Source organism: Mirounga angustirostris, unplaced genomic scaffold (genome assembly GCF_029215605.1).
Source record: "Mirounga angustirostris isolate CCGP_5_RB_7025 unplaced genomic scaffold, mMirAng1.0.hap1 SCAF_13, whole genome shotgun sequence".
In the NCBI taxonomy this organism is placed as follows: Eukaryota; Metazoa; Chordata; class Mammalia; order Carnivora; family Phocidae; genus Mirounga; species Mirounga angustirostris.
Window position 1 is genome coordinate 13,829,680 of NW_026991721.1, and position 62,497 is coordinate 13,892,176.

The 62,497-nt window shown below is 40.9% G+C and overlaps 1 protein-coding gene and 2 pseudogenes across 2 annotated transcripts; all 3 read left to right on the top strand.

Annotated features, from left to right (window-relative positions):
- The first annotated feature begins 4,445 nt into the window (after window positions 1–4,445).
- Window positions 4,446–52,879, top strand: NUP160 (nucleoporin 160). Of its 2 annotated transcripts, none has more exons than XM_045893662.3 (36): window positions 4,446–4,606; window positions 4,877–4,988; window positions 10,653–10,863; window positions 11,385–11,607; window positions 13,122–13,200; window positions 13,925–14,039; window positions 14,666–14,824; window positions 21,175–21,252; window positions 21,513–21,610; window positions 22,830–22,914; window positions 24,331–24,399; window positions 26,587–26,670; window positions 26,950–27,120; window positions 27,906–28,005; window positions 28,283–28,448; window positions 28,913–29,040; window positions 29,131–29,291; window positions 32,025–32,158; window positions 32,865–32,935; window positions 33,662–33,821; window positions 34,844–34,913; window positions 35,470–35,568; window positions 36,200–36,319; window positions 39,983–40,078; window positions 40,178–40,272; window positions 40,371–40,467; window positions 40,561–40,666; window positions 43,668–43,828; window positions 45,442–45,502; window positions 46,429–46,539; window positions 46,724–46,847; window positions 47,635–47,736; window positions 48,367–48,508; window positions 50,127–50,252; window positions 51,185–51,289; window positions 51,904–52,879. In XM_045893662.3, the coding sequence occupies exons 1-36, from the start codon at window positions 4,507–4,509 to the stop codon at window positions 51,991–51,993; spliced, it is 4,209 nt and encodes a 1,402-aa protein (XP_045749618.2). In that variant the 5' UTR covers window positions 4,446–4,506; the 3' UTR covers window positions 51,994–52,879. The 2 variants fall into 2 exon arrangements, with proteins under 2 accessions (XP_045749618.2, XP_054367889.2); XM_054511914.2 differs by lacking the exon at window positions 4,446–4,606 and adding an exon at window positions 5,267–5,458.
- On the top strand, window positions 5,467–10,639 carry LOC135362319 (small ribosomal subunit protein uS8-like; annotated as a pseudogene).
- A 1,241-nt stretch (window positions 52,880–54,120) lies between the features above and the next one.
- On the top strand, window positions 54,121–54,214 carry LOC123858068 (U6 spliceosomal RNA; annotated as a pseudogene).
- The last annotated feature ends 8,283 nt before the right edge of the window (window positions 54,215–62,497 follow it).

Genomic DNA, 62,497 nt, shown 5'->3' on the forward strand with positions numbered 1-62,497 from the left:
GGCAGATTGTCGGTCCCTGCTAAACAGTCCCTAAAGCATTTCTGGGAGTGCCCAGGGAGTGTCTATGTTCATGAAATAATCTGTTTATGAAACAATCCGTTTCCAAGTAATGTAGGTAAAGCCACCAAGTTACTCTTAAGAATTGCTTTGCTGGCCAGGCTCCAGTCTCCTCAGGGGACCAGCCCTGCTATATAGGACACCAGTCCTTGCCAAGTACTCACCCCACCCCTTTGGTCACCAGACTTCTGGAAGACACCCCCCCCCCAATATGCTGGAGCCTTTAAACTGGAAAACCTGGGCGCCTGGGTGGCTCAGTTGATTAAGCGACTGCCTTCGGCTCAGGTCATGATCCTGGAGTCCTGGGATCGAGTCCCGCATCGGGCTCCCTGCTCTGCAGGGAGTCTGCTCCTCCCTCTGACCCTCCCCTCTCTCATGTGCTCTCTGTCTCTCTCATTCTCTCTGTCTCAAATAAATAAATAAAATCTTTAAAAAAAAAATTTAAACTGAAAAACCTGCTCTGGGATCATCTGTACAGGAGGAATACTGGCCTCTCCCTTTTTGCACCCCCCCTACAAGAGCAGTCTCAAGGCAGTACTTGAGGGCCCTCAATGTTTTATAGATGCTGTAATGTACTTAGTCTTTTTGTCCTCCTAGCCCCCAACTCTGCTTTCCATAGGCATCAGATGCAAGTCCAGTAGAGGCCAGGGAGGTAGGCAAATCACAATGTACTCAGAATGATCCACTACAACTAAATCCCAAATCAAGTTACTACGGGTTCCTTCTGCCTTAAGGCAAAATTTTTTCCCCAAGTCCCTTTTCAGTCCCTTAGCAAGTAGGTTTCAGGCATACCCACCACACAGGTTTGACAGGTGTGCCCAGATATGACCAGATTCCACTAGGACTGTATGAAGAAGGCAGTCTACAATTGGGACAGCATAAGTGTTTCTCCCTCAAGGAGATTCAAGAATTTAAAGAAGGTAGATCATGTTGAATTGGGAAAAGACCTTGGAAGTCAGGGCAACAGGGAGCCCCTGAAAGGTTGGTTTTTTGTTTTTGTTTTTGTTTTGAGCCCCTGATATTTTAAGAAGTGCTGGACACTGAATGTTTGTGTCCTCCCCACCCCCCAAAATTCATATATTGAAACCTAATCGCTACTGTGATGGTATCTAATGGTAGGCCTTTCGGAGGTCCAGTGTGTGGGATTTTTCCACACCACCAAGCAATTAATTCAACTCCTGTGGACACTGACCAGGTGTCCCGCAAACTTAACTCAATTCTGTCACTACCTACCTGGAAATAACGTCAGATCCCATAAGCTAAAGGTTCAGTCCCACAACACTGCTCCCATTTCAGATGCCAATTACAAGTCCAGGTTGTCACATGTGCTTCTGACCACTGGCTATAAATTGGAGGTTCCCGCAACCCCTTCCTTGGGTTCAATTCTCTGCTAGAGCGGCTCACAGAACTCAGGAAACCAGTTTACTTACTAGATTACTGGTATATTACAAAGGATGTTAAAGGATGTGAATGAGCAGCCAAATTAAGAGATACATAGTGCAAGGTCCTGAATGTAAGAGCTTTTGTCCCCATGGAGTTTGGGGCACAGTACAGGATTCATTCTGGTTCATCCTTCTGGGTTTTTATGGAGGCTTCATTACATAGGCATAGTTGATTAAATTGTTGGCCATTAGTCACTGAACTCAATCTCCAACCCCTCAAGCCTCCCCAGAGATTGGGAGTTGGAGGTGGAACTGAAAGCTCCAAACTTCAAATCATGTGGTTGCTTCTCCTGGCAACCAGCCCCCACCATTAAGCTACCTAGGGACTTTCCAAAAGTCACTTCATTAACATTTAAAAAAGACACCTTTTTCCACTCATCACTTAGGGAATTCCAAGGGTTTTAGGGGCTCTGTGCCCAGTATGAGTCCTCGATTTCTAAATCAGGTCACTGGGTAGTGAAAGGCAAATAGATAAGAGAATCACATGATAGTGGAGAGTGAGGTAAAACGAGTTATGTCTTGGATATGTTGAGTTAATGTGTCTGTGGGGGAATCCCAGTGACGTTAGTAGGCAGATGAATGTAAAGATAGAGTGCTCAGGGGGCACCTGGCTGGCTCAGTTGGTAAAGCATGTGACTCTTGATCTTGGGTTTGTGAATTCAAGCCCCATCTTGGGCCTAGAGCTTACTTAAAAAATAAAAACTCTAAAAAAAAAAAGAAAGAAAGAAAGAAAGGAACAGGCAGTTGGATACCTAAGGTAGGAGTTCAAGGGAGAAAGGTTTAGCCTGAAGATATACATCTGGGAATTATTGGAATACAGTGATCTAGTATTTAAAGCCAGGAGACTACATGAAATCCTCAGGGGAACGTGCGTAGACACGACCAAGAATTGCGCTCTGAGGCATTCCAACATTAAGAGGTATGGGGAAAAGAGAAGCAACTAGCAAAGGAGTCTGAAAAGTAAGTTTGTGAAATGAGAGGAAATCAAGAGAGTGTGGTGTCCTGAAAGCCATTGTGAAGAAAGTGGGCAAGAAAGCAATTGGTCAAATGCTGCAGGTGGTCAAGTAAGTTTAGGAATCAGAGTTCAGGGGCACCTGGCTGGCTCAGTCTATAAAGCACGCAACTCTTGATCTCAGGCTCATGAGTTGGAGCCCCATGTTGAGTGTAGAGATTACTTAAAAAAAAAAAAAAAAAGGAATGAGAGTTCAGCATTAGATAAAAATGGATGTCACTGGAGATCTTGAAAAAAAAGCCGTTTCAGTACAGCAACAGGCGCCAAAGCCTGATAAAAGCGGATTTAAGAGAGACTGAAAGAAAAATTAAACAGAAAGCTCTTGAATTCTGCTGTGACAATGAAGAGGAGCTCTGAAGTAGCAGATAGTAGCCAGAGAGTGGAGATCAAATGAGTTTTTTGTGTGTGGCAGGAAGGAGAAATAACAGCATGTTTGTGTGCTTGGGGAAACAATTCCGTAATGGGGGGGGGCGGAGGGTGGTGGGCAGAACTGAAGATGTAGGAGAGAGAACTGCTGGAATGGTGTCCTTCAGCAGGGGGAAATGTAAAAAGGTTGTTCTTTCACAAGTTCAAGGACAGTTCAATTTATAGTAACAGGAGAGGAAGGCAGGTAGGGAGAGGTGGTAGTGTGGAAAATTCTCTTTTGATTCCATCAATTTTCTAAGTGAAAAAGCAAGCTGAGAGTGAGGAGGAGGGGGAAGATGTTGCAGGTTACAGAAGGTGTGAAATACTCATCTAGGACAGTAAGTGGACAAGGGAAACACAATGTGTTTGCTGGGTAGCAGTATGGACCCACTGGAGGTTTAGAATCATGATGGAGGTAGAGGAAGGCATGTCTGATGATTGTGTATTTTTCTCCAGCCCTGTTCAGCTGCAGACTTGGCTTCAATCAAGGTTCTAGTTTTTACCAGAGGATAATGAAGAGAGCTAGGCAAAGGAGTAATTTAAATGGAATTTAAGCAGAGCAAGAAGGAAATCTCAAGGAAATGGGGGACAGTGAAAAGGTGGTAGAACAATGGATCCTAGGTGGGATGGAGGGATTGCATTGCTAGAATTGGAGTCCTAGGAGCAAGCTGGAAAGATGGGGGATGGGGGGGACTGGTCGGAATAGGATCAATGAAACAGAGAATGATAGAGAAGGGTTGCATTCACTGCTGACGGTAAGAATAACATTTGCTTAACAAACGGTGACTATCAAGGAAAAACCCTTTTCCCCTGAAAATCAGCATTTTTCCCCAATACTGAGCATCCTCTGTGTCCTAGATACGGGTAAAGCCACAGTATCTTCCAAACATCCAGATCAGGAATGGAACGAAAGGCAAATTCCTTTCCCGAATGCAAGTGAGCAGCATTTATATAACCGCAGCAAGTTGCATCAACGTTTTATTGAAGGCATTACGTTTCAGAACACAAGAATACACGAATATTCTCTTGAAAAGATTCCAACACAAAAAAATCTCCTCTCCCCAGTACTCGCCCTCTCCCCATCCCACGTGTCGCTGAAGGCGGAAAAGGAGACCAGGCGATTTACAGGCTGCCACCCCAACGCAGGGAAGGCTGACCGCGAACTCGAAGCCCGGCAGAGGGCGCTAAGCTGCCCGGACTCCCCGGACCTCGCCCCTCCCGGGAAGCTCAGCCCCGCCGCCCGCCGCCCGCCGCCCGCGCCCGGGTTTTCAAAATGGAAACAAACCCGGCCCCGCCCCCTGCCCCGAGGACGCCGGGAAAAGGGTACCGCCCCCTTTGGGGGGGGTGTCCCAGCCGGCAAGGCGAAGGTTCCCGCAAGCAGAGTCGGCTACCCCTGCCACGTTCTCCTCTGGCTTCCTCCCTGTCCACTCTCGTTCTCCAGCCAACTGACTGGAAGCCTCGCAACGGGCTGTTGTACCCTCCCTTCTCCGCAGGCTTCCTCACCTGTCTGCAACTCCGCCCGCCCCGGAAGTGACGATAGCCGCCCGGCCTAGCTCGCGTCCCGTCGGGCCTTGCGGCGGCGGCGGGAAGATGGCGGCAGCGGGAGCCCTGGAACGGAGCTTCGTGGAGCTCAGCGGTGCTGAGCGCGAGAGGCCGAGACACTTTCGGGAATTCACAGTTTGCGGCATTGGTACGAAAGCAGCCAAAGAGGACGCGATCCGATCCTTCCCCTCGGGCTCCTCCCATGGGTCCTTACATCTCTGACCCCGGGTTCATACTCCTCTAAGTCCACATGCCTATATCCCCGGGATCAGAGCTTCCGTAGTGTCCTACGTCGTCCTCCTTTCTTCCCTTTCTCTTTGTATAGTCTGTCAGTCGTCACCCTCTGCTTTCTCAGCGCCCTCAGTCTCTGTCATCCCGAGATAACCAGGTGTGCAGGCTGACCACTTTCCTTTTGCAGGGACTGCAAATGCCTTGGCTGGAGCGGTGAAATACAGTGAGAGCGCGGGAGGCTTCTACTATATGGAAAGTGGCAAGTTGTTCTCCGTCACCAGAAACAGGTTCATTCATTGGTAAGAGCTGTGTTCGCCGAACCCCCCTGGAAGGTCGGATTGTTGGGCCTTTGAGTTTTTGCAGCTGTTGCCAAAGTGTCATTCTCCGAGGCGGTAATGGACAGTCAGGAAAAGAGAAAGACTGTTTTCTCTTGATTTCTGAATCAGGAGAAAATTAAGGGGACACAGAGTTCTAGTAGAGGTGCCCTTCCAGGCAGCACCAAAAGCAGAGGAAATAAAGCTTATGGGATTAAGCCCCAAAGACCAGTTTTAAACTTGAACTCATTGTGTTTTTATAGTGTTTTACAGCTTCCTTCATTCTACAAATACATTTGAGCTTCTTCATGTCAGGCACTGTGCTAAGTTTACTAGAGATGACGTGGTGAACAAAAGCAACCATCATTTCCATCATGGAAGATGTTGTAGCTGTTTGAGAATAGATGTGGAGACACCTTTCATGGGGCAAATTTATGAAGGAAAAAGACACTAAAGTAAGGGACCACAACATAGGTGTATAAACATAAATTTTTCGTACTTGCCTCAGAAGAAAAATATAGGGGCTGTGAGAGGCTAATGAGAGGACCAAATGTTATTGGTGGGACAGGGAAGGCTTTCACGGATATCACATTTAACCTGAGATCTGTAGGATGAAAAGTTGCCCAGGTGGGTGGTTGGGGAGAGAGCAGTCAGCACGTAGGATCACCATATGCAAAATCCATGAGGTAGAAAGACCTGGGCAGGTTTGAGGAACTGACTGGAAGTCTGTGTGGCTTAAGTGCAGTGGCTGAAATGGAAAGTGATGTGAGAGATGCAGAGACTGAGGGGTAGAGGGGGTGGTAAACAGGACTCAGATCCTTCCTGACAACTTTGGATTTTTTTCCCAAGTACACTGAGTAATCATTGAAGGGTCTTAAAGAGTTACTAACTCTTTACTAACATAATCAAAATTGCATAAAGAAAAAAACAGTTTACTTCATGGAAAATGAATTTGGATTAGATAGGTATAATTAAAAAAAAAAAATTCTTGCTCTTATGATGGACCAAGTAAGAGATGCTGGTGGCTCAATTGTGGGAGTAGCTTGGAAAGGAGAAATAGATGTATTTGAGATGCATTCAGAAGGTGCTTTACATTTTTACGTGCCACCATAATGGTGCACATGAATGTCCTGGCAGATGCTCTCAAGAACATTAACAATGCTGAAAAGAGAGGCAAACACCAGGTTGTTAGGCTATGCTCCAAAGTCATCGTCCGGTTTCTCACAGTGATGATGAAGCATGGTTACACCGGCGAATTTGAAATCATTGATGATCATAGAGCAGGGGAAATTGTTGTGAACCTCACGGGCAGGTTAAACAAATGTGGAGTGATCAGCCCCAGATTTGATGTACAGCTCAAAGATCTAGAAAAATGGCAGAATAACCTGCTCCTGTCCCGCCAGTTTGGTTTCATTGTACTGACAACTCAGCTGGCATCATGGACCATGAAGAAGCAAGACAAAACACGCAGGAGGGAAAATCCTGGGGTTCTTTTTCTAGGGATGTAATATGGGCAAATAAAATGCCTCAATGGGGGGAAAAAAGGGTAGCTTTGCTAGGACTTGGTGATAGATTGAATGTGGGGTAAAAGATGGGAAGGGACATGGAGCAAAGACAGTTTCCTGGTTTCTGGTATAACTAACAAGATACTGGGTGGCAGGGTTGCCTTTTATATGCAGAAGATGGATTTTGGACAGATGTGAATAATTCTTTCAGATATATTAAATTTGAAGTACCCATGTAGCAGCCCTTCAGAAATGCCATGTAGGCATTGAAATTTATAGGTCCAAGTATCTGAAAAGAGACCTGTGTTGACATGCAAATCTCATTTAAGAAATACTTTTTAGTGCCTAATATGTCTAGTCAGTGTTTAGGGACTGAGAGTACAGCAGGGAACAAAACAAAGTCCCTGCCCTCGTGGAGGCAGATAGGCAATAAACAACAGTAATCCCCCAAAATAAGTAAATACAGTTTGTCCAGTGATAAGTGGAATAGAGAACAGGGAAGGAAGGTTAGAGGGAAGGGGGATGCCTGCAGGAGTTGATCTTTTATTTGGGAAAGACCCAGTGATAAGCTGACATTTAAACAGAGGAAGTAGATATCTGGGGAATAAGATTTCCAGGTAGAACCTTCCAAGAAAAAGGAACCAAAATGCAAAGAATCTTGAGACAGGAGCTTGTTTGTTATGTTCAGAGAATGGCAAGGAGCCAGGAGTCTGCAGCTGAATGACCAAAGGATAGATTAATAAAGTAGCAGAGGGTCAAATCAGGGTTTTGTTGGTAATTTTAAGGCTTTGACTTTTTTTTTTTTTTTAAAGATTTTATTTATTTGTTTGAGAGAGAGAGAATGAGAGAGAGCACATGAGAGGGGGGAGGGTCAGAGGGAGAAGCAGACTCCCTGCCGAGCAGGGAGCCCGATGCGGGACTCGATCCAGGCACTCCAGGATCATGACCTGAGCCGAAGGCAGTCGCTTAACCAACTGAGCCACCCAGGCGCCCTAAGGCTTTGACTTTTACTCTGAATTAGATGGCGAGAAGTCATTGAAGGGTTTTAAGTGGAGGAATGACATGATCTAAATTGTGATTTTAGAACATCTCAACATTTTAGATGTTGAGAACAGAGTATAGCAGGGAAAGGGTAGAAGCAGGGAGATCAATTAGGAGGTTGGTGCCACAGTCTAGACAAGAGATAATGGCAGCTTAGACTAGGGTGGCATTGGTAGAGGCAGTGAGAAATATTCTGATTGTGGCTATGCTTTAAAGATGAGTTTGTTATGGGGCACCTGGGTGGCTCAGTCGGTTAAGCGTCTGCCTTCAGCTCAGGTCAAGATCCCGAGGTCCTGGGATCAAGCCCTGAGTCAGGCTCCCAGATCAGCAGAGAACCTGCTTCTCCCTCTGCCCCTCACCTGGCTCGTGTACTCTCTCTTTCACTCTCACTATCAAATAAATAAATCTTTAAAAAAAAAAATCAGATATAGAGTATACAGAAAAAGTCAAGGGTGACCTCCAGATTTTTGGCTTGAGCAACTGGAAGTTACAAAGATGCCGTTAATTGAGTTGGGAAAGAGTGCAGGTAAAGCAGGCGTTTTTCAAGTTTGCTAGTCTAAGCATTCTGTTTTGGACAGGTTTCATTTGAAATCCCTGTTAGATATCCAAGTGGAAGTGTTGAAACAATAACCAGTTCAGTGGAAAGTTTGGGCTGAAGTTACAGATTTGGGAATTGCTGGCATTAGATGGCATTTAAAGCTGTTACACTGAATGAGATCACCTAGAGATCACCTGCACTATTGGCATTTGGGGCCAGAAAAGTCTTTGTTTTAGGGGACTGCCCTGTACATTATAGGGTATTGAGCAGCATCCCTGGTCTCTACACACTTCAGACCAATAGCAGCCCCCTCCCAGTTGTGACAAGCAAAAATATCTCCAGATAACTGTTAAATGTCCTTAGGGAGTGGGGTAGAATGGCCCCCTGCTGAAAACTTGTATAGATGAGAAAAAGAGGTCTGAGGACTAAACACTGGGGCACTCCAATATTTAGGAAGATACGGAGACTGGGAAGGAATAACTAGGGAAGTAAAGAGTTGAAAGAAAAGAGAGTGGTATCCCAGAAGCTAACGGAAATATTTCAAGGAGAAGAAGAATGAAAAACTGTTAAATACTGCATATAAGTCAGAGAAGTGAAAATAGACCTTTGAATGGTGGAGATCATTGGTGACCTTGTCAGAAACTGAGCTCTGGAGAGAAGAAGAGGACAGGAATTGTGAGAACAAAACAGCTCTCTTAAGGAGCATTACTGAGAGAGAAGCAGAGGAGTCAAATGGTAGCAGGAGGACAATGCAAAGGTGTGGAAGAAATATACCAGTGTATTTATATGCAGTCAAGGGCAATCACTACAGGAGGGGAATTGAAGAAAGTGAGATATTTGAAAAAGTATAGATATGGCAGAGGAAGTGTGGGAGAGAGTGACTGAGCGGGAGCTAGGCTTCAAGGAATGAAACAGGACTGTAGGGAACTGCAGTGGGCAAGGATCGCAGGTGGTATCTGGTTGCACACACTTGAGAGCTGAGTGGTTTGGGCAGGGAGGGAGGAACAATGACCCAGAGTGGTAGTGGGGAGCAAGCAAGGCATCTGTGCCCTACCTTGAGGCACCCCCTAAAGGGAGTGTGGTAGGGAAAGCTTACCACCACTAGAGAGGGCTCCAGGGGTGTCCTCAGGCAAGATCCAGGACCCAGCTTTAACCACAAGGCAGGAAGGTGAAGCAGTTGTTCAGAGATCAGGTTGAGGATCCAGAAACTTGTGCTGATGACATACCATGAGTTAGCAGAAAGGAGCCCTAGGAAATCATCAGAATTCACGTGGTGCTTACAGGGTTTTTTGTTTTTGTTTTTGTTTTTTTAGATTTTATTTATTTGACACAGAGAGACACAGCAAGAGAGGGAACACAAGCAGGGGGAGTGGAAGAGGGAGAAGCAGGCTCTCCACTGAGCAGGGAGCACGATGCGGGGCTCGATCCCAGGACTCTGGGATCATGACCTGAGCTGAAGGCAGGCTTAACGACTGAGCCACCCAGGCGCCCCGGGGCATACAGTTTTGGGAGTGGATAAGATGTGCTTTGAAAGAATGTGTACAGTGAGCAGATAAGATGACCCAGGAACAGGGTTTGAGAAATAAAAAGTAGGCATCAGGTCAAAGAGGAGAGGGAGCACCTAGAGATGGGGGAATGAAACCAGGAGAGGGTGGTATCATGGAAGTCAAAGAGACTTTTCAGGACAACATGGTCAAGTGTGTAGAATGCTGCAAAGCGGTCAAGTAAGAACAGGACTGAGGAATCCATTGGGATTGGTGTGACGACCTTGGTGAGAAGAGGGCAGGCTGAAGAGTACGAGGGAGGTGAGGAAAAAAAGATGTGGCCATGGAGGGGAAAGGAGAGATTGGGGTAGCCGGGTCGGGGCAGGAATAGGGTGATGGAAGGGGAGAGACCAGGGAAGAGCATACGTGAATGTAGAGAGAAGGCTTTGGAGGAAGGAGAGAGGGACGCAGGAGGGATATACGTGAGAAAGTTAGAGATTGCCCTTGAATTGCTGGAAGGAGATGTGCTCTTTGGGGGCAGATGCAGGCAGTATGGTAAACAAGGTGATGAGAAGTTAGGGCTTTCCCAGCATGGTGTTTTCTATGATCCAAGGCTACCATATGGCAGAGATGCGCCTGAAGAAGTCTGCCCTGCATCCTACCTAGCAGGAACAAGTCACAGAAGGGGAAAGAGTCACATTTATTAAGGTCACTGTAGTGTGATGCTATGATACTAATAGTGGAGGCCGCATTCCACTGCAAGTAATGGGGGGTGTGGTGTGAATTGTCTTTATAGGGGGCTTAATTGCGTTGAGTATCATTGTTCTAAATAAATGGGTCATCAAGTTTGGAAATGCCTCCATTGAACAGAGACTATAATAAGATTTGAATTTTATACTATGCTGTGTTTTGTAAGCGAATATACTGTGATGGTTTGGATTATAAAATTGATCTGAATTTGTTTACCCAAAACATTCAACTTGGGAAAATTCACTTGGAAACTATTCCCATATATTTCAAAGCAACAGTCAATTAGAAAGAAAAGCATAAACTTTGTGAACAAATGTCTCTTTTTTAATAGGAAGACCTCTGGAGATACATTGGAGCTGGTGGAAGAGTCACTGGACGTAAATCTGTTGAATAATACAGTTCGCCTCAAATTCCAAAATTGCAGCCTCTTACCTGGAGGGGTTCATGTCTCTGAGACTCAGAATCATGTGATAATCTTGATATTAACCAATCAAACAGTGCACAGATTACTCTTACCACACCCTTCCCGGATGTATAGGAGTGTAAGTTGGTTAAGGGTAATATCCTTTATTTCTCAGATTACTCTGGCTGTCAGAAATTTAATGCTGGAGCAGTGTCCTTTGGAAATTGAAGGAAAATTGGATTTGTAACCTCTCACCAAGCATACTTTGATAGTTACAATTTAAAATGATCAGGCACATTTTAAGTTGAAGAAATAATTTTTATTAAAATTAGCTTTCTTTTTAGGCTAATTCATTTCTTACTTTAAAGACTTTTGTAGGGGTGTCTGGGTGTCTCAGTCAGTTAAACATCTGACTTTGGCTCAGGTCATGATCTCGTGGTCCTGGGATTGAGCCCTGCCTCAGGCTCCTTGCTGAGCGGGGAGTCTGCTTCTCCCTCTCCCTCTGCCCCTCACCCTGCTCATGCTCGAGCTCACGAGCTCTCTCTCAAATGAATAAATAAAATCTTAAAAGAAAAAAAAGCTTTTGTAGCAATTGAAAGGAACTGAGCAAAATTCAGCTTGTTTTGATTTAACAGGTTTTTCTTTTTCATTACTCCACAGGAGTTGGTAATTGAAAGTCAGATGCAGTCCATATTTACTGACATTGGAAAAGTTGATTTCAGGGATCCTTGCAACTCTCAGTTAATTCCAGCTGTACCTGGACTCTCCCCTAATTCTACCACCTCGGCAGCCTGGCTTAGCAATGATGGGGAGGCTCTGTTTGCTCTACCATCTGCTTCTGGGGGAATCTTTGTTCTTAAACTACCTCCTTATGACATACCTGGTAAGAAGGGGAACTGAACTTGGATTTAATTTTAAACAAGGAATGTTGGCATTAAAACCTTAGAAGTCCGGGGCGCCTGGGTGGCTCAGTCGGTTAAGCATCTGCCTTCGGCTCAGGTCATGATCCCAGGGTCCTGGGATCGAGCCCCGCATCGGGCTCCCTGCTCAGTGGGAAGCCTGCTTCTCCCTCTCCCACTCCCCCTGCTTGTGTTCCCTCTCTCGCTGTGTCTCTCTCTATCAAATAAATAAAATCTTTAAAAAAAAAAAACCTTAGAAGTCCATACCCATCATCCATGGCAGGAATTGCTTCACTGCTCCCCCGAAATGATCATTCAGTGTTGCTTGCCTAAGGAGTCTGTAATGCTTGTACTGTTTTTTTTTTTCTGAGAAAGTAAGATTGTATACAGTGGATGAGGAATTGTAAACCTTTTTGGAGCATGGGAAGATTGTAAATCAAATAGCTGTAAGATAGCCTATCCTAAGTCCTGTAGTAGAGAGGAGTTGACTATCTACCTTCAGGTTGAGGTTCTATACTTAAATTAACTGACACGAGGAAGTTCTGCTGACAGTTTCCTCCAAGTCACCACTATCTCTTGCCTGGATTATTGCATTAGCTTCCTAAATATCCCTCAGACCTCTCCTTACCTCTCTACAGAGACTTCGGGGACAGACTGATACATTTAAAACCTTAGTAGAATCATGTCACTCCATTGCTTAAAGCCCTCTAGTGAGGGTTTGTTCTTCATCTCATGCTGAATAAACCCAAAGTCCTTACATTATCTTATAGTGACCCCCCCTGCTGACTCTCTAACCTCAGCTTCTTTTTTTTCCCCTCGCCTTCTGTGCACCAGTTTCATGTCTTCTTACAGTTCCTTGAACATACCGATCACGCTCCTACGTCAGGGACTTTGCCTGAGACCGTCTTTCTCCAGCTACTAACTTGGCTTATTCCCTCAACTCCTCTGGGTCTTTACTCAGTGATCCCTCAGTGTGAGGCCTTCTCTGACCACCCTTTTCAAAATTGCATGTACACATGCACCTCCCACCACAGCATTCACTGTACCCTTCCTGCTTTCACCTATTATCATGCTGCTTGATTTAGCTTCTGCCCTCCTCCCTGTGGGAATATAAGTTCCAAGACCACAGGTATTGTTTTATGTTTTATTTACTGCTAAATCTTCAGTACCTAGAACTGTGCCTGGCACATGAAAGGAAACCAATGTTTCTTTTGGGAAGAATGATTGTTCTGAGCAGCAGTAGGGTTACTGTTTGTAAATGGCAAAAGTTTTCCCTAGGAATATGTTAGTGCTATTTTTATTGATCCAATAATGATTCAAAGTATTTTAAGTGGGATGTATGTGGATGGGCTGCATCCTAAAATTTCTTCATATAGAAATGTAGAAGCCTGTCACCTGTTCTAAGCACCTTATTCATGGTTGCATCCTTCTTGTTGGGTTTCTCTGAGTCTAACCAAGAGGTGCCTTGGATATCATTGGTCTGTTTTCAATCTCACAGGAATGGTGTCAGTTGTGGAACTGAAACAGAGTTCAGTAATGCAACGACTGCTTATAGGCTGGATGCCAACAGCCATCAGGTAAGTGGTGTCTGGTGGGAAAATCAGAGGGCCCAAGAATTTAATTTTTGCACTGGTCAGCACCTATTAGTCTTACTCCAAGGCAGATAAGCATTACACTGAAAAGGAGAAGAGTCTGTAAAACATCACATTCTATCTGAGAGCCACACCTTGGACACCTTGATAGCAGAAAGTGATTTTCCGTATGTATTCTCACAATATTCCATTCAGTGCTCTGCCCCGACTTATCAAATCCAATTTTATGTAATATTAGAAGTAGAAAGTTTTTGATGATTAGAAGTCTATTCCTGGGCGCCTGCGTGGTTCAGTCATTAAGTGTCTGCCTTCAGCTCAGGTCATGATCCCAGGGTCCTGGGATTGAGCCCCGCATCGGGCTCCCTGCTCGGCGGGAGGCCTGCTTCTCCCTCACCCACTCCCCCCTGCTTCTCCCTCACCCACTCCCCCCTGCTTGTGTTCCCTCTCTTGCTGTCTCTCTCTGTCAAATAAAATCTTAAAAAAAAAAAAAAAAAACTATTCCTGTGTATATAGAGCCTTTTAAAATGTATCATAGTGGTTGATTGTAAATCAAATAGAAAATACAGTTATCTTATACCAGTATGTAAACTCTTAGCTCCTTCTACTGATTAAGAGTGTACATTTATAACTTTGTTTTATCTTTTTAATTACAAATTCTAATCAGATATTTATAACACTAAAACCCTAAAATTGGGTCTTATGTTTTTAGAGGTGATCAGGGACTTTCTGATCGTCCCTTCGCTCTTGCTGTTCATTGTGTTGAGCACGATGCCTTCATCTTTGCTCTGTGCCAGGATCATAAACTACGAATGTGGTCTTATAAGGTAAATGCTACATTTATAGTTACTATAAGCTAAAATAGGATTGTGAATAGTAAGAAAATTGAAATCAGTCTTGCTGTTTCTCTCAAAGATTATTAAGATCACTTAGTTTGGAAAGTATAGGCCATTTCTAGACTCAGTTCCATTTAGCTTCATTTTTCACACATTTGTCTTTTTATATAAATATTTTTTTAATTATGAATCCTACAGAATTAAAATAGTGCAGAGAATACGCTTCACTTAAGAGGAACAAATGTTTTTTTAAAAAAGGAACAAATGTTTTTGAAATGCAAGTTGATAAAATAGTTTTTGTTTTTTTTAAAGGGTGAAGTGAAAGTTTATTAAGTGAAGGTGAGAGCAGAAAGGAAAGAAAGCTGTCTAGAGTGAGAGGGGTCCTAAATGGGTTGCCCTATAAAGTAGTTTTTAAGATTCATAAAACAGTTGATGGTTTTATTTATCAGACTGAAGAGATATTTTCATCTCAGCCTTTAAAAAACCCTGTAGTGTCCCTCAGCAGATACAAGAGAAAGAGTGGTAGATGTAATGGATGTGCCTCCTTTCGAAAGGGAAGGAGTTTGTTTTCTAGCTTGGATATTCTTTGACACTACTTGTTGACTCCTCTTGGGCAGGACCAGATGTGCCTGATGGCCGCCGACATGCTGGAGTATGTTCCTACGTTTAAAGACCTTCGGCTCGCCGCTGGGACTGGACATAAATTACGACTTGCTTATTCCCCTTCCATGGGACTCTACATAGGGGTGTACATGCATGTGCCCAAACAAGGACAGGTATGAAACACATAAGACCCCTGCCAAGCTATGCACTATGTACCGATGTGAGGAGGGGGCTGTATATTCATTGAGTCTGTTTAAGCTCTTCACACCAGCGTAGGTGTTTCCAGGTTGTTTCTGTGGAGATGATGGGTTTTGTGTTAATACGTGAATTTAAAGATCTTGAAGAAGTCAGGATGAAAGGGAGTTGAGAGTTTAAAGGAATCTGAAAGGAAAAGTTAACCAAAGCTAAACAAGAAAGAGCCAATTTGGACGTCTGGGTGGAAAAATGGAATCATGAAAGGGACGTAGGTGTTACTAAGTGGTTGGAGGGAAGTTAATTTTTAGAAATAATTTTGCTCATCTTCCAAACACTAGTTGTTGTATGTAGATGAGGTATTTAGGGTGTAATACAATGGTGTAATAATAGAGTAAACAACCATTTGTTGGATACTCTGTGTTTGGCATGATCCCTTATGTACATTAATAGCAAATGCTTGGACTGTGCTTACTCTGGGCTCGCATACTTTACACATATTATCTGTTTAATCCTGATAACATTCCAGTGAGGGTAGGGTTTTTCCTCACTATGCTGGAGGTGCCCTTCTGGGTGCCCCCTTCACTTCTTTTGGGCTCTGATGCCCAACTACAGGTTGCCCCTCCCTCTGGATGCCTTCTTTACTCTATTTGGGCTGATACTCTGCAACTCCCTTTCAGAGGACACCCCCTCCCCTACTTGGGCTCTGATCACCAATACAGACTGCTAGTCTGTATGGATACTCTCATCATCCTGCTTGAGTTCCCACCCTTCTACCTATGTGTGAAAGCCCTCATACCCTGCTCATGACCTACACCTGAAGCCAAAAATGGATACTCTTTTTACCACCTTGGGCTCTTTTTTTTTTTTTAAAGATTTATTTATTTGAGGGGTGCCTGGGTGGCTCAGTCGTTAGGCGTCTGCCTTCAGCTCAGGTCATGATCCCAGGGTCCTGGGATCCAGCCCCACATTGGGCTCTCTGCTCAGCGGGAAGCCTGCTTCTCCCTCGCCCACTCCCCCTGCTTGTGTTCCCTTTCTTGCTGTCTTTCTCTCTCTCAAATAAATAAAATCTTTTTAAAAAATTTTAAAAAAAAATTTATTTGAGAGAGAGAAAGGGGGGAGCAGAGGGAGAGGGAGAGAAAGAATCCCAAGTAGACTCCCTACTGAGTGCAGAGCCCAGCGCAGGGCTCAATCTCACAACCCTGAGATCATGACTTGAGCCAAAACCAGGAGTCGGACACTCAACCGACTGAACCACCCAGGCGCCCTTTTACTGCCTTGGGGTCTTGATTCAGCCCATGACCCTGTCCTTGATCTCGATTTCCTGGAGTAGCCCACAGAACTCAGGGAAACATTAACTTACAGTTGCCAGTTTACCATATGTTAAAGGATACAGATGAACAACTAGATGAAGGAGTATAGAGGATGAGTCCAGAAGGGTCCTGAGTTCAGAGGCCTCTGTCCCTGTCGTGTTGGGGTGTGCCACCCTTCTGGTACATGGATGTGTTCACCAATCTGGAAGCTCTCCCTATACCATACTATAGGAATTTTTATGGAGGCTTCATGACGTAGACGTGATCCATTATTAACTTGGTCTCTAGCCTCCCCCAGCCTCCCCAGAGAATGGGGTTGGGGCTGAAAGTTCCAAACTTCCAATCATGGCTTTGTCTTCCTGGTGACCATCCCCCACCCTGAAGCTATCCAGGAGTTACCTCATTCGAACAAAAGGTGTTTCCAGAGCACCTGGCTGGCTCAGTTGGTAGAGCATGTGACTCTTGATCTCTAGGTGAGTTCAAGCCCCATGTTGGGTGTGAAGCCTACTTAAAAAAAAAAAAAAAAGGCATTTATCACCCAGGAAATTCCAAAGGATTTAGTAGCTCTATATAAGATGCTCCTATCATTTTCATCACTCAGGAAAATACAAGCGTTTTAGCTCAGTATCAGGAGCTGGGGCAGAGACCAATATATATATATTTCTTATTTGACAGATTCTGATAGAGATTATGTTGGTTCTGTAGATGATATTGGACAGTATTTCCATCTTAGCAATATTAAGTCTTTTGGTCCATAAACATGGGATGTTTTTCCATTTATTTAGATCTTTAATTTTTTTTTTTTTTACAATGTTTTGTAGTTTTCAGAGTATAAGTTTTGCAGTTCTTTTGATCAGTTTATTTCTAGGTATTTTATTCCTTTTAATGCTAGTATAAATGAAATTATTGAAATGAAATTATTATTTTCTCAATTTAATTTTCAGATTTTACAATCCAAGTTTATAGAAATACGGTTGATTTTTATATATTGATCTTGTATCTTGCAGCCTTGCCGAATTTTTCTATTCTTTTTTTTTGACTGTCTTACATACAAGATAACCTCATCTGCAAATAGTTTTATTACTTCCTTTCCAATTGAATCAATTGAATGCCTTTTTTTTTCCTTAATTGCCCTGGATAGATCCTCCAGTACGATATTGAATAGAATGGGGAGAGCTTACATCTTTGTCTTGTTGCTGATCTAAGGGAGAAAGCTTTCAGTGTTTGACCATCAAGTATGATATTAGCTGTGAATTTTTCATAAATGCCCTTTATCGTGTTGAGGAAGTTTGCTTCTGCTCTTAGTTTATTGTTTTTATCATGAAAGGGCATTCAGTTTGGTGCCATTGCCTTGATTCATGTTAAAACACCAGTAATTTTACCCTCTATTTAGGCTTTTTCATCATCAATGCAAAAATAACAACACAGTGAAAAAGACAAATACTGTATTTATTATGAAAAGACTTTCAGCCTCACAGGGGTGGGGGCTGGCTGATTCAGTCGGTAGAGCAGTCACGTGCAACTCTTGATCTTGGGGTGGTGAGTTTGAGCCCCACGTTGGACGTAGAGATTACTTAGAAAAAAATTTAAAAGGAAAGGGTTTCAGCTTCACTGATCCCCTGAAACAGTCTGTGGCCTACATTTTTAGAAGCATGCCTCTAAAAGATTCAAAATTGAATGTAGGAGTGCTGTCAAATTGAGCAGAGCTTTTTTTTTTTTAAGAATTTGTTTATTTCTTAGCATGAGTGGCAGAGAGGGCAGAGGGAGAGGGACAAAGAGATTCCCTGCTGAGTGTGGAGCCCTACTCAGGGCTGGATCTCAGGACCCTGAGATCATGACCTGAGCCACAGGCGCCCCTGAGCAGAGCTATTATTTCCTTCATTTTGTGCATTATGGTTCTATTAGTGAAACCTAAAATCAAATCAGCTTTTTTGGCAGTTAGGCCTATTGCGGTCATAATGAACTTGTAGTCCTTTTTTTCCCCCTTTCACAAAAACTGCTCTTCAGCCTGTTTGTTTCCCCTAATCTGCATGGTTGAAGTTTGTTTTTCTTTTATCTGTAATATCTTATGTCCATTGCTATTAATTTCATTTGTTTCTTATTTTTCTTTTGGTTTTTTGGATTCTAATTCTTTAGTAAGTGTATTACTTTGGTCATTCCCAGCATCTTGTTCTCATTGAGATCATAAGCTTGCCGCCTGTATTCCATCTAAGACACTAAGACAGGGCGCCTGGGTGGCTCAGTTGGTTAAGCGACTGCCTTCGGCTCAGGTTATGATCCTGGAGTCCCTGGATCAAGTCCCACATCGGGCTCCCTGCTCGGCAGGGAGTCTGCTTCTCCCTCTGACTCTCCCCGCTCTCATGTGCTCTCTCTCATTCTCTCTCTCTCAAATAAGTAAAAAACTTAAAAAAAAAAGACACTAAGACAACTCACAAACAGAAGTCCTGCAGACCCGTGGTGTGTGGTCTGTGGACTGGTCCTGGGCCACAAATTCTTGGTTACCAGTTTGCAGTAAGATAACTACAGAAAGTGAGAGGAAAACTTTTAGAGACATTTATAGTGGTTTGACATTGCTACAGACATTCACATTCAAGGTTTCTGTATTTTGTAAAAGTATCAATCTGCAACAGGTTAGAAATTAAAAAAAAAAAAAAAGCTGGTCCTTTACTACAGGTAAGTAGTTTGAGAAGCACTACACTAGCTCAGCATTTTTCCAACTTGTTTTTTGGCTAGAATCTATAATAAGAAATACCTTATTTTACTACTTACTATACACATATGTGATGATGGACATGTAACAGAAAAATTTTCATGAAACATGCTTACCTGTACTAGGAGTGATGAACTGATGAACTCTGATACGTTGTTGTTGTTTTTTTTAACATGGTTGAGACCTACTAAATTGATTTATATCCCACTAAGGGGTTGAGATCTGCAACTTGTAAAATATAGCTCTAGGCTAAGATGAATATGAATACTATATATATTTTCCATATTTCATACACTGCTATTTTTTCCCAAGAGGAACTCTCACTGTATATTTTTCTTTTAGTACTTCCTTGTGGACAGTTGCTTGTGTTATAAAGACAGAATCATTGTCACTCATCAATTTATAGTGAATTTTCTTTATCCAAAAAATTACTTAAAAATATCCATTAGGGGCGCCTGCCTTCGGCTCAGGTCATGATCCCAGGGTCCTGGGGTCGAGCCCTTCGTCGGGCTCCCTGCTCCGCAGGAAGCCTCCTTCTCCCTCTTCCACTCCCCCTGCTTGTGTTCTCTCGCTTTGTCTCTCTTTTTTAAATAAATAAATAAAATCTAAAAAATAAATAATAAAATATCCATTAAATATCATTTTTTGAGTTTGAAAATATTTGTTTTGGTAGTAGAGTTAAATACTACACTTGAATTACAGAGTTTAGTTTTTAGTAAAGTTAACTAGTGTTGATATGTATTGCACATATGTTTTAAATTATCTCTGGTACAGGGCTCCTGGGTGGCTCAGCCGGTTGAGCAGCCGACTCTTAGTTTCAGCTCAGGTCATGATCTCATGGATCATGAGATCAAGCCCCGCATCAGGCTCCATACTCAGTGGGAAGTCTGCTTGAAGGTTCTCTCCCTGGGCCCCTCCCCTACACTCTGGAGCGCGTGCTTACTCTCATGCTCTCTCTCAAATTAATTATCTCTGGTACTTTAGTAAAAATATAAACTTAAAAACAGGCTTCTGACCATAATGAGATACTACCTCACACCCATGGGATGGCTACTATCCAAAAAAAACCCAGAAAATAGCAGGGTTGACAAGGATATGGAGAAATTGAAACCCTTGTGCGTTGCTGGTGGGAATGTAAAATGTCGCAGCCACTGTAGAAAACAATGTGGCAGTTCCTCAAAACAAAATTGATCATAGCATTACCATGTGATTCAGCAAATTTCCACTACTGGGTATATACCCCCAAAGAATTCAAAGCAAGGTCTCAAAGACATATTTATAGGGCGCCTGGGTGGCTCAGTTGTTAAGCGTCTGCCTTCGGCTCAGGTCATGATCTCAGGGTTCTGGTATCTAGCCCCGCATTGGGCTCCCTGCTCAGTGGGAAGCCTTCTTTTCCCTCTCCCACTCCCCCTGCTTCTCCCTCTCCCATTCCCCCTGCTTTGTATTCCCTCTCTCTGTGTGTCTCTCTCTGTCAAATAAATAAAATCTTAAAAAAAAAAAAAAAAAAGACATTTATACACCCATATTCATAGCATTATTTACAATAGCCAAAAGTTAGAAACAGCCAAAGTGTTCCTTGACAGATGAATGAATAAATAAAAATGGTATATACATAAAATGGAGTAGTAGTCAACCTTTTTAAAAAGGAAGGAAATTCTGACGCATGCTACATCATGGATAGACCTTGAGGATGTTAAGCTAAGTGAAGTAATCCAGTTACAAAAAAAGAAAATACTGTTAAGATTCCAATTATATGGGGTGCCTGGGTGGCTCAGTCGTTAAGCGTCTGCCTTCAGCTCAGGTCATGATCCCAGGGTCCTGGGATCGAGTCCCACATCGGGCTCCCTGCTCGGCAGGAAGCCTGCTTCTCCCTCTCCTGCTCCCCCTGCTTGTGTTCCTGCTCTCGCTGTCTCTCTGTCAAATAAATAAATAAAATCTTTAAAAAAAAAAAATCCAATTATATTAAAAAAGAAGATTCCACTTATATAAAAAGTGCCTAGAGTAGTCAAGTTCATAGAGACCGAAAGTAGAATGGTGGGTGCCAGGGACTGGAGGGAGAGGGGAGTGTGGAGTTGTTTAATGAGTATAGTTTCAGTTTTACAAGATGAGAAAATATCTGGAAATAGGTTGCATGATAATGTGAATGTATTTAACACTACTTGACTGTATCTTAAAAATGGTTAAGATGATAAATGTTATGTGTATTTTACCACATTTTTTAAAAAATTGGTTTCTGGATGCTCATAACTCTTAGAAAATAGCATGTTGATTATTTCAAGTAATAAATTATCAACTTATGTTTCAACAGTTCTGCATTTTCCAGCTGGTGAGCACTGAGAATAACCGCTATAGTCTAGATCACATTTCTTCCCTATTCACTTCTCAGGTAGGTTGGATCATCCTTTGCATATCACACAAGTACAGGAAAAAAGTATTGACTGACTCAACTATGTTGTAAAGGGATGGAAATCTTAAAATGGAATATTTAATGATACTTGCAAACAAAATTTCATTTGGGTTTTACCAAGTTCTTGTGGTACCATCTTTTGTTTTTATGCTTTTACCTCCTATTGATACAAATTTAAGTCACTATAAGCTATTACCCTTTCTTATTTTAACCTCTTTTTCCCTCATATTTCTCCCTAGGAAACACTGATTGACTTTGCCATAACCTCTACAGATATCTGGGCCATGTGGCATGATGCTGAAAACCAAACTGTTGTGAAATACATCAACTATGAACAGTATGGATCACTTACCTCTGTCATTCTGCCTCACCCCAAGGAGTTTCATATTTAGAAAACAGAGCTTTTTATGTAGAACCAAAGTCAGGTGTTCGCATTGAAAGGATTCATCCCTGGGCTTGCCTGTTAACTATTTTCCAAAATTCCTCCTTTTGCATTTTGTGTTATTTCTTACCTTTTGGTTTTAGAACAAAATGAAGAATTACCTAGGAATGAGATAAAGAAAATACCATATTTCTTGGGAGAAATGGCACATACCCAAAATAATTCTAATTTGGGAGTTTTCTTTGCTTCTGAGCAGACTATTTCTGACAGCCACAACTTCCAAAAGATACTACAGCCCCTTTGGGTACTCAATTTCCTCATCATAAGAAGAGACATTGATTGCACAAGTATAGTGCTTTTCAAACTTTTTTAAAACAGGAAACCCCTTTTTCTGAAAGATAATGAACTCCAGTATATAAAACTAGTATTTTATGAGTATAAAATCGTAACACAATTTAATGTGTTGATAATCTCTAATATTAGGTATATTTGGTCTCTAATACTATTAATGTACATGATAATAGTATAAGATGTTTTTTAGTAGTTACAAAATACATTAAAAAAATAATTTTGAATCAAACACTGTGTAACCCCTGAAATGACCTGGGTAGGATTCCCTGGCATACAGTTTAATGTCCTTGGAACTAAACTAATTGAACCTTAGGGATCCCTCATAACCCTGTATTCTAAAGCAGAATAAAAGGAATAGTTGCCCCAGATGGTTGTGCCACACCTCACAAAATATGAAAATACCCCTTATAGATAGCATTCCAGCAAAATAGTAAAAAGCAGAACTCTGGTATCAGATGAGAGTTTGAATCCAGTTGTGAAGCTGAGTAGCTGTGAGATGCCCTAAGCCTCACTTTCCCTATCTGCAAAATGGGGGTAGTACATCCTTTAGAGTTACCATAAGGCTTACATGAGTAATACCCTTAACTGCACTTAGCATAGTGTCTAACATATAGTAAATGCACATTAATAGCTATTATTTATATATTTGTGGCTAGAGTTTTAATTTCAGGAAGATGCCTATTAAACTGTTAAGAGCACTTCTGTAAAGCCAGACTGCTGAAAATAAGTTTTATTTATTTATTTTTAAACTTTTACTAGATCAACAGCTAAGCTTTAGTTATCATTTTTATGTAGGTTGATGGTCTTTTTTGTTTCCCTGTAGTAATGCTGCAGGTCAATGGAATTCGGTTTTTATGCACTCTCTGCCAGAGGAAGAGATCATTCTCAGAGATGATCAAGACCCCAGAGTAAGCAACATTAAAGTCTTATGTAAGGGGATGATTTACTCTGATCATTAGTTTGAGAAGAATCAGTTGTATTAGTCTGAATTCTTTCAGCTGCAGGTGAAAGAAACCCACCTCAAACTGACTTAAGTTTAAAAGGAAAATGTATTGATTTGTGCAGCTGAGAAGCTGAGAGTTACCTGGCTTCAGCCATGGCTGGAACAGTGCTTTCAGGGCTTGATCTCTCCTTTTTCTCTATTCTGCTTTCCTCCTTGTTGGGTTTATTCTCAGGCAGGCTCCTTGAACCTGTGCATTCTATGAACTTAGGAACCCCAGAGGAAAGAAAGAACCTCTGTCCCTGGTCCTGAAATAGACTCTCATTTACCTGGCTTGAACCATGTGCTGATTTCTGATGTAGTCACTGAGCAGAAGGAATAGGTAATCTGGCTTGGCATGAGAAACCTGTCCAACCTGCACCTTGCTCTTGTGGAGATGGTGAGGTCAGTTGAGTATGGGGAATATGGGTAGAGGAGGAATGGTTCCCCAGAGAAAGATAGGGACTTGTTAGTAAAAGAAGGGAAATGGATCCTGGGCAGGCATAAACACTATGTGTCCACTATACCAACCGTGTTGGTACATGCATGTATAAACTAGAAGTCAGATAAATTCTGGTAGCGTATATACTATGAAGAAAATAACTTTAAAAGGTAATACAATAGCGAGCAAAACAGGCCAGTCTCCCTGTTTTTCAGAGATACCCTCAGGATAAGTAGAAGCAAAAGCTTTCAGATGATGCCTTCATGTTAAAATGAAGTTGAAGATTATGGGCCCGAGGTCATTCCCTAGAACCTTAGTAGGAGGAAGGAAATTTGAATGAAGGTCAGTCAGGTTTGCTACTTCCTGCAAATCTGATTTAAAAATTTGGGCAGAATAATTAGGCAACATAGGACTTCCCATTTTTTTCTCTCTACTTCATTTCCCTGCTAGTGACAGCTTATTGCAGGTTTTTATTTGTTTTTTACATGTAATGCCTATTCTTGGTTCCTTTTCTTTTATATGTGAGCCACTTTGTGGATTGTGTAGAAACCAGTTTAGTTTAATTGTTCTCTTCCCAGTGTGTATCACCAATAAACTGAGGTTCGCCTTTTCCATTTAAGGTTGGCATTTGACAAGCTCTGTTTTCCAGTGGAATGCTATGAAGTACTCCATGAGGAACACACTGATTTCATTATAGTACACCTAGTTGACTCAGAGACATTGCAGTCTTCTCAATGTGAAAAGAGAACTGCTCTAGTATTTGGTATTGCTCAAATATAGAAAGGCTATATTTATATAATGGAAACTCAAACGTTGGTGCTAATGTGATGAATTCTTCCTTCAAATTTTTCCAGATTTTATCTATTTAGAATGACACTAATTTTTGTTTTACTGTTCTAACAGGAGATGTATTTGCAGAATCTATTTACACCAGGACGATTCATAAATGCAGCTTTATGTAAAGCTTTACAGGTCAGCAAGAAAAGATTTAATATTTAGACTCTTACTTTGTCACTATCATTGTATAATTAATAATTACTATTAATTTTTGTTGTTTTATATACACTAAACACCAAACATTTTTGCAGTTGTAGATACATGTGCAATTACATGTGTAATTTTTTAAATGTTTTTTCCATTAAGTAAGACTCCCAACAGGGAGGTAGAGCTGTGGGTACTTTCCCAATGACTACTGAAGTGTGCCAGTAGTAAAAAGAGAAATTTGTGCCTTCACTATTGTAAAAAGATACCATACTATTCTGCATGTAATCTCAGTACTTGAAAGAAATTTAAAATGTTTTCTTGGTTAGGTTTTTTTTTTTTTTTTTTTTTTTTTAAAGATTTTTATTTATTTATTTGACAGAGAGAGACACAGCGAGAGAGGGAACACAAGCAGGGGGAGTGGGAGAGGGAGAAGCAGGCCTCCCGCGGAGCAGGGAGCCCAATGCGGGGCTCGATCCCAGGACCCTGGGATCATGACCTGAGCCGAAGGCAGACGCTTAACGACTGAGCCACCCAGGCGCCCCTCTTGGTTAGTTTTGATGGTACTCTCTTTTACCCTTTTGTTAATACAACGAAGGTCTGACTTAGTTCAGATTCAAAAAAAACCTCTGAAAATCTAATCTTCAAAGTCACATGGCTTAAGAGATACTTAATGCTTTACAAAAGGATTCTTTACTTTAAAGTCACTTGGGCTTCCTTAAATTGCCATTAACTTCGTGAATTAAAAATAGAATAATCAGGGGTGCCTGGGTGGCCCCATTGTTAAGCATCTGCCTTCAGCTTGGGTCATGATCCCAGGGTCCTGGGATCAAGCCCCGCATCAGGCTCCCTGCTCAGCAGGAAGCCCGCTTCTCCCTCTCCCACTCCCCTGCTTGTGTTCCCTCTCTCGCTGTCTGTCTCTCTCTGTCAAATAAATAAAATCTTAAAAAAAAAAAAAACAATAATCACTCATAGAATTGAAAGGTCCCTCAGAATCTCCTCACCTGACCTTCCACACAAAGAAACACCTTCTGAGGCTTTTCCAACCACCATTCAGCTCCTGGTTGTCTCTGCCTTCAGTGATCAGTTTCCCACTGGCTCTTGTGTGAGTTATTGTTCCCAAGCTGTTATTTAAAAGCTCTTCCCAATATTAGATCACATTTAGCCCCGATCCTTTTGGTGGGTTCTCTCTTTTGGGACTTCATGGAACATGCCTGTCTTCTGCAAAGCAACTAGTCAAATATTTTAGGAATCTTCCTCCAGATTAAATACACCCAGTTCCTTAACTTTCTCTCAGATGATACCATTTCTAGACCCTTTTCTTTTACATACATTCTTAAATATTTGGCTGTTGCATGTTTTCTGTTTTCTCTCTGCTAAAACTTGTGGGTGACACGGTCACTCCCTTCTAAGGTGTTTTTTCTTTTCATCCCATCAGCCTTCTTCCTTGTTAACAATTAAATGTATTTGTCTTATGATATCTCTTGTACACTGAAATATTAAATAATCACTAAGGCATAAATGTTCTCCTTAGGGACGCCTGGATGGCTCAATTGGTAGAGCGTCTGCCTTCGGCTCACATCATGATCCCAGGGTGTTGGGATTGAGCCCCATGTGGGGCTCCTTGCTCGGCGGGGAGCCTGCTTCTCCTCCCTCTGTCATTCCCTCTGCTTGTGCTCTCTCACTCTGTCAAAAAATAAATAAAATGTTTAAAAAATAAATAAATAAAATAAATGCTCTCCTTTAGGAGAGTCATTCCTAGTAGAGTGACCAGCCACAAGACTACTCTAGCTTGCTTTTGTGCCAGTCTTGGGTGTGTGTATTTAGCATCATTTTATATCTTCCTTCTGGCTGAGCAATAGCCTTTCAGGGGTTTTTTTGCTTTTTGTAATCCAGTTTAAGCCCCTTCCTACCCTGTTCTAATGCTGTCAGATTCATGGATTTCTGTAGTTTTTTCTGGTCTATATAAATGATTAAAAAAAAAAAAAACAATGATTTCAAACTGGCTATGATTTTACATACAGGAATTATTCGCAGAGTTAGACATAGACGGGTTGTTCAGGCGTGTTCAGTTTCTATTGTATAGCTGTGTATTGGCTCATTGCCTTCTAAATTGAAGTCTTTCTCATTCAGTTTTGGGTAGTGTATAATACTCTAAAATGTCTCCTTTAATTTTAGATTTTCTGTCGAGGAACTGAGAGGAATTTAGATCTTTCATGGAGTGAACTGAAGAAAGAAGTCACTTTAGCTGTTGAAAGTGAGGTGAGGTTTGGGTAGAGAAAGAATAATTTCTTGGTACAGGGTAGATTGCTACTGAGGAATTGTTCAAGTTGTTCACTGGACCTTGTTAGTAGGAAGTATAAATGTTAACCTTTTAATTTGAAAATTAGATATATATAGTCTATGGCATGTAATGCATAATATGGGATATTCATTTGGCTATAACTTAGTAAAATGATATTAGACAGTTATGTTTTGGGGAAGAAAGATCCCAAATGGTATTAAGAGTTTTTCTCCCCCCCCCCCTTTCTTCTTTGCTAGCTCCAAGGAAGTGTAACAGAATATGAATTTTCCCAGGAGGAGTTTCGAAATTTACAACAGGAATTCTGGTGCAAGTTCTATGCCTGTTGTCTTCAGTACCAAGAAGCCCTCTCTCACCCTCTTGCCCTTCATTTGAATCCACACACAAACATGGTGTGCCTACTGAAAAAAGTAAGGGAGCTAAAGCATATAGAACTCCTTTAGATGGGTCTGCGGATCTTTCAGACTATCAGTCAAGTCAAATGTTATAGTTAGCTTTTAGTACTTTTTTTTCTTTTAGAATTATAGTTCATTTGTATTTAGATAGTCTTCTGCATTATTTATAATTTTCTTGCATTTTACGTTATTTACCTTATGTCTTGAAGTAATTTCAAACTTTAAAGAGTTATAAGAGTAGCACAAAGAACTTTTGTATACCCTTTACCCAGATTCATTGTTTGTTAGCTTCCATTTGCTTTCCCTCCTTTTATACATAAATATTTTTCTTCTTAAGCCACTTGACTGTTAGTCATAGACATTATGCCCCTGTATTCTTAAATATTTTACTATGTATCTTAAGAACAGTGTATTCTTAAAAAAAAAAAAAAAGAGCAGTGTATTCTTACATAACCACAGCACAATTTAAAGATCAGGTAATTTGTTATTGATATGATATTGTACTGTTACATTCTGATTTTACCAGTTGGGCCCATAATTTTTCCTCTGATATAGGATCCAATCTAAGATCTTGGATATATTTGGTTGTCATGTTTATTTAGCTTAATCTTGAGCTTTTGTCAGCCTTTCTTTGTCTTCCATGACATTGACATTTTTTGAAAACTATACCTGTTGTTTTATAGAGTGTCTCTCGGCTTGGATATGTCTGGTGTTTCCTCATGATAAGATTCAGGTCTCAATTTTTTTATACCTGTAAACATTCATTGCAAAAAGTGTAATTGGAAGATTTGTATTTCCAGGGATACCTGTCTTTCCTTGTGCCTTCCTCCTTAGTGGATCATTTGTATCTCCTGCCTGATGAGAACCTTTTGGCAGAGGATGAGGCAGCTATATCTGATGGTAATAATAATTACTGTGTCCATGTTTAAGCCCCTTCCTACATGAACTCTATGCTTTGTTTCAAGTGGATGCAAAAAAACTTTGATTGCCACTATGACCTTTCCTGGTCAGTTTACCACAATATAGATATTGTAAGGAAAACTGAAGAGGCCTAAGCATCTCCAAGACCTCAGATAGATCCTTGGCATTTAATTATTAATATTTTATTTTAGTATAATATTAATCAGTGGCTCTTCATTGGCTTGAGTCATGAATGTTAACTTTCTCTTACTCACAGATGTGGATGTTGCTCGGGATGTCATGTGTCTTATAAAATGTCTTCGCCTGATTGGGGAGTCAGTAACTATGGATATGTCAGCAGTGATGGAAATGAGCTGTTACAACCTACAGTCTCCAGAAAAGGCTGCAGAACAGATTCTGGAAGATTTGATCACTATTGATGTGTAAGGAGAATTTAGGGTAAAGTGCATTTCCTAATAGAAATTTAGCAAATTTTAGTGCCAGCATCAAGTTTTTAATGTACATTCAAGTCCATGCAAAATAGTGGTTTGAAGTTAAAATGAGTTGCTATAATTCTCAATAGGTGTCTCTGCTTTTAAACAAAATCTAACACATGAATTCAGATCTGGAAGCAGACTCATAAATTATGCTCTATTAACTACTAACTGAGCTATAAATTCTAAAACATAAAAGTATTTTCTCACATGCATTTTGTCTGTCATTTCTGAAAGAATGAGGGAAAATTTGCTATATGAAGTAAAAGTATCTCGTATGCCAGAGTGATTATCTCCACTCCTTTATTCTGTAGCTAGTCTTCCTGTCTCATAGAGCATTTAGCTTATAGCACTTATAGAGTCTTCTGTGTTACGTATTCTCAGTAGTAATAGTTTCCTGATTGTCCTTCTAGAGAAAATGTGATGGAGGATATTTGCAGTAAGCTGCAAGAGATCAAGAACCCAATCCAGGCCATCGGGCTACTTGTGCGGGAAATGGATTATGAGACAGAAGTGGAAATGGAAAAGGGGTTCAATCCAGGTGAATGACAACAAACGTGTCTCTTTGATTTAGAGAAAACAGTTTAACTCCTTTTAACTTCTTTTCCTTTTTTTTTTCTCTTAATTATAGCTCAGCCTGTGAATATTCGAATGAATCTTTCCCAGCTGTATGGTGGCAACACAGCAGCATGCATTGTGTGCAGAGGTGTGTGTAAAATTGCCAGCACTCGCTTCCTCATCTGCCGAGACCTTGTGATATTGCAGCATCTGCTAATGAGGCTGGGAGATGCCGTAAGTACTGCTTGGGGGAAACCTGTAAAATCTACTCACAGAGCAGAATGTCGGCTCTATGGGTGCAGACTTTTGTCTTTGTTCACTGCTCTATCACCTACGTTTGACCTGTAGTGAGTGTCTAAAATTGCAGATTAAGAACGTACATGATGGGGACGCCTGGGTGGCTCAGTTGGTTAAGCATCTGCCTTTGGCTCAGGTCATGATGCCAAGGTCCTGTGAGCTAGCCTCATGTCGGGCTCTCTACTTGGCAGGGAGCCTGTTTTTCCCTCTCCCTCTGCCTGCCTCTCCCCCTGCTTGTGTGGGCATTCTCTGTCAAATAAATAAAATCTTTTTAATTAATTAATTAAAATCTTAAAAAAAAAAACCATACATGACAAGGGGCACCTGCTGGCTCAGTCAGAAGAGCATGCAACTCTTGAGTTTGAGTCCCATGTTGGGTGTAGAGATTACTTAAAAATAAATAAGGGCACCTGGGTGGCTCAGTTGGTTAAGTGTCAGACTCTTGATCTCAGCTCAGTCTTGATCTCAGGGTTGTGAGTTCAAGGTCTGTGTTGGGGTCCATGCTGGGTGAGGAGCCTACTTTTTAAAAAATAAATATACTTAGGGCGCCTGGGTGACTCAGTCGTTAAGCGTCTGCCTTCAGCTCAGGTTATGATCCCAGGGTTCTGGGATCGATCCCTGCATCGGGCTCCCTGCTCAGCGGGAAGGCTGCTTCTCCCTCTCCTACTCCTCCTGTTTGTGTTCCCTCTCTCGCTGTGTCTCTCTCTGTCAAATAAATACATAAAATCTTTTTTAAAAATAAGTAAATAAATAAGCTTAAAAAAAAAAATCCATGAAGCAGATTATTTTACAATCAATCTTTGTATGTATAGTGATGGGGAAATTTCCCAGGGTGGCTCTCCCAAAATTTAGTATTGTTAGTAACTACTTTGCATGTGATAACAAGATACCATTTAGTGTGGAAGAGAAAGGAAATTTTTGCAGTACAAAATTTAGCCTAGGCACTTTTTTTTTTTTTTTAAGATGTGTATGTTTATTTGAGAGAGATAGCATGTGCACTGTGGGGGGCCAGGAGGGAGAGAGAGAATCTCAAGCAGGCTCCATGCCCAGTGTGGAGCCCAACTCGGGGCTCCATCTCATGACCCTGGGATAATGACCTGAGCCGAAACCCAAGAGTCAGACGCTCAACCAACTGCACCACCTGGGGTCCTCCCAGCTCCATTCTGTGCTTCCTTTTCCATCCTAGTCTTCTTAGGCCACCAGACTCTTGTCTTGTTGTCTCGTAGTCTCGTAGTCCTTGTCTCCCATGCTACTAAATGTTCCATGTTTGGAGATTGCCTTTCTGCCCTCAGGCAGAAGCCCCACTTGTCTGTCAGTTGGTCATCTCATCCTAGCCTGACAAGGGAGCAGTCTGGTTCACTAACTCATGTTAATGTATAAAGAACTGCAAGGCCTTTGCGACTCCCAAAGCTATTCATATATTTTAAATCAGAATTTATTAACTCAAATACATTGATAATGGTAGAATTTCAGGTAAAAATAAGGAGGACATTTAGGAAGATGATTTGTTTAAGACCACCCGGGAGACACAGGAGCCTTTCCTGAGAGCCTGGTACTCAGGGCAGCCCTTACTGAGTTCTTTTCAATCTCTGCAGTCTTCCGTTTCTTCAGTAGTTTTTGTGGGGCATTTGTTTGTTTGTTAATTATAACCATTGTTTTTTTCTAAGTACAGAAGTAATAGATGTTCATCATAGAATCTTTATATGTAAGCCTCTGTCTGTAAACAAAAAAAATTAAAATTCATCTGTAATTGACCCAGTAACAACTGGGATAACATGTTGGTGTACACTCTTTTTTCTCTGCAAACTCTTTTTTTTTTTTTTTTTTAAGATTTTATTTATTTATTTGAGACAGAGAGAATGAGAGACAGAGAGCATGAGAGGGAGGAGGGTCAGAGGGAGAAGCAGACTCCCTGCCGAGCAGGGAGCCCGATGCGGGACTCGATCCCAGGACTCCAGGATCATGACCTGAGCCGAAGGCAGTCGCTTAACCAACTGAGCCACCCAGGCGCCCTCTCTGCAAACATTTTATTTCTAGAATTAGGATATGCTACATGGTATTTTTGTAATCTGATTGTTTTTATTCTACCTTACACAGCTCATCAGTATTTTCACAGGTCATTAAGTATTCTACAAAATTATTTTTATAGTTAACCTAGCACAGTTTTATTCAACCAGTCCCATTTGTGGCCATCCAGGTTGTTGCCAGTTTTTTCCTCATACCTATAAATATCCATACACCCCTACTGTATCTTTGAGATAAATTCTCAGAACTCAGAATTGATTGGTCACAGGCTATGCACATTTTTAAGGCTTTTGGTGGTATTGCCAAAATTTCCTCTAATGTTCATAACTATTTTTATCCAAGACTAGTAACATAAGGAAGGGCTTAGATTTCCCTGTTCCTGTTCTTGAATTCTGAGCCCACAGATTCAGTGAAAATTACACTTTTGTTTTCTCTTTCACCATCAGCATTTTTGTACTGTTAAATCTTTGGGTAGATATTTTTGCTACCCTAAAATTTAATAGGTGTGTTGCCTTTATGTACATGTGTCGCTTTTTTTGTATGCCCTTTGTAACTGTGTTTGTTATTTATTTTACCTCCACCTGAACCTTAAGAGTTATCACTAATCGCTGTGTATGGTCTCACCCACCCCCTCATCATGTATAGGTGATCTTGGGAGCTGGTCAGCTCATTCAAGACCAGCAAGACCTACTACATCGAACAACTCCTCTACTCTTATCTTATTATCTCATTAAGTGGGGAAGTCAGTGCTTGGCAACTGATGTTCCAGTTGACACACTGTGAGTTTCACTATTCTGGTTATTTTTAAAATAAATTGCGAGTTTGATTATTTTTTTCATTGTCTTAAAAAAAATTGTAAACGTTATGCGGTTCCATGATTTGCCTATAAAATTCAGAGAGCATTCAGCTGCTTCAATTTCCAAAGGTTGAAGGCAGTTTATAAAAAGAATCAAAATACTAGATATACATTATTACATATGTGGTTTTTTGAAAAGAAAAAATGTTTATTCTGGAGTGGAAATGGAAAATATATATAATTTCCAAAATTTGTCTTTTCTTAGAAACTGTTGAGAGAGGTAGTTTTTCACTAATCACGCGTTTTTTATGCTTTTTCTAAAATTGAAATAGAGTTGACACACAATGTTACCTGAGTTTCAGGTGTACCGTTATTACATATGTGTGTGTGTTTAATGTAAAGATAAATCCTGTTGAAGGCCAAATAGATGAGGTCACAGGGCAAGTTAGACCACACACAAAAACATACTAGTTACAAAAGGTAGGCTGAGCTGCTTTATAACCAAAAGAAAAAGAAACCATTACTTAAAAGAATTATATTTTCAATAAGATAAACTGTCCTGTTTGGCAATGTCCTTTCAATAGAGCTTTTATATGCAACTTACTAATTAAATTGACAGTATTGTATGGAGAAGAACTTGTAGTAATGTTTGTGTAGAAGAACTGCTGTCTTTTTCTCTGTTCTCCCAGGGAGTCCAATCTACAACACTTGTCAGTACTGGAACTGACTGACTCTGGTGCTGTAATGGCAAATAAGTTTGGTAAGGACTAGACTGTATGCATTTGATTTTAAATTTGGCTTTTATTGCATATTCATTAAAGTGGTCCTTTGCCCCCTCTGCTGTGGAAAGATTGGGTAGGCTCTGCTTTCACTTTGGGAGGTTCATAAGTGAGCTGTGGCCTGAGACCTGTGACAGGGAGTCCATGAAACCCCGGGAAACCCAAATCAGGCATAGACTAAGGGTGTTGCATATGTAAACATATATGTGTGTGTGTGTATTCCTGCTTTTCTATTGTATATTGATACTCTGGTGATTAATTCAACAAAATTAGTTTTAAAATTTAAGTTCATGGTAGCTTTTGTAATCTTGTCTTAATACATATTTAAAAGGCATCGTCTCTCATACTTGAGAACCATTCTGGAGAATTTGTTTTGTATTATTTTGGTATAAAACTTGGAATCTTGAGACCATACTTACTGTAAACACTCCCTAAGGAAGACGCTTAGGTGTAGTGAGATCAGTGAAAAGAAAAGGACATGAGTGCACTGTTGATTTAAGTGGTTTTTTATTGCATTTGTATAGTACTTCACACTTTATAATAAGCTGCTTTTATTTATATTGCCAATGATTACACCCATGGGTAATGTATATTTGAAATAATAAATGTTCTTTATTATAGGCACAACGTGAATTAGTAGACTATCTTAATTGAAAATTGGTACTACTATCACAAGTTGATGATTGTCATAACTCTTTCTTTTTAAGTATCTAGCCCTCAGACAATTGTGGAATTATTCTTCCAAGAAGTTGCAAGAAAACATATCATATCTCATCTCTTCTCTCAACCAAAGGCACCTCTGAGCCAAACTGGGTTGAATTGGCCCGAGATGATTACTGCAACTACCAATTATTTATTGCAGCTTTTGTATCCTTTTATTTAAAAGCCAGCTAGGGGCTCCTGGGTGGCTCAGTCAGTTGGCTAAGTGGACAACTCTTGACTTCAGCTAAGGTCATGATCTCTGGGTCCTGGGATCAAGCCTTGCATTGGGCTCTGCAGTCAGCAGGGAGTCTGCTTGAGGATTCTCTCATCCCTCTCCCTCTGGTCCTCCCCCGACTCATGGCGCACGCACTCTCTCACTCTCTCAAATAAATAAATCTTTTAAAAAAATGAAAGCCAGTTAAAAGGTGTTTTCTGTCTAAATAGCCTAAGGCTCTTATTCTCCCTGGATAATGAAGATTCTTAATGAGATTGGGTGCTTATTCCCCCAACAAGAAATGATAATATTTACTCTCAGATATCCCAATTTTTATTTTATTTTGTTTTATTTTCCTCCGGACTTAGCCAGATTTTCTTGGTACACAAATACTTAATACCTAGATCTCTTAAAACATTATATGTTCATCAAGTATTTATTGAATGGCTCTGTATGTCAGACACTATGGTAGATGCTGGGTGTCCACTGGCACCAAAGGTATGTATAATATACCAGAACTGGCAGTGATCGCCCAGGGATGAATACATGGTTTAGCCCATAGATCGAATTCTGAGCTAGGTGACTAGGCTTCTAATGTATAATGTTTAAACCATGGGGCACTTGGGTGGCTCAGTCGTTAAGCGTCTGCCTTCGGCTCAGGTCGTGATCTCCGGGGTCCTGGGATCGAACCCCACATCGGGCTCCCTGCTCCGCGGGAGGCCTGTTTTCCCTCTCCCGCTCCCTCTGCTTGTGTTCCCTCTCTCACTGTGTCTCTGTCAAATAAATAAATAAAATCTTTAAAAAATAATAATAACCTTTAAACCGTATTTGTCTAATACAAGAACACATGCTCTGCCACTTTCTCTTATCTTCTTTTTTAAAAATTAAATCATTGCATAGAGTTTGATGCCCAATATGTATATATATTTAAGTTTGCCAAAAAAATAGAAAAATCTCCTTATCCAGTGACTAGATGGCCTAGCAATCCCGGATGTCTCTTTCTGGAATGTTTGATGGGGAATTGTCAGTATGTACAATTGCAGGTGAGTACAGTTTAATCATTCTTGGATTTCTGGAATTTTTTCCTTTATAAATGTTACCTGCATTTTAATTGGCTGATAATAAGAACCATAATAATTTAAACTTGATTGCACCAAAACATACCCCAGAGACATTTTCTTTACTTCTCTCTTGACATGTCATTCCTAATGTTTTTTTCCTAGGGTGTCTTGATTTGCTTTTTTAATCCTGTTAGGTTCTCCTTATACTAAAACAAACATACCATTGTCTTCATATAAATCCTTTACAGGAATCTAGTCATTAAACCAATAAATACCAAAAGTTGAAAATTGCTAAGTTGGAAAAGTGTATGTGTTTTTACATGTGTTGGTGTTATTAGAGTCCTGTTTGCTTTTTGTAAAGTGTCTAACCTAATATAAGAATAGATTAACAGGATTAGATTTTAATTTCCAGATGATTTCAGGAAATCCACCTTTTATGTTGACTGACCACTATCTTCTTTCCCTCTTTGAAAAACTTGGGAATGGTTATCTCCTTATATTTATTTTCTAATCAGAAAGCAATTTTTATGCCTTTAAGGATTATATTCAACTGCTACGTCCCTGGTGTCAAGTCAATGTTGGTTCCTGTCGATTTATGCTGGGACGGTGTTACCTGGTTACAGGAGAGGGACAGAAGGTAAATTGCATTTGAATGAACCAACTTCAGTGCAGAGAGGACACTTGGTCTCCATCTAAACTAGGTTGGGGGGATGGAAGGCACGGAATCCTCTAGATATGGATAAAGACGATTAGTGCCAGCAGGAGCCATGTGGGGATTGTTCCACTTTCATGTGCTTTGCAGATTAGTTAAAACATGAAGAAGAAAATGTTAAAACCCTTTTGCCCCTGTGTAAGTGTTTTTAGGGATGAATTTTTTTTAATTTTATGCTGCTATCTCACCCCATTATGGAAGTTTATCTTTCTAACTTGTTCCCTGACATCCTATTTATGTGAATTTTCAAATACGCAGAAAGTTTAAAGACTTAATCATATACTCACCACTCAAATTCTACAAATGTTAACATGTTACTATGCTATTGTATATTTATCCATCAATTTTCTTATTAAAAATATTTAAGTTAAAAATGAGATAAAAATATTAAATAATGTGTCAGAATTTAGAATGGCAGAAATTGTAAATGTAGTCAACAGTCTTAATTTTTCTTTTTTGGCTTTCCTTTAGCACCTGCCTCCCCTCCCCCGACTTTTAAGCGCCTAGAATTAGAACAGTCCATTATAAGTCATTTTGTATTCTTTTATTTCTCCAGGCTCTGGATTGCTTCCGCCATGCAGCATCTGAAGTGGGCAAAGAGGAATTCTTGGATCGCTTGATTCGCTCAGAAGATGGGGAGATTGTTTCCACCCCCAAGATGCAGTATTATGATAAGGTATATTATGGTATGGTTTGGTCCTTCTTACACCACCCTGTGTAAAAACGTGTCTGAAATCATTGCTTTTGTATTTGGGGAGAAAAGTAATGTAAAAATTTAATTGTTCCCTGAACTTCCAAGAGAAGAGAGAAATGAATTCCCTGGAGAAATTAAAGAAAACGTATATTTTAAACGAAATTGGTAATGTTTTTTAACTTAAGTGAAATTCCTATTATGATACCTACCAGTTTGTTAGCCTGGTCATCAGAATTTTACTGATAGTAGTCTTGCCTAAATCTCAAGGAATTAACTTGGAATGCTGTATTTAGCCTTAGTTTTTAATATTTGGACCTCAGTATCTCTACTGACCTTTTTTCCTGTCACTCTTTTCTCTGATCATTCAGTTCTAGAGAGAGTGGCCTGCTTACTATCTCATGCAAGCCAGGCATACACTCTGTTCCCTTCAAGACCTTTGTACCTGCTGTTTCCCTTTTTCCAGATAGTCAAGGCTCAAGTCCTCATTTCATTGAAATCTCTGCGCCTCTGTCACCCTAACATTTAACGATTCTTGATGTTTAGATTTTAGATAACTATTTGTTGTTATCTAAATTTCCCACCAAAAAGTAAATGACAAAGGCAGGCTTAACCATTTTGTTCATTGCTTGTAAAAGAGACAAATGATTTTTTTTTAAGTGAGCTCTATGCCCAATGTGGGCTTAAGCTCATGACCCTGCGATCAAGAGCTACGTGCTCTGCTGACTGAGCCAGCCAGGCACCCCAAGATAAATGAATTTCTACTGAAATAGATTTGTAGCTCTTAATAACCCTCCACCATCCTTCTGATGAGAAAATTATTTTGAATTCTAAGAATTTTTTTTTTAAGATATATTTTATTATTTATTTATTTGAGGGAGAGAGAGAGAGCACGTGAGTGGGGTAGGGAGAGGGAGACAATCTTAAGCAGGCTCCAAGCTCAGCATGGAGCTCACCGAGGGTCTCGATCTCACCACCCTGAGATCATGACCTGAACTGAAATCAAGACTCGGTCACCTAACCGACTGAGCCACCCAGGTGCCCCAGTTTTTTGCTTGTTTGTTTGTTTGTTTGTTTTTAAGTAATCTCCACACTCATTGTGGGGCTCAGACTTACAACCCCAAGATCAAGAGTTGCACACTCTACCACCTGAGTCAACCAGGCACCCTGAATTCTAAGGATTTTTTAATCTGAGGCTGGCTAGATTTGAGGAATTGGTAAATCCCCTGAAATTGTGTGCAAAATGTTGCTTGTATTTTTTCTGTGGAGAAGCTCCATAGCTTTCATCAGAAGAAAGTTACTGATTCAAAAAGCATGATGAATCACTGCTCTGATGGACCCCACAGTGGGCCATTGAAGAAAATACTAGAACTCACACAGAAGAAATAAATTAAGATGTGCTAATGTTTAATATAAGGATCAACCCTGGTGCTCTTATGTGGTCCTCTACCAGGTGGTCACTTGTCATTTAGTCTCAAGGTAGGCATCTGAAGGAAGAGGGAAGGTGTCATAGCTGGGGTGGGGCTTCAGGGGGGCACCTACACTACTCCATTTGATTTCAGTAGATTATGTTTGCCTGGTTAAATTGATTTATACATGATATTGCTTCATTTTAATACAAATCACCTCCACAATTTTAAAAAATTCCTGCAAAGAAGCCAGATTAAGAAAGTACAAGCAAATGAGGACAAAATAGGGCTGATACTTCTCCCTTTGATACAGGCTCTTCATCAGCCATATTGCAAGGTAAAAACAGTAACAGTCTATAATCAGATGGGTGCCTGGGTGGCTCAGTTGGTTAAGCGACTGCCTTCGGCTCAGATCATGATCCTGGAGTCCCGGGATCGAGTCCCACATCAGGCTCCCTGCTCAGCAGGGGGTCTGCTTCTCCCTCTGCCCTCTTCCCTCTCGTGCTCTCTGTCTCTCATTCTCTCTCTCTCAAATAAATAAATAAAATCTTTAAAAAAAAAACAGTCTATAATCAGATCTGACAAGAATCAGCTGATAACAGGTGAACTTCTCAGGAATGCTATTTTAAAATCTAAGTAAGTGTATCTTAAATTAAAATGTCAACTCAGGATAATAAGAAACCATGAAAATTATTGGACGCCTAGGTGGCTCAGTCGGTTAAGCGTTGCCTTTGGCTCAGGTCATGATCCCATGATTCCCAGGGTTCTGGGATGGAGTCCCGCATCGGGCTCCCTGCTCAGCGGGGAATCTGCTCCCTCTCCCTTTGCTCTTCCTCCCCTCTGCTCCTACTTTCTCTCAAATAAATAAATAAAATCTTAAAAAAAAAAAAATTATCAAGGCATTAAGCATCCTAATCACCTGTAGTGGAGTATTGGTATTTACTAACTGCAATCATTGATATACCCTATGACCCAGTTATTCCAATTCTAAATATATCCATAAACATATACATATTTACCAAAAGAGATGTATAATGATGATCCAAGCAACATATTCATAAAACTCATACACTAGAAACCCAAGTGTCCATTGACAGAATGGATCGATAAATTATGGTATATTTTTGGATGGAATACCATAGCAATGAAAGGAAATGCTGCATATAATAACAGATCAGTCTTATAAACACGGTAAGCAAAAAGGCAGACACACAGAAAAATACATACCATAAGATTCTATTTCCATGAAATTAAAAACAACCAGTAAAAGTCAAAAGTGGCTGGAAGGAGTCACCTGGGAGCTTTGGAATGCTGCTATGTTACAATTCTTATGTAGGTGCTTGTTACATGGATATGTTTACTTGGTGAACATTCAGTCAGCTGTGTACCTAGGATTTATGTACATTTCTAAATATATGTTATATTTCAAGAAAAAGTATAAAATAAAAACTAAGCATCCAAAACAAAAAGATGTTTTATACTGTTAATAAAGAAAAGAATAAATAAGTACTAGTAAACAAAAATAATTCAAAACTTTATCTTTATTTCATCTTCTATAAATTTATATGTTGAGTGTGTTAAACATATATATTAGAGAGCTGTGTGTACATAAGTAAATACATGTGCACATGTGTGCACAGACGTTAATAGGGTGGACAATCAAAAAAGTTTGAAGAGCACTGTTCTGTCTTGTATTAGAAATGGATTATGTCAAACATTATTCTCTTTAGGGTTTTATAAGGCTATGGTGGCAATTTATTTTTTGAGCTTTAAATTAATCTATGACCTAAACAGTTACTAGGAAAAGTCAACAGTGAAATTGCATGTGTTCCTTTAACAAATACTTACTAAGAGCCCACTGTGTACTAAACATTGAACATAGAGCCATGAACAAAAAAACCAATAGGAAATTTTACAGTAAGCCTGTTATTTGACAGTAGAATCTAAAGGAAAGTCTTTTTTATTTTATTTTATTTATTTATTTTAAGTAATCTCTACACCCAACGTGGGGCTCGAACTCACGACCCCGAGATCAAGAGTCGCGTGCTCTTCCGACTGAGCCAGCCAGGCGCCCCTAAAGGAAAGTCAAATATTAACCAAATAATCCTGTCTTGTAGTCAACATCTTTGATTTAATTTTCATCTTAACTAGTTATCTTTCTGATTGATATAATTCCTATTTCAATTTAAAGTGTACTACCATATTAATTTTAATGGAAACTCCCTCTGTTTCTCCTCAGGTTTTGCGTCTACTAGATGTTGTTGGTTTGCCTGAGCTGGTTATTCAGTTGGCTTCGTCAATATTAACTGAAGTAGGTGGTGACTGGAAAAGTCAGGTAAGAACAAACTATAATCTAGTTATTTCCCTTTAGATTTGTCCTGGATGTGGGATTTTAATTGCTATTGTTTTTTCCCCCCCTGTATTTGACATTTAGGCTACCTTAAGGACATGCATTTTCAAACATCATTTGGATTTGGGTCACAATAGCCAAGCATATGAAGCCTTAACCCAAATTCCTGATTCCAGCAGGTAGTCAATCCCAGTCTTTTTTAGAGAAGGCAATTTACCAGCCCTGTTTAATCCACTGAGACAGTTTGCCCTCATGTCCCTTTTTTTTTTTCTCCTAGGCAGTTAGATTGTCTGCGGCAGCTGGTGGTAGTTCTTTGCGAACGCTCACAGCTACAGGATCTTGTAGAGTTTCCCTATGTGAATCTGCATAACGAGGTAATTTTATTTGTCCACTGATAGCTGGACACAGCCGTGGTGGTTGTCATGCTCGCTACTAACTTTGGTATCTAATTGCTTCCCCTTCGTTAGGTTGTGGCAATAATTGAATCACGTGCGCGAGCTGTGGACCTTATGACTCACAATTACTATGAGCTCCTCTATGCCTTTCACGTCTTTCGCCACAATTACCGAAAGGGTGAGCAGTTGAAGCCAACAGTCTTTGTTAGGGGCAATCTTAGCAGTTTAATCATGTTTTATAAAAATACTGTTTGACTTATGTAATTTTTACCTTATTTTCACCATTGAATGAGTGTTCTCTATAAGCATTTGGGGAAATTATGTTTAATTACAAGATTAGCTTCACCCTTTTGAAGATTACCTGTTAGCCTTAAAGACATGCAGTTTCTAGAACATTCTTGAGGCATTTCCAGTGAGATGTCATTCTATCTATATCTTCTGTCTGATTTTAAAAGAAACTTTAACTTTTTTACTAAAGGCACCTTGAATTCTTGTGGCTGGTTTTGAGTTACTGAGCCAGCTTGCTATTACCCTTATTTTTGCTGATTCTTTTGAGAGTAAGTTGTAGATGTCATGTTTCAATGTATAAATGCTTAAGATGCATCTGCTAAGGACATTTTCTTAGATAACCTCAATATAATTATCAGATTAAGGAAATAATAACTAATTTCATTAATTAAATGTAAATATAATGCTGTTGTGGTTTTAATAGCACATTCCTCCCATACCGTCCTTATCCCCTGATCTAGAATCACACATTGCATTTATTTGTCGTGTCTCTTTAGTCTCCTTTAATCTGGAGCACTTCTTTTGCCTTACTTTACTTTACCTTGATGTAGTTGATATTTTGAAGAGTACAGGCCCATTGTTTTGTAGAATGTATCTTAGTTTGGATTTATATGATGACTAATGAAGTCTTTATCAGAACAGCTAAAATGGTGGTAAGCATAGCATAACATAGAAGTTGAATCGCTGTGTTGTACATCTGAAACTAATGTGGCATTGTGTGTCAGCTATACTCAAAAAGATTTAAAAGAAAAAAAAGCAAAATCTTTGAGACAGAAAAAAAAAGAACAGCTAAGAAGGGATTGTATGTCTGTTTTAAGATCATTTTACAAGATAACCATTGTGGTTTTCCTTTAGAACTGGTAATATTTTTTACCATTTTCCCCCTCAGAGAACTTTTCATAAGGTTTCTTGCTAATTTTCATTGGAAAGAGTAGATGGAAGTAATTCATAAACATGCTCTTAATTTTCCTAGTGGTGAGACATGTTTGCATATTCCTTATATTCTTGACTCATACAGACAGGGACATGTAGATGATTAAAGATCTCTCACTGTTTGCTTTTACAATAACAATATCCATTACATCAACCTGGTTAAGATCACTTTAGCTGGGGACCCCTGGGTGGCTCAGTCGGTTAAAGCGTCTGCCTACGGCTCAGGTCACGATCTCTGGCTCCTGGGATCGAGCCCTACATTGGGCTCCCCGCTCAGTGGAGAGTCTGCTTCTCCCTCTCTCCCTCTCCCTCTGCCCCTGCTTGTGTTCTCTCGCTTTCTCTCTCTCAAATAAATAAATAAAACCTTAAAAAAAAAAAAAAGACCCCTCTAGCTGAATTCATGTTCAGATCTTTCTGGAGCAAGACTTGTTATCCTAAAAAATGTCTTAATATGGCAGGCACTCAGAAACATTTGTTGGCGGGCTAAAGTCAGTTAGTTTCATTTTAAATAAAATTATATGAATTTTAAAACTGTTGGAATGAAAAATAGTTTCATTTGAAAACTAAAAGAAATGTTAAACGCGGGGCGCCTGGGGGTGGCTCAATCGTTAAGCATCTGCCTTCGGCTCAGGTCATGATACCAGGGTCCTGGGATCGAGCCCCCGCATCGGGCTCCCTGCTCAGCAGGAGGCTTGCTTCTCCCTCTCCCACTCCCTCTGCTTGTGTTCCCTTTCTCGCTGTCTCTCTCTCTCTGAAACAAACAAATAAATAAATAAACCTTAAAAAAAAATGGTAAATGCTCTTTGGTTTCTGGAGTCTCATGCTGCCTCAGAACAAGGTGTTTTTCAATATCTCATTCAGCTTGTGTGACTAAAGTATTATAAAGATAATCCATTCTTGAGCAGAGCAACCAAGTATTTCTTGGTCTCGCTGGGTGGAATTAGGTAAAAATGTGGCTGAAACTAGCACTCTAAACTAGTCTTGTGTACTATCTGGGAATGTAGTATCTAAAAGTTAGAAGTAGGGACACCTGGCTGGCTCAGTTGGTAGAGCTTACGACTCTTGATCTCAGGATCATGAGTTCACGCCCCACGTTGGGCATAGAGATCACTTTTAAAATGAATGAATGAATGTCAGAAGTAACATTTACAGATTTTTTTCTTTTTTTTCTTAATTGTAGTAAAATAGACATAACATAAACTCTACTAACTTAACCAATTTTTAATATTCAGTAGTGTTATGTATATTCACATTACTGTGTAACCAATGTCCAGAACTTTTCATCTTGCAAAATGGAAACACTATACTCATTAAACAACTTCCCATTTCCGCCTCCTGCAGCCCCTGGCAACCATCATTCTACTTTCTGTCTCTATGAATTTGGCTACTGGAATCCTAAAGTATTTGTCTTTTTGTGACTGGCTTATTTAATTTAGTCTAATATCTTCAAGGTTCATCCATGTTAATAGTATGTGTCAGAACTTCCTTCATCTATTATATGTATATGTCACATTTTGTTCATCCATCCATCAGTGGACACTTGGATTGCCTTCCTCTTGGCTATCATGAGTAATGGCTGTGTGAACAAGGGCACACAAATATTTCCTCAAAACCCTGCTTTCAGTTTTCAGGCTATATGCCCAGAAGTGAAATTGCTGGATCACAAGGTAACCCCATTTTCAATTTTTTAAGGAACTGCCATACTGTTTTCCATAGCAGCTACACCAATTTACATTCCCACCAGGAGTGTACAGAGGTTCCAGTTCTTCCACATCCTCACCAACACATGATTTTTTGTGGTTTTAAGTTAAACTCAATTTTGTTTTAAGTTAAGTAATATCTACACCCAACATGGGGCTCAAACTTAAAAGCCGTATGCTGTTCTGACTGAGCCAGCCAGGAACCCCTCTAAAACACATTTCTGAAGTTCTGATGTTTAATTTATTATTGCCTCCTAGCTGGTACTGTGATGTTTGAGTACGGAATGCGTCTTGGCAGAGAGGTTCGAACTCTGCGGGGACTTGAGAAGCAAGGCAACTGTTATTTGGCTGCTGTTAACTGTTTACGACTTATTCGTCCAGAATACGCATGGATTGTACACCCAGCATCTGGTGCAATGGTATGAAAGCTTTCCACCTTGCAGTTTGGGAAGAATCATTTAACTTACTTGGTTTGGTCCTTTTGAAACTATCGCCTCATTTTGCTTCGTTTTGTTTAAAATTTCTACTGGGATATTTGTGAACTTCATCTATTTTTGCAGCAATTCCATTGTTATATATTACCACCCCTTTAGTTCTCAAATTTAGAATTATTCTAGGAAGAAGAATTGCATACGGTTTTGAGTTAGACCTAACTTCAAGCAAATTACTTAATTTTTTGCTGCTGAGTTATCCTCTTGTATAAAATAGAGATGATGGTGATGATGATAATGTCCACCTTATAGGACTGTTTGGGTACTAAATGAGGTAATTCATAGAGTACTTAGAACAGTGACAGTGCCTGGCTTGCAAAAAGTGCTCAGTAAATGGCAGCTGCTTTTATTTCATTCATTTTTTTTTTCTAAAGATTTTATTTATTTGAGAGAGAGAATGAGACCGAGAGAGAGAGCATGAGAGTGGGGAGGATCAGAGGGAGAAGCAGACTCCCCGCTGAGCAGGGAGTCCGATGCGGGACTCGATCCCGGGACTCCAGGATCATGACCTGAGCCGAAGGCAGTTGCTTAACCAACTGAGCCACCCAGGCGCCCCTATTTCATTCATTTTTGTTAATTCAATCTACAATTACCATTTTAAAGGCTGTGCACTTAAAAAAGATGCTGATGGGGTCATATGTGTGCAACTTCTCATGTTGTATATCATTCCTGCATGCACTAGGCTGTTTCCCAGGGTCTGGGGTAGAGAATATAACTCTGGAACCAAGGAAAGTCAAGTAGTTTAATTGGAGGTTAAGTCCACGGCCTTAGACCCAATAACATGTTACAGCAAAGTGGGCCAACTTGGCAAACGACTCCATTCCTTTGATAGTTACAGTACCTTTGTAAGAAGAGCCATGCTAGTTGAAATAAACATAATTTATGTGGAGAGAATTTAAGCATGAAAGCTCTGGATCACAGTTAGTGATATCAAAATAAGATACAGCTGACTCTTGAGCAACACGAGTTTGAACTGCGCAGGTCCACTTATACACGGTTGTTTTCAATAAATGCAGTAATGTAGGGGTGCCTGGGTGGCTCGGTCAGGCGCCGCCGGCCTCTTGATTTCAGCTCAGGTCATGATCTCAGGGTCATGGGATCAAGCCCCGAGTCAGGCTCAGAGAGGAGTCTGCTTGAGATTCTCTCTCTCCTTCTCCCTCTGCCCCTGCTCCCATTCATACGTTCTCTCTCTAAATAAATAAATTTTAAAAATAAATAATTTTTAAGGAATCTTTAAAAATGTAAATATATTTCTCTTCCTTAAGAGTTTTTGAATAACATGTTCTTTTCTCTACCTCCCTTATTTGTGAGAATACAGCATATAATACAAATGACATGAAAATATATGTTAATGACAGTTTATGTTCTTGGCAAGGCTTCCAGACAACAGCAGGCTATTAAGGTTTTGGAGGAGGCAGAAGTTATATGCAGATTTTCAACTGTGCAGGGCATTGGCACCCCTAACCCTCATGTTGTGCAGGGGTCAACTGTACTAACTTTTCAACTTTTCATTAACTTAATCACTTGTTTTGTCTTCTCAGTATGATCGTCCTGGAGCATCCCCTAAGAGGAATCATGACGGAGAATGCACAGCTGCCCCAAGTGAGTTGGGGGTCTCCCTTGGACTCTTTGGTTAGACAGTAATTATGTAGTTGTGTTATAGTATTATCTGTATTAAATGTGTGGGGTTTTTTGTTTTGTTTTGTTTTTAAAAGATTTTATTTATATATTTGAGAGAGAGAGAATGAGAGACAGGGCATGAGTTGGGGGAGGGTCAGAGGGAGAAGCAGACTCCCTGCCGAGCAGGGAGCCCAATGCGGGACTCGATCCAGGGACTCCAGCATCATGACCTGAGCAGAAGGCAGTCGCTTAACCAACTGAGCCACCCAGGCGCCCTAAATGTGTGTTTTTATATAGTAGTTGTAATATGTATAGCAGTGTAAAAATATTGTAAAGTTTCTTTTAGCTTATGCTCAGTATTTTAATCTGCTAAAAGTTGTCTGGTTGCTCTCTGAAAACTTCGTGTGGCTGTATGAGAAATGAAAATGCTTTAAAAAGTGTTGCTTGCTGTATTTAAATCAGCTTAGTATTAAACTTGTTTTATCAGGGCCCTTGGATATTACCATGGAGATATGATATTCCTCCATAAAGAGCTCTAGAGTTGGACACACCTGGTTTTAATTCTGCCTCTCAAACTGTGGGCATGTTCCTCTCTTTCTGATCTAGTAACAGCATCTCAGAGTTGTAAGAGTTAAACTCTGTGTAAAATACATTGTAAGCATCTCCTCAGCTGCAGCTGTTGTTACTGTAGTTTGATTTGACTGACTGAGCTGCATGCTGGAAGCAGGGCTGTTGCTTTATTTTTAAGTTCGCTTTTATGGAGCCCCCCATTTTTCCTCCAGTGCCCTCGGACTTGACGTTGAATTACTTAATGTTTTGTGGAAATTGACAAGCTGGGTTAATAGGCACTGATGATAGGCACTTCCTTTGTACTTTGGGAATCAAAAATATTTCTCTTTGGCTTCTAGCCAATCGGCAGATTGAAATTCTGGAACTGGGCGACCTGGAGAAAGAGTGTTCCTTGGCCCGCATTCGCCTCACTCTCGCTCAGCATGACCCATCGGCAGTTGCGGTTGCAGGTAGTAATGTGACAGTCTGGGGACACTGCCAGCAGGCTTTGCTGTGTGTGTGTGTGCTAGAGCAGCATGCCAGACGGGCTGGGCGCCTCTCACTGCTACTCCGAGAGGCTCGTCGCCAGAGGCGGCTTTGGGTCATTGGCAGACACCACCTTTGCCGCTGAATGGTTCTTTTGCATTTCCACAGGAAGTTCGTCAGCAGAGGAGATGGTCTCTCTCTTGGTTCAGGCTGGCCTTTTTGACCCTGCCATATCACTCTGTCAGACTTTTAAGCTCCCCTTAACGCCAGTCTTCGAGAGGCTTGCTTTCAAGTATGTATGAAATTGTCTTTTTTTTAAAAAAAAAGATTTTATTTATTTATTTGACAGAGAGAGATAGCGAGAGCAGGAACCACAAGCAGGGGGAGTGGGAGAGGGAGAAGCAGGCTTCCTGCTGAGCAAGGAGCCCGACGCGGGGCTCAATCCCAGGACCCTGGGACCATGACCCGAGCCGAAGGCAGACGCCTAACGACTGAGCCACCCAGGCGCCCCTGAAATGATCTTTCTGATGCCGAAGTATTGCACTGCTGCCTCGTGTGAACCAGTGCTCATAGCCAGTTGTGCTTTAAAGAAGTATTTTTTCTAGTCCACCACAGTGACTTTTTAAAATTTCTTTTAGTTAATTATAATTTTTTTTTAAATCTTGATTTATAGCTTCTCTTGAGAAATCAAAAAATTTGGCATCCCTAGGCCCACATTCCCACAGGACAGTAGGATATGTGGTCTAAATTGTGGTGTCCGTTTTAGAAAAGGCATGTGTTCTCTTCAGTCCTTTAGGACAGCCATCAGCCCCTGTAATCATTTTTAATAATGCTTTGTACCTAAATATTCAACTTTCAGAATTTTTCCCTTGGAAGTAAATGATCTCTTAACACTTATCGATGGCCTTGTGGGTCATCCAGTTGTGTGGCTGTGAGGAAAGGAAAGAGCCAACACCCCAGTAGTGAATTCAGTGGCATACTAGAGCTAAAGTTATCATCTCATCTCTGGTTTTAGTAAGAAAATAATGTGGTTCTTTTCCACAAATTAGTTTACCATGTGTGGAACCGTTTCATTGCAGATGCATCAAGTTGCAGTTAGGAGGTGAGGCGGCGCAAGCAGAAGCCTGGTCCTGGCTAGCAGCCAATCAGCTCTCATCGGTCATCAGCACTAAGGAGTCTAGGTACAGCCCTGCTGCTCATCCGCCCCAAAAGGGCTTACCCTCCAAATGCTTCCCTCGTGCACTCAGTTCATGTCTACTGAATGCACTTCAGCCTCTTTAAAATCCTTCTCTAACCCTGACCTTCAGGAAACTTCCCTTCCTTAAATCAAATCTACAGTTTCTATTGCACAGCTCGGCGCTTTAAAATTGGAACATTTTACAGTTTGGAAATGCTCTGACATTAGTTTTCAATCCCTAAATTAGCACACCAGTATCACTACTAAAATACAGATAGATCACCCTTGTCTTCTAAATCAGAACTTCTACATGATTCTAATGCTTGATTGGGTTTGGAAACAGTGATCTGAGCCAATTTCCTTGTTTTAGAGATCTGGAACAAAGAAGTTAATCGAATTGTGTAGTCAAGTAAAGATGTACTTAGTGGGAGAGAAATAGAATCCATGTCATTTGGTTTCTAGTACTACCCCTAAGCCACACTGACCCTAATAATATTAGTTGCCATTTAGTTATATTATCAATTCAGTTGTGAGCTTCTAAAGATTTTTTTTCCTTGTAAATACATGCTTTGAATGGTGCTGTAAATATCTGTTAAGAATCTAGAACTCATTAGTCCTTTCTGCTTTTTTCAAGTGCTACAGATGAAGCATGGCGACTATTATCAACTTACCTGGAAAGGTACAAAGTCCAGAATAACTTATATCACCACTGTGTAATCAACAAGCTCTTGTCTCATGGAGTGCCTCTGCCTAATTGGCTTATAAACAGTTACAAGGTAAGTGGTATCTTAACTTACATAGAGTAAGAAGCTGATCTTTACCATTATGGATAAACTTCATGAGATGATTAAAAAGAAAAGGTGATAATTTATGGAAATATACTGACATATGCTTTGGGCAGTGTCTCAATCTTAGTTAAAAACACTAAGAACAGCTTAACTTTAATTCCATATGAAGTACTGGGTGTTTAGCATTAAAGTTCTGTGGGTTAGTGATTAAGTTAATGCCTGCTTGTTTTCTCACTGAACAATGAGTATATATTTAGAACAATGACTATACGTGTGACACAGTATTTACTGTTTGTTACTCAAAAATTCACAGAAGTGAGTAGTTTTCAAAACTACAACAGGGTTTAAGTTTTTGTCAAAATTGGGTTTTTGACTGCCTGCATCAGAATTTATTTGGGTAGCTGGCTTCTTCAAATACAGATTCCTGAACCCCATTCCACACTTACACAATCAAATTAACCTGGGGCTAGAATCTGGGATCTATATTTTACCAAGCTTCTGATTTGATACGATGCATGCTTACATTTGAAAACTATATCTGAAATACATTGGGTGGAATAGGAAAAGAGAGAATATAAAGCTTAAAATCAGGAAAGTTGGTCTGTTTTGAGGGGGGGCATTATTTTTTGTTTATTTAGGTTAGAAAGTAGAAAAGGCAGTTAAGATGGTGAAAGTTAGGGCACCTGGGTGGCTCAGTCGTTAAGCGTCTGCCTTCAGCTCAGGTCATGATCCCAGGGTCCTGGGATCGAGTCCCACATCAGGCTCCCTGCTCGGCAGGAAGCCTGCTTCTCCCTCTCCCACTCCCCCTGCTTGTGTTCCTGCTCTCGCTATCTCTCTGTCAAATAAATAATAAAATCTTTAAAAAAAAAGATGGTGAAAGTTAGGACTGTCATCAAATCAGAATATAAAAGCATAATTTCCTAATTAATAGAGCCCTTCCAAACTGAGGTTGTAATCACTTTTGTTTCACCTTGAGTTAAACAAATTTAACTCAGGTATTTAAAGTTGGTAATTCTTTTAACTTCTTTTGCATTTGTCATTCCTATATTTCTGAAAACTAATGTGAATATATTGCTCTTTAGTATTCAGCATTTCTGAGAAGGTATGTTGAAACTGTAGAAAAGTATTAAATAAAATGTGTCTGGGATGCCTGGGTGGCTCAGTTGGTTAATCGTCTGCCTTCGGCTCAGGTCATGATCCCAAGGTTCTGGAATCGAGTCAGGCTCCTTGCTCAGTGGGGAGCTTGCTTCTTCCTCTGCCTGCCACTCACCGTGCTTGTGCTTTTCTATCTCTATCTCTCTCTCTCTGACAAATAAAATCTATTTTAAAATAATTTAAAACAAATAAGTAAATAGATAAATAAGTAGATAGATGATAGAGAGAGAGAGGCAGGCAGGCCACTTAACAAGATAAAGTCTCACAAGGTACCCAGACGTGACCGGGCTCTTAGGAATCCAGCCCTTATCCCAAGATAAGGGAACCCAGATGCTCATTTACTTATACTGAGAAGTATTAATGCCAGGGAATTAGACACTCAGCATCCTTTGGTCATTGCCCAGATAAGATGGAAATAGGTAGATGTTCTTAATCTCTTGACTTTTTACAGAAGGTTGATGCTGCTGAGTTGCTCCGTTTATACTTAAACTATGACCTTTTAGAAGAAGCTGTGGATTTGGTTTCAGAATATGTAGATGCTGTATTGGGGAAAGGACATCAATACTTTGGAATTGAGGTAGGCATGTATGCATGTTCCTTTTTAATTCTGTATTATCACCCTAATAAAGTCAGGATGTGAAAGTAGATTGAACTGTAGGACAATGGATTTAACCTTTACTCTTTGTAGTTATACGACTAGTTTTCTCCACAATCAGGAACTGGCACTGTAAGAGTCTCCAGTTTCTTGTTTATAAAATGGGAATACATTTCATTTTTCTCCATCAAAGAACGTAGCTTTAGTTAGTATTTGGAGGAGTGAAGTAATTAAAAACGAAATATTCTTTTCTGTGTGCCGAAGACTGTGCTGGGTCCCTGCAAGTGTTTTCTCATTTAATCCTTACAGCCACCTCTGAGAGGTTGTTTTAACCCTTTTTTTAACCCATGAAGAAACAGAGGGTCAGAGGTTAAGTAAGTTGCCAAAGTTCACACAGATGGTAAAGAGAAGAGCCAGGTCTAAAATCTAGGTCTAGTTAAGTGCAAAGCAAAGCTCTTAAGCTCTCAGGAAAGTATTGAGAACTTTGAAAGGTGAGCTTTCCCTTTCTAAACTTTTTTTCCAGATAATTTGAACTAAATTTCAGACTGCAAATAGTCTCATCATTGACAATTTAGAGGTTTTTTTAGTGCATTTTTCCTTAATAGGCCTTAGGGCTCCTTCAAGATAAGAGGTGACATGAATTTAAAAATACATATGGATGGATGGATGGATGCATAGATAGATAGAAATACATTTGATTTAACTGAGAAGAGGACAAGTTTCCCAGTTGAAAAGAGAAGCAAGGGGGTGGGAGTGGCACAACTGTGTGTCTGTGTGCGTGTACGTGCAATTTCTTATTGTAAAAAAGAAATAAGTAAAGAATTCTATGTTATTCAAACCTCTGAAGCTAACTGCCCAGAAGAAATGGTCTCCTTTTGAGATTTTCTTCAAATAGTGGGTATTTTCCCTTTCAGTTTCCGCTGTCAGCAACAGCTCCGATGGTGTGGCTCCCATACTCTTCTATTGACCAGCTTCTCCAGGCTCTGGGAGAGAACAGCGCCAATAGTCACAACATTGCTGTAAGTCAGTCCTCTCGTGAGGCACGCATCCTTTATAAACCCTTGCACCAGCGCTTACTCATAAAGCTTGCTCTTCGGTTCACAAGGATTAAGGGGAGAGCAGAAGCCATTTATTGCCCTTAACATGCTGGCCCAGTCCCTTTACAAAATGATTAGTTAAGCCAGATGTAGCCTTTCTGGTTCTGAGAAGCATTACTGGGGTGGGGGGATGGGGTCGCTGGGTGATGGGCATTAAGGAGGGCATGTGATGTGATGAGCACTGGGTGTTATAGGCAACTGATGAATCACCGAACTCTACCTCTGAAACTAATGATGTTCTGTGTGGTGGCTAATTGAATTTAAATTTAAAAAAAAATACTGGTGTGATTTGCATGTTTAGAAGATTCATGAGGATAACAGGATTGGGATACTGCATGTAACAGAGAAGTCTGATTTTAGCAGTGGTCACAGAGCAGACTCTGGTACTGAATTGAGTAAATGAAGCAGAGTGGCGAACATCTTTACTAGGGGGCGGCTGTTTAGTGAAGTCAAAGTGCTTAAAAACGTCAGTGTTGTTTTGGTTTTTTTTTAGTCCTTGACCTATTCTGTAATGATTCCCTTCTTTTCTCCTACAGCTATCCCAGAAAATACTTGACAAATTGGAGGACTACCAGCAAAAAGTTGATAAGGCAACACGGGATTTATTATATCGTCGGAACTTGTGATCCGAACGGTCGCCTAGCCTTTGTAGCCGCTTGGTGCCTCTTAGGGCTTGAGGCTTTACCCTGCAGGAACCCTGTATCCCTGGACAGTTTTTATACCTGTAAATGATGTACACAACGTCAAGTCTGCATTCTGCGCAAAAGAGGAGGGCAGATGAGTCACAGAACCTGTGCTTGCTGGCGGTGCTAACACCCAATTTCTGGTTTTCAACCTTGGTCTCAAACAGCTGCTTTTGTATATGATTCACAAGCTTTTTTAGAGTTTCTATTTTTTTAAACTACCGAAGACATTCTTTATCTGCAAATTAAAACCCGCCCTCACTTTCCAAAATAGCCAGTGGTGGTTGGTTGGTTGTAGCTATAACCACCAGAAGCAGTCACTGCAAATCCTTCCATTCTTCCCTGTCACTTTTTGTATTTCAATGGAATTATTTTGGTCCAGAACTGACATGTATTTTCTGTATTGCAAACAGAGGCTAATGATTTTGCATACTCTTTTCATTATTTATTGTGGAGTTTTTGTATGATCTTCAATAAAGTATTAAATAATTTGCCTAGATTAAACCTAAAATGATGAACAGCTGTCAAAGAAGATACCTTATTTTGAATCTGGTTCTGAGGCTAAAGTTGAGTAAACTCTTAGCTAAGAAAAAAATTAGAAATTTTATCTATAAGAATAACCAATTTTGAAAGTAAATTCTGTTAACTTTTATGATTTATGATAATCAAGCCGGACTTGATCATACTACTTGTGTATAATAATGTATTGGACCAAAATATAAACTTACCTGGTCAGATTCAGAAGTATTCATGCCCACAAATTTTGGGGAAGGTGAAAAACAAAATCTTGGATTTTATTCTGTATATTAAAATTTATCTTTTAAGGAAACGATCTGTGTATCACTTGTTTATATGCCCTTTGACCTCTCTTGAGTTTTCCATAGCCTTTACTTTTTATACTGCTGATACCATATTTACCTTATATACTTTAAATAACAATGTGAGCGTCACTGCGGTACCATTTACTGGTAGATACTGAGATGTATGGTTCTTTCATTTTAGCTCTGCCATGATTAATATGAAGTGTTTGATGTAATGAGGGACTGGGAAAGCCCTTGCCCTGCAAGAGCTCTATAAACCTGTAGCTTCCAGCTGTAGCAAGAAATACACATGTATAACCAAATATACACATATAAAACCAAGAGAAAGATCTCACAGAATATGTATCCTCACTCACTATGTACCCTGATGTTTTCATGAGTGACTAATGGATCATAACCCATAGTCTGAAAAATACCAAATCCTCTTCGAGCCATTTTGGAGAACATGAAGTAACTTGGACTGGCCCTGTTCCAGAAACTTACCCACTTGTGTTGCTCATCAGAGCAGTGGTTTCTATGGTGGCAGTTCACAGGACCCTGACCAGTTTTTCCTGTTGTCAGTATTTTGGTTCAAGACCTAACCCATGCTGGAGCCAACCCAGCTCTCCTGTCCATTCTCTTCTGCCTTCTTCACTCTGGTTCCCAACCAGAGCAGAAGGTGGAAATTCTTTCACTAAACTTCTCTCTCCACTTCAGGTCTGCATTTTTGTTGTTCCGGACCATGTGATATTTTAATAGTCCATAATAGCATTGTTATTCCTTGTTTTTTCCACCCCAAAATTTTCTGATTACAAAGTGTTATTAAAAGAACTCCCTCCTGTGGTCACTTCAGCAGCACGTATACTAAAAATTGGAACAATACAGGGGCACCTAGGTGGCTCAGTCGTTAAGCGTCTGCCTTCAGCTCAGGTCATGATCCCAGAGTCCTGGGATCGAGCCCCGCATCAGGCTCCCTGCTCGGCAGGAAGCCTGCTTCTCCCTCTCCTGCTCCCCCTGCTTGTGTTCCTGCTCTCGCTGTCTCTCTGTCAAATAAATAAATAAAATCTTAAAAAAAAAAAATTCCAGGGCGCCTGGGTGGCTCAGTTGTTAAGCAACTGCCTTCGGCTCAGGTCATGGTCCCAGGGTCCTGGGATCAAGTCCCATATCGGGCTCTCTCCTCTGCGGGAAGCCTGCTTCTCCCTCTCCCACTCCCCCTGCTTGTGTTCCCTCTCTTGCTGTGTCTCTCTCTGTCAAATAAATGAATAAATAATCTAAAAAAAAAAAAAATTGGAACAATACAGAGAAGATTAGCATGGCCCCTGCTCAAGGATGACACGCAAATTCATGAAGCAGTCCACTAAAAAAAAAGAGCTCCCTCCTTTCTTAGTACTTAGCTGCCATTAGGGGTGCCTCAGCGGCGCAGCCAGTGAAGAGTCCAACTCTTGATTTCAGCTCAGGTCTTCATCTCAGGATTTTGAGTTCAAGCCCTGTGTTGGGCTCCACGCTGGGTGTGGAGCCTACCTAAAACTAAATAAATAAAAATAAAGGGGTGACTCTTAGAGGAAAACTTAATAGTTTTTAATTTAACAAGATATAACTGATAAGGTCCCTACCTTACCAGCCTGTGACAATAAAATGGCATCATTTCTGTGAATAATAGAATTTATGACGCAGAAGTTTCATCTTGACCGTTCTTGCGGGGTTTATCACGGACTTTCGTGACCTGCCAAGAAAGCTTACGTGTTCTACAAGCCATCTCGTGCAGCGTCCACAGTGCTTGCCACTGCGGCCAGTTGTCCTTGCTACCACGCTTGAGAGTCCTAAGGGTTGGCTCTCACCAGCTCGCTACTGGTTTTTCTCTTCCCATTCCGATCCCCTCCCAAAGTCCATGCTGTGTTGTCTCCTAAATCTCCACTGAGCACTTAGGGGTAAAGAAAAACACAAGCTTGGGGCGCCTGGGTAGCTCAGTCGTTAGGAGTCTGCCTTCGGCTCAGGTCATGATCCCAGGGTCCTGGGATCGAGCCCCGCATCGGCCTCCCTGCTCAGCGGGAAGCCTGCGTCTCCCTCTCCCACTCCCCCTGCTTGTGTTCCCTCTCTCACTGTGTCTCTCTCTGTCAAATAAATAAAATCTTTAAAAACAAAAACAAAAACAAAAAAACCTTAAAAACCAGATACAAGATCTGGAAGCTTATAGAAACCATAGACTGTGCCCATCCCCATAGATTCTACTCTTCAGCCACCTTTTAGTTGCCAGCCTGCTCTGGTGTGGCTGATAACATTTCTCTCACAGAGGGGAATGTAAATATAAATGGGATTTCTATTTAGTTAGTCAACAAATGAAAAGTCTATCACATGCTAGGTAACAGAATTTACCCAATTTACCTCAACCTGGTACATTGTTTTCTGCTAGAACACAGTATAACAGAAAGTTCTAAAGTGTCCTTTAATCTTCAGTTCTTTCCAATTTTTGTCTGTATCTAGAAACTGATAGTCCTGTATTACTGTTTTTTTCACAAATTGGGACCTTAGTGTAATAAGTAACTCATTAACCCCAAGCCACAAGAACATACCTTTCCACATCTGCACAGAACTCCACCATCAAAAGACCAATTTATTGTTCAAATGACCCATGCCAATCTGTATAAACCAAAATTAGGTATTCCAGTAAATGAGGTTTTGTGGTTAAATGAACTTATTTCTATAAAACACACAAGATCAAATAATGTAGTATAATAATATATTGGGGCCCCTGGCTGCTGGCTCAGTAGAGCATGCGACTCGACCTTGGGGTCATGAGTTTGAGCCCCATGTTGGATGAAGAGACATATATATATATAATCTTTGTCCCTGATTCCTAGCAGAGAGCTTCAAAAACCCTTGGAATTTCCTAGGGGATAGAAGTCTCTGTTAGGCTAATCAGGTGAGTAGTGGAGGACCATTCAGAATAGGGCCAGTTCCCAAGAGGACTAATCCTATGATGGTGATTACAGGGTTGGAACTTTGGGCCAGCCCAACCTTCTGGGAGGACAGGGACTGGAGATTTAGTTCAATTACAGTCACACTGGGCAATGATTTAATCAATCATACCTATATAATGAAGTCCCAGTAAAAACTGCACCAAGGCCGAACAGAGGTTCCCAGTTGGAGAACACTTTATTGTGCTGGGAGGGTGACATGCCCTAACTCCACAGAGGGGCAGGCAGGCAGCATGCATGCGAGCTCTGTGCTCCCTCCCAGACTTCACCCTATGTTTATAAAAGTGTAATCCTGGGCGCCTGGGTGGCTCAGTCGTTAAGCGTCTGCCTTTGGCTCAGGTCGTGATCCCAGGGTCCTGGGATCGAGCCCCGCATCAGGCTCCCTGCTCTGCGGGAAGCCTGCTTCTCCCTCTCCCGCTCTCCCTGCTTGTGTTCCCTCTCTTGCTATGTCTCTCTCTGTCAAATAAATAAATAAAATCTTAAAAAAAAAATGTAATCCTAAGTGTGGTGCTTTCCTGAGTCCTCTGAATGGTTCTAGAGAATTATCAAACTTGAGGTTGTGGGAACCCCCAATTTTATAGCCAGTCAAAAGCATGAGTGTCCTGGGGAACCTCACTCACTTAGAGCTGGCTTCTGAAGTAAGGGCAGTCCTGTGGGGGAACTGAGCCCTTAAACCCATAGAACCTGTGGCTCAGTTGTTAAGTGTCTGCCTTCAGCTCAGGTCATGATCCCAGAGTCCTGGGATGGAGCCCCACATCAGCCTCCCTGCTCCTTGGGAGGCCTGCTTCTCCCTCTCCCCACTCCCCCTACTTGTGTTCCCTCTCTCGCTGTGTCTCTCTCTGTCAAATAAATAAAATCTTTAAAAAAAAAAAAAAAACCATAGAATCTGATGCTAACTCGGAGGGGGGGGGTCATCAGAATTGATTAAAACGCACCTACTTGGGGGTGAGACTGAATATAAAATTTAGATAACGCACACAAACTTCAATCTACCCTACTAAAGCTGGGAATTCTGGAGACAGTTCACCTCTGTAGGTGGCCTCTTAAAGTTCCAAAACCCAGAGCTTTAACATGAATTCAGGAATGGGGCCCCCGGGACGGCTCACTCAGTGGGTTGAGCGTCTGACTCTTGATTTCAGCTAGGGTCATGATTTCAGGGTCATGGGATTGTGCCCTGTATCGGGCTCCCTGCTCAGTGCAAGTCTGAGATTCTCTCTCCCTGTCCCTCTGCCCCTCCCCCTACTCATGCACATGCTCTCTCTCTAAATAAATAAAATCCTTAAAAAATAATAAAATGCATTCAGGAAGGTCAGCTTTTGAAGTTAACATCAAATACCAAGTAAAGACATTGCCCCATTGCACACCAGGTATAACTAAATATATTTGAAAATACATGGGGGTGCCTGGGTGGCTCAGTCATTGAGCGTCTGCCTTCAGCTCGGGTCATGATCCCGGGGTCCTGGAATCAAGCCCCGCATCGGGCTCCCTGCTCAGCTGGGAGCCTGATTCCCACTCTCCCACTCCCCCTGCTTGTGATCCCTCTCTCACTGTGTCTCTCTCTGTCAAATAAATAAAATCTTTAAAAAAAATTTTAAAAATTAAAAAATTAAAAAAAAGAAAATACGTGTTTATTTAAATGATTGTTCTTCCCAGCTTTCACTTGTCAAATGTCAGCCCTGATCATTTGGTTTTACTAAAACAACATTATCACCACAACCAAAAAATCTCAGTAAATCCAGAGGTGCTAAAGTCCCTGGCAAACAAGGATCAGACCTGATTTTTCTTCAGAAGAAGTGAGAGACCACTTTGAGTCTAGAAATACGCAAACTTTCCTGTAAAGAGCCAGATAATAGTTCAGGCTTTGTAGTCTACATATGGTCTCTCTCACATATTCTTTGAAATTTGTTTGTAGAATTCTTTAAAATGCCTGATTTAGCTATAATTTACCTACCCCTTGTCCAGATCCTTAACACCTTCTCTGAGGCCAATCATAGAAAAATATGTCTCCTTCAAAAGCCAGTGGTTCTCAACCCTGGCTAAACATTAGAATAACCTAAAGAGCTTTTATTTTTTAATTTTTTAAAGGTTTTATTTATTTATTTGAGAGAGAGAGATGAGAGAGAGAGAGCAGGAGAGGTGGGAGGGTCAGAGGGAGAAGCAGACTCCCTGCTGAGCAGGGAGCCCGATGCGGGACTTGATCCTGGAACTCCATGATTATGACCTGAGCCGAGGGAAGTCGCTTAACCCAGGCGCCCATATTTAATTTTTTAAAAGATTTTATTTATTTATTTGAGAGAGAGTGAGCGAGAGAGAGAGAAAGAGCTGGGGGAGGGAGAAGCAGACTCCCCGCTGAGCAGGGAGCCCAACATGGGGCTCCATCCCAGGACTCCCGGATCATGACCTGAGCCGAAGGCAGATGCTTAATCAACTGAGCCACCCAGGTGCCCCAGAATAACCTAAAGAGCTTCTATTTATTTTTTTTAAGTTTTTTTTTTTTTTTTTTAGATTTTATTTATTTATTTGACTGAGAGAGACTGCACAAGCAGGAAGAGCAGCAGAGGGAGAGGGAGAAGCAGGATCCCCGCAGAGCAGGCGGAGCCCGATGTGGGACTCGATCCCAGGACCCCGGCATCATGACCTGAGCTGAAGGCAGTTGCTTAACCAACTGAGCCACCCAGGCGCCCTTAAGATTTTCTTTGAGAGTGAGTGACAGAACACAAGCTGGGGGAGAGGCAGAGGGATAGAGAGAATAGGCTCCCCGCTACTCAGGGAGCCCGATGTGGGCTCAATTTGGGGCTTGATCCCAGGACCCTGGGATCACCACCTGAGCCCAAGGCAAGGCAGATGTTCAACCAACTGAGCCACCCAGGTGCCCCTAAAGAGCTTTTAAAAAAATAATTGATAGGGGTGCCTGGCTGGCTTAGAGGAAAATGAGACTCTTGATCTCAGGATCCTGAGTTCCAGCCCCAGGATGGGTGTAGAGATTATTAGAAAAAAAAAAAAAAAAATAGGGGCACCTGGCTGGTTCAGTCAGAAGAGCTTGCAACTCTTGATCTCAGAGTGGTGAGTTTTGGCCCCACATTGGGCATAGAGATTACTTAAATAAAAACCTCAAAAATAATATATAAGTTTTTTTTTAAAAAAAAGGGTTTTATGGTGCCTGGGTGGCTCAGTCGGTTAGGCATCTGCCTCCAGCTCAGGTCATGATCCCAGGGTCCTGGGATCGAGCCCCACCTCCGGCTTCCTGCTCAGCGGGGACTCTGCCTCTTCCTCTCCCTCTGCTCTTCCCCCTGCTCATGCTCTCTCTTGCCTACTCTCCCTCTCAAATAAATAAATAAATCTAAAAAAAATCTTTAAAAAAAAGATTTTATTTATTTGAGAGAAGAGAGAGAGAGAGCACAAGCGTGGGTGGGGAGGGGGAAGCAGAGGGAGAGGAAGAAGCTGGATCCCAGGACCCTGAGGTCTGGACCTAAACTGAAGGCAGATGCTTAATTGACTAAGCCACCCAGGTGCCCCTAAATAAGTACACTTTTAAAAATAAATTTTTAAAAAACAATCAATCAATCAATCAATAAAATTGATATTGGGATGCTTGGCTGGCTTGCTGTTCTTGATCTTGGGGTCCACAATGGGCATAGAGCTTACTTTAAAATAAAAAAATTGATATGGGCTCTGTACTCCCACCCCCAATCCTGATTTAGATTTTTATACTGCTTTAGCACTTGCTCTCCAGATGGTTCTATGAACAGTCAGGGTTGAGAACCTTGGTTATAAATATTACAGTTATTTCTGTCACCTCCAGAAATGTAAGTTTCCCCCAAGGAAAAAAACCTTTCCCATTTCTGTGCACTCTGGTTTAGCTCATAATCTCAACTTATTTCCAGCCAGTTATATAATAGCATCTAGATTTCTGTATAAACAAAAGACTCATTAATAGTAATAATAGCTGGACACCTGGGTGGCTCAGTCATTGAGCCTCTGCCTTCGGCTCAGGTCATGATCCCAGGGTCCTGGAATCGAGCCCCGTATCGGGCTCCCTGCTCCACAGGAAGCCTGTTTCTCCCTCTCCCACTCCCCCTGCTTGTGTTCCTTCTCTCGCTGTCTCTCTGTCAGATGAATAAATAAAATCTTTAAGAAAATAAAAATAAATAAATACCCATGGAAAAAAATAGTAATAATAGCTACCATATAATGATTGTTTATTTTGTTCCTGGTACAAGGCAAAGATCTTAAAACTATGATCTAATTTAAACTTCACAAGAATCCTATGAATACTTTTACTGGCACATTTTACAGTGCTGAAACAAGTTTACAGTTGTTTAGAAACTTGTCCAAGCCATCACATCTGGAAGGTGCTGAAGCTGAGTTTTGAACCCAGATATTTGGCTTCAGAACTCCTATGTACAACTACTATATTTCAATGCCTCTTCCCTCAAGAAATAAGTCAGAAAACTTCAAAACAGTAAATTCTCCCATGTCTAGCTGCTAATTTTTCAGAAATTTTGGGAGTCTAAACTCAGGACACTAATCCATATATTTCTCCCATAGACTAGAAAAGAATTCTTACTACTTATTTCAAGTCTGTATATATTCATGCACCATATTGATTCAAAAATTGAGTGCTTATGTTCCAGAAAGTGCATTTCATAAACAGGGAACAAAATGGGCAAGTCACTGTTTTCATGGCTTTTGCATCCCCAAACTGGCTGGTTCATTCATAAGAACATGCAACTTTTGATCTCGGGGTCATGAGTTTAAGCCCCACATTGAGTGAAGAGATTATTTAAAAAACATAAACTTAAGGGACACCGAGGTGACAGTCAGTTAAGCATCTGACTCTTGGTTTCTGCTCAGGTCCTGATCTCAGGGTGGAGACATTGAGCCCCAAGTCAGGACCTGCACTCAACACTGAGTCTCCTTGAGATCCTCCCTCCCTCTCTTCCCTTCCGTGTCCTCTCTCTATATAAAATAAATAAATAAATCTTTTTTTTTTTTTTAAAGATTTCATTCATTTATTTGACAGAAAGATAGAGCCAGAGAGCACAAGTGATGGGGGAATGGCAGAGGGAGGAGAAGCAGGCTCCCCGCTGAGCAGGGAGCCTGCTGCAGGACTAGATCCCAGGACTCTGGAATCAGGACCAGAGCCTAAGGCAGACACTTAACCAACTGAGCCACCCAGGTGCCCCAAATAAATAAATCTTAAAACAACAACAACAATTTGGGGGCACCTGGTAGCTCAGTCCATAGAGGATATGACTTGTGATCTCTGGGTTGTAAGTTCTCTTGATCTCAGGGTTGTAAATTCAAGCCCCACTTGGGTGTAGAGATCACTTAAAAATAAAATCCTAATGGGGTGCCTGGGTGGCTCCTGTCATGATCCCGGGGTCCTTGAATCCCTGCATCTGGCTCCCTGCTCATCAGGGAGTCTTTCTCCCTCTCCTCCCTACTGTGCTCTCTTCTCAGTATCTCTCTCTCAAACAAATAAATAAAATCTTTTAAAAAAATAAAATAAAATCTTAAAAAACAATCTGAGGGATCATTTATACATTATGGATAATGATATACAAGGTTGTGGTGAGAATAAAATACATATACTTGATTGTTTTTTGTTTTTTAAGATTTTATTTATTTCGAGAGAGAGAGAGAGGGAAGTGAGCAGGAATGATGTGGGAAACAAAGGCAGAAGAAAAATTATTAAATTTTCTTACTACCTACAGCCCATTGACAAGTCCTTGAAACAGGCAGAGTGACATTCCTCTAGGGACTCAACTGCCTCAGTGTTAATATTTTGCTAAGGGCAAAAGGCAATCCTAGCCTGACCGCCCCCCCACCAGCCCCCAGCCCCCCAGGATCCTGTAAGTCTACTTTAATGTATAAGAATTCCTTTGGAAACTTCCTTTATCTCTAAACCCTCCAAGATACGTGTTGGCAATCATCCCCCAAGCATATGGCCCACCGATATACATCTGAGGGGTCTCATGACTAAGGTTTTATTAGACGGTAATAAATGACATTTTCCCAATAATAGCTAGCCCTCTCAAGGTCCTGGAAACATTGCTTCCAAAATTCCTTAGAGACTTACACTATCCCTAACCCCCTCCCAACTTGAAAGTATATAATGGGCCACTCCTCATGACCCTATTGCTGCTCTTTCTGTCCACGGGTCCTATCCCCGTTCTTGAATAAAATCACCTTTTTGCACCAAAGACATCTCAAGAATTCTTTCTTGGCCATGGCTTCGAACCCTAATAACCTCTTTCCTACATCAGGAACAGGAGGAGGGGCAAACGGAGAGGGAGAAGCTGACTCCCTGCTAAGCAGGGAACCTAATGTGGGGCTGGATCCCAGGACCCTGGGATCATAACCTCAGCCGAACACAGACCCTTAATGGGGACTGAGCCACCCAGGCACCCCTACAACTGTAAAGCGCTTAGACAGTGCCTCACACATAGTAAGGGTTCAATAAATGTTAGGTTTTATTAGTATGTTCTAGTAAGAACTGAGCTGCTGGGGATATAAAAATAAATACCACTCAATTTCTTAAGATCAGTTGAGAAGAGGGAAACAGATATAATGGATATAAGGGTAAGATGTCAAGCACTGGGAAGGGGCTCAGCACTGAGATACAAGGTTGAGAGAGAATGCCTGCGCCGGGTCTTGAGGAATGGAGAG

Bases quoted from the DNA above. Each gene is read 5' to 3' on its own strand.
- NUP160 (XM_045893662.3), top strand. From the start codon at position 4,507: ATGGCGGCAGCGGGAGCCCTGGAACGGAGCTTCGTGGAGCTCAGCGGT. The intron at 4,607-4,876 runs GTACGAAAGCAG...TTCCTTTTGCAG, and splicing joins ATTCACAGTTTGCGGCATTG to GGACTGCAAATGCCTTGGCT. The intron at 33,822-34,843 runs GTATCCTTTTAT...TCCAGTGACTAG, and splicing joins AATTATTTATTGCAGCTTTT to ATGGCCTAGCAATCCCGGAT.